Source organism: Pollicipes pollicipes, unplaced genomic scaffold (assembly GCF_011947565.3).
Source record: "Pollicipes pollicipes isolate AB1234 unplaced genomic scaffold, Ppol_2.1 Scaffold_192;HRSCAF=218_pilon_pilon_pilon, whole genome shotgun sequence".
In the NCBI taxonomy this organism is placed as follows: Eukaryota; Metazoa; Arthropoda; class Thecostraca; order Pollicipedomorpha; family Pollicipedidae; genus Pollicipes; species Pollicipes pollicipes.
In genome coordinates this window covers 1-53,653 of record NW_023596020.1, presented here as the reverse complement: position 1 = coordinate 53,653, position 53,653 = coordinate 1, and the positions used below count along the sequence as shown (strand labels likewise).

At 57.2% G+C, this 53,653-nt stretch overlaps 1 protein-coding gene and 1 pseudogene across 1 annotated transcript; one reads left to right on the top strand and one right to left on the bottom strand.

The window, feature by feature from the left end:
* The first annotated feature begins 5,654 nt into the window (after positions 1 to 5,654).
* Positions 5,655 to 16,455, top strand: LOC119096252 (N-acetylglucosamine-6-sulfatase-like). Its single transcript, XM_037219071.1, is given in 12 exon segments — positions 5,655 to 5,813; positions 6,284 to 6,343; positions 6,805 to 6,990; positions 6,992 to 7,009; positions 12,602 to 12,766; positions 13,510 to 13,551; positions 13,618 to 13,680; positions 13,902 to 14,103; positions 14,497 to 14,693; positions 14,928 to 14,955; positions 15,566 to 15,708; positions 16,309 to 16,455. Coding segments are annotated over 12 exon segments (1,308 nt in total). The 5' UTR covers positions 5,655 to 5,756.
* LOC119096260 (oxysterol-binding protein-related protein 8-like) lies at positions 16,452 to 53,268 on the bottom strand (annotated as a pseudogene).
* Between the last annotated feature and the right edge of the window lie 385 nt (positions 53,269 to 53,653).

The window sequence follows — 53,653 nt, the reverse complement described above, 5'->3', positions numbered from 1 at the left end:
CAATCTCCTGTAATCAGGGATTACGTGTGAAGAGGCGGGTGTGGGCGGTCCAGCGCCCTCCTAAACTTTGAGAAGACAGCTGGCCAAATCAGGAGAATTCTGTTCTTAGTGTTCCAGTTGGAGTAAGTCGGGCAATTTTTCCTCTACTCAGCTCTTCCAAGTTATTTTGCCAAACGAAGCCCTTGGTCTGAATACAATACCTTAACTCACCTTACTTCATGGTGGTCGGGAACGATAAAAGGCCACTGGGCTCGTCGGTCCCGGTCTCGTTAGGCTCCCGGTCCGGTGACCAAACAGCCTCAAATTATGGACCCCGTGCATATCAAGCCTAGACTTGGACTGTTCAACTGACGTTGACGATACGAACGGGTGTAGACGAGCGTTCGAATCGTTGACGACCCGCGTGCTGAGCGAGTTACGACCGAGGGAGTCCCAGCTCGAGGTTTTCTGAGCTTGCATTGGTGTCCTCCGTCACCTCCGAGTTGTGCCTTGTCAGGAACTCCTCTTCCGACAGCGACGTACCTCCGTGAAACAGCCGACACACTGTAACCATGTCTCCCCTGCGACGACGACAGTCAAAAGAGGGCAACTGGAGGAGTCTGAGGCTCTCAGAGTATGGCCGGTGCCTTACGTCATGGACAAGACGGGTAGCTCGTTGCTGAACCCGCTCCAGCCGCTTCTGGTCCAGTTTGCCGAACGGGCCCCAGACGGCATTGCCAATACTCCAAGCACGGACGTACTAGGATCTTGAAGAGCAATGGCGACGCGTGAACATCGATGTTGGCAAAAGACCGCCTGACGACTGCCAGCACCTGGTTGGTCTTCGAGATCGTCTACGCCGTCCCCACACGGAGATTGAGCCTACGACCCACGAAGATTCCGAGGTCTTTCGGTGGACTCGGCTGCGATTTCGACGCCGTCCAAGAAGTACTTCAGTCTCAAATTACAGTTGCCGATATGCATTTTTTGCACTTTGTTGCACTAGAGTGGAATACATCACATGCAATATATGCTCAAGTGGATCATAGAAATATCTGACAGTAAATGCTACATGAAAACCATAGTGTTTCTTTTTAAGGGTGACTGAACTGCTAGTATTTCTGAAAGGCTGGTGCTACATATGGAGTGATACTGAATGGCGAACCTGGGGCAACACTGTCCACAGTCCATGCTGAAACAGCATGGTTGAGAAAGGAATTGGAAAACTGAGACCATTCATTCATGTGCCTCAATCAGTGGTGAAGATTTGGTTAACAAGTTCAAATGATCCTTCATTAATACAAGAAAAATCCCCAGGTTTGCTTTCCATCAACATGTCTAATTTCTTACACACTTGTGAGAAGGAAGTAGTTGCTTCAAATGCTATCAATCAGATGTCATAACATCATCTCAAACAGGGCCTGGCTTCACGATGCTATGGCACCTTTAAGTTATCTTAACAACTCACATTTTTACATGCCTTAACTGAGTTTGAGCCTGAGACATGAGCTTGTTCAACTGTTTCTGTCTGGACTAAGTTTGTTATTTGTTGAGTTGCTGAGCCCAATGCCCTGAGTCCAATTCACTTGGAGGTTTAACCAAATTTGAATCTGAGTTCCAAAAACTGTGAGCTGATACTCAAACCCAAGTCCAGTGAGACTACATGTGCCATCAAACCCAAATGCTACTCAAAAGTGCATTATGTGGCATTAACAAACATGCATAAATTATTTTAAAGCCTCACTCAGTCATCAGCTTACACTGAACTGCAAATACTAATACAACAAATATTTTTCATTGCTGATTTCATGATTTGTGTGGTTTCTTCTGCAGCCTTTATTTTTTCTCTTTCTTTCATGCTCACATATGTTCATTTAATAACTGGGACTAACATCATATGATCATAAATTGGGGGAGCATATTTACACTTTTTTGAAGCACCTTTTAATGCATGATACAATCAACCACTCATAAACATTGATCAAACATTTAATATCATCACTTTCAGCAAGAGGTGGGTATGCTCAAGACTTGACACTCTACATAGCATACATTCATCTGCTAAAAACTTAAGTATATTAGCATGGTACAACTGCATCATTTTTTCTGATATCACAGATGAAAATGACTTCCATCCGCTACTCAGTTCAGTGTCTCAAATTATGTACAGCATGATTCTGGGTACATCACAATGCAGAAGGTGCTGCAGCAATGCCATTCAAACCTCCTTTCCACAATAAAACTGCTGTATAAACAGTCATGACATGGGTACCAATCCAGGATTGTGATGGGGCAAGTGCATTAGGACTTTCATGGCAATCTGGCATTGCAGATCCAGGACCCCACGCCACTTTTACAGCGATGCAAATGTAAAAATATCAATATCAGCCTCACTAATCGAAGCCATCATACAAAGGTGTCATAAACTTGCTGACAGTCTGAACCTGATTTTTTAAAATATGTAACTCTGCTCCAATAACTGCTCAACACTTCTGGATATTGGACACATGGCAGTTTACGTGTTGTGACTCTGTCCAGGGTGCTTAACAAAACATTAGAAGAAATGAAATGTCGAAAATCATCACAAGTTTGTCTAGCTTGAGGACCTATGCTAGCCTCAGGAGTGCAGATTTACCAGCATTCCCTAAAAATCAAAATGCACAGAGCACACATACCTTCCAGGCCAAGCTAGCACTAGTAGTAAGGTTATGTCTAAGGCGGGCAATATCCACGGTTCTTCTAGCCAGAAATATCCACGGTTGTAACATCCACGGTTCGCAATGCGCACGGTTTTCCTAACATCGGCCTTTCCATTGTCCCATTTTTCATATTCCACTCCAAAACTGTATTGCATGCGCCAGAACTGCAACGCTTGCGTTACAAGAGTATTAAAAATTCACGTAACGTTTCCAGAAAGCTTATAACTATGCATTTCCTTTTGCCACAATGCGGTACTTTACACATGATATAATACAAACTTAGACGAATTCTGATTCTGGAGTCAGTTCCGTTACACTGGAATCGTAAAAACCGCTACAGCTAGCCACTGGGGTGGGTCCAATGAGGGGCACTCTCATTTCCAATTTTCTGAGAGAAGAATGCAGACCCGAGCAATTTTTCCCGTAATTCGTGGGGTGGATGTGCTAAAATCATTCCATTGTGCATGCTATTCTCAGGTTAGATAGCCCCGCCTCGCTAGATTCCTGCTTGATCCCTCCAATGCCCAACTCCCCAACCTCAGAAACATGGCTACCCCTATCATAAGAATATATATTGCAGTAAAAAACTGGAATTGAATTTATGGTTTTTTTGCCAACACAATTTATAAATATGCGTGGATGGTTCTCGTGCAACCGGACTCCATTAACAAGTCAAAAATTCACTTCAGTATTGGTCCCTACAGCGTCAGTGTTTTAGTCTCACTCATGGGAATAAAGCGAATGAGGGCGCCATTGATTCATTAGCTGTTGCCTCCTGGTTCGATGAAATAACACGATATGTTTTGACGTCTGTCAATCTAGCAGCAGATTGATATCCAAGTGCCAGTTGGATATTGCGGGGCATCTCGATTACCTTGAAATTTGATGTGCAGGGCCTTCTCAACACGCTTATTCCGAAAATTACTGCCTTTGGGGTGGAATTTTGCGTAATTTCCGAGTTATACGCCGCGTAACATCCCAATGTCATATTGCGGGCGTCTCGATTGCCTCCAAATTTGGTGTGCAGAGCCTTCTCAACACGCTGATTCCCGAAATCACTGCCACAGGGGTGGAATTTGCGTAGTTTTCCGAGTTATACGCTGCGTAACATCCCAATGTGATATCGCGGGGGCGTCTCAATTGCCTCCAAATTTGGTGCGCAGTGCCTTCTCAACACGCTGATTCCGAAGATTAGCGGTCTTTAGGGTGGAAATTTGCGTAATTTCCGAGTTATACGCCGCGTAACATCCCAATGTGATATTGCGGGGCGTCTCAATTGCCTTGAAATTTTGTGTGCAGGGCTTTCTCAACATGCTGATTCCGAAAATCACTGCCTTTGGGGTGGAATTTTGCGTAATTTCCGAGTTACACGCCGTGTAACACAACAGTTGGATATTGCGGGGCGTCTCGATTGCCTTGAAATTTTGTGTGCAGGGCCTTGTCTACACGCTGATTCCGAAATTCACTGCCTTTGGGGTGGACTTTTCCGTAATTTTTGAGTTATACGCCGCGTAACATCTCAATGTGATTGCGGGGCGTCTCGATTGCCTTGAAATTTGGTGTGCAGGGCCTTCTCAACACGCTGATTCCGAAAATCACTGCCTTTGGGATGAAATTTTGCGTAATTTTTTAGTTATACTGCTGCGTAGTATCTCAATGTGATATTGCGGGGCGTCTCGATTGCCTTGAAATTTGGTGTGCAGGGCCTTCTCAACACGCTGATTCCGGAAATCACTGTCTTTGTTGTGTAATTTTGCGTAACTTCCGAGTTAAACGACGCGTGACACCTCAGTTGCGCTTTGGAATATGTGTCCTGGAATTCGCCTTTGGCCTGTCCCTATCAGTTTACTGGAGGAGGTCAGTTCGCGAAATGTGATTGATAACCGTGTGGTATGTGATATCATTAACTTAGTGGTATCACCCAAGTGGCATCTCTCTCAGCTTTGTTTCGTTTCTGACCTTTAAGGTGGTTGAGTAATAGTCCGATGTAGCCACGAGCATTGCTTGTCCTGACCAAAAACAAACTGACAAGATGTCGCTAGTGACCAAACCAATCGTGCTTCACCGCTGGGGCCTGAAGATTTGGGTGATGTCACCGTCTGTCTTATCTCCAAGAACGGTGGTGGCGCTGGTGGAACAGGGCATGCTACTTGTGCACGTCATGCCCATGTTGTTGGCTGCCTGGCAACATCAGCCCGCTGCTGCTGACCGTGGTGGAGACGCTGCACTTCACGAGCCCGCCGGACGGCGGTGGCGACACCCCGGTGGTCAGCGTGTTGAGAAGGCCCTGCACACAAAATCTGGAGGCAACCGAGAGGCCCCGCAATATCACATTGAGATGTTACATAGCGTATAACTCGGAAATCACGCAAAATTCCACCCCAGAGGCAGTGATTTTCGGAATCAGCGTGTTGAGAAGGCTCTGCACACCAAATTTGGAGGCAATCGAGGCGCCCCACAATATCACATTGGGATGTTACGCAGCGTATAACTCGAAAATTACGCGAAATTCCACCCCAAAGGCGGTGCTTTTCGGAATCAGCGTATTGAGAAGGCGTGCACACCAAATTTCAAGGCAGTCGAGACGCCCCCGCAATATCACATTGATATGTTACGCAGCGTATAGCTCGAAAATTACGCAAAATTCCACCTCAAAGGCAGTGATTTTCGGAATAAGCGTGTCGAGAAGGCCCTGCACACCAAATTTCAAGGCAATCGAGACGCCCCGCAATATCCAACTGGGCAATTGGATATCAATCTGCTGCTAGATTGACAGACGTTATGTTTTGATGTTTTCAGATACGCAAGGCATTGCCCGAATGTGTTACGGAGATTTTCCATATGAACACATTATTCCCGTTTTTATGTGCTTAAGTTGACAACAGATTGGGAGGTTTGATCATGCATTAACCCTCGCATTCATCCCTGAAATACAATGGAAAACGATTTTCTTTGGAAGTGGGGGTGTCTAAAATTGTAGCCAAGGGGGTCATCATCTTATGCATCTTGGCAATAAGTTCACTGATAATTAGCCATACAATATCACAGTACATCCAAGATGATGAGAATGCTTCACACATGCCTAACATTATATTGATTGTTACTGATGATCAAGACATGCTACTTCAGGGCATGGTATGTATCCCTCATTTAGGACAGAACAAATCCAGTTGTACTTGGTGCATCTTTAAGTTGCAGATTTACTTAAAGCATTGAGTCTAGGAGGCCAGCAGAGTTTTCCTATGCACTACCTCCAGTCAAATGAGATGAATGTTTGAAATATGACATGTGGTCTGTGACATCACTCAGTTATAGCTGTTGCCAGCAAGATGATGCAAGCAATCAGCCATATAAGACCATAGGCCACTGGTGCAGAATATTTTGACTTGATGTATCTTCCTGTTATCACACAATTTGGTCTGGTTGTGGCCCCTTAGGAAACAGGATGGGTAATTATTGATGGAGAGAAACTAAGTTTGGGTAATTTTGACAATAATGGATGCTAAGCATATTTCTTGCAAGATTCAAGTATAAGGTGCTTTCATTATGGCTGTGTACTTGACCCATGTTTACATGTTACTGCAACATGTAGCTTACATTTTCAGGAACCCATGACATTCACCAAGACATTCTTTGAAACTGGTGGGATCACATTCAAAAATGGTGTAAGTATCTCATTTATGTTTCAGTGAGTGTAAGTAGCAGTCTGCTTTAAGTTTTGCTCAGATAGTATCAACTAGGGTTAGAGGTGAAATGCATGACCAACAATTTTGTAAAGCCTTTAACCAACAATGTTGTAATTTCTTTTATTTGTAATGCATTATGACCCCATTTTCAAGAAGCAAATGGTGCAGATGATACAGATGATCATTTCAATATAGTATTACAGATATCATACCACAAATGAAGAAAAACAAATGCTTCATGTATGCCCACATTCACTGACACAATGAAGATCCCAGCTCAATAGGTGTAACTCCACATGCACTTGTCATGTTCACACCCACCAACAAATTTGTAAGGTCCCACACTTTCAGTGGCTGAAAGGTTAAGATAGCCACATTGTCAAAGTGTGGTGGGCAGTTGTGCTGCCACTGAGGTACCACATTATTGTGTGTCTGGGCAGTTCGTCTCCACGCCGGTGTGCTGTCCGAGCCGAGCCTCTATGCTGACCGGCCGGTACCAGCACAACACGCGCGTCATCAACAACACCCTGCGGGGCAACTGCTGCGGCAGCGACTGGCGGCACGGCGCGGAGCGGCGCACGGTCGCCGCTCACCTCCGCCGGCGCGGCTACCACACATTTTACGCCTGGCAAATACCTCAACCAGGTGAGCCGACGCCCAGCGGCGTTCAGTTGATGTTGCAGTCGTGTGAGCAACTGGTGCGAGCTTCACACGTGTGTGTCTTCGTCATGTTTAGACAGCAGTTTTCTGGCTGGAAACATTATTGGAATGCCAGGTTTTTAAGAGACGATGCCGACGTCGTGACCTGTGTTGGCGCACCTATTCTAAGGTCGATGCTTAGCCACTAGGGTGAGACCTGAGAGGATGAGACCTCGAACAGAGACTGCCTTCTGCAAACTTAGGAATTGTTTGCTCACGTCAATGGGATTGGTAACTTAACATGACCGTCATAACTAGCTTGTTTAGAGCGGATTGACCACCGCCTCGTTCTTGCATAGCTGCATTTGCCGATTGGAATCTTGCGTACCGTGTTGATGAGAGCATACATTAAAAGCCGCCACGCGACGGAAACCACGACTTTGTGTGCCTGAAAATGATTTTTACTAACATCACGAGTAATGGTTACCGCGCAGAGCCGTAGGTGTAACTAATATCCTTTCGTGTCACAAAGATATGCCATGATGCCAATTATCCGCTATCCACCAACGAAACAACACGATGATAATGCGAGACCAGACGACGATGTTTCCATTGTCGAGCTCATAAGTGTATATGGCACATCATGGTCATTCTAGGACCAACAACATTGACCACAAACTTTGTGCACATCGCTTGTACCCGTTCCGCGCTAATGCCCGCCAAACAAACAGGCATGCTACGAGATCAAAAACACTCTAGTCCAGCACCTGGGCGCTTCAGTCAGAGAGCGGCACCCGCAACACGATGCCTCCAAGGATCAGCATTCGCAATGAGCCGGGACTTTTATCACAACACACGAACGACGGCTTGGGCGGGCTGCTCCCATCAGGACCCCTGTCTCTGTCACTTTGTCGCCGTCAATGGATGCGCCCATTGTACATAACAATGGTCAAGTTGAAACACCTCAGAAACAGTCACATACGCGCGCTGTGCAGTCACGTGACGCAGAAGCTGCTGGTCAAACGCACACACGCCTGCCGCCGGGCATCTCGCCACTCTTTACGATCTGGGCCTCGGGTGTCATTCATGCTGATGCTGAATGAGAACGCCGGCCAGACGGCTTTGCTATGGTGCAGCAGGTCCTGTGCTGGCTGAATGCTGAAGCAGCACTGTCGGGAGGCTGTGAGTCCGGTGCCGCCAGTTCATGAGGCTGGCAGAATGAGAACAGCCCTGCAGGCGGCTTGATCGGCGAGCCAGTCATGCGGCTGGATGAAGGGGAAGCAGATGTTCGGGCGGCTGTGATCCGGCGACGCCAGTCCTGCGGCTGGCTGAGTGGGAAGCAGCACTGTCGGGCGGTTGTGATCCGGTGCCGCCAGTCCTGCGGCTGGCTGAGTGGGAAGCAGCGCTCCCAGACGGCTGTGATCCGGTGCCGTCAGTCCTGCTGCTGGCTGAGTGGGAAGCAGCGCTCCCAGGCGGCTGTGATCCGGTGCACGCCGGGCAGCACCAGCTGGTGGAACACGTAGTCGGCGCCGTGCCAGGAGTAGGGCGCGGCGCACCACACAGCAGCAGCGTCTGCAACAGATGCGTCGGCAGTGAAGACGGTGCCCCAGAGGCGGCGGCCGAACCCGCCCATCGCGGGTGTGGGGCCTGGGTGGTCCGACCCAGCCACAGGGGCTTCGGAAGCGGTCCGGATCTACAACGGGCGCGGGGCTCACCAACCGAAAACTGGGCACGCGATGATAACAATGACGAATCTCACTCAGTAATCTGGCGACGGATATTTGCCTTTTGCGCCAATCCATTTCGGTGACCACTTTTTACATTCCCCAAAGCCAGGCTTTGCTACACTGACGTCGAGTGTTGAGTATTTCGTCGTCACGTCTCACCCGTTAATAGCCGAGATCATATGCCACATAATCTGCCAGTGTCAACAACGGCGTATATCTATTGCGAAAGTGCCGCTGAGTCTCAACCAATCTCGTCGCTGATCATCTTCCGTAATGGTCCATTGAATAGTTTCTGTTCATTTCTGCCTTAATGTTCCGTCATAACACGCAGCAGCCTCTGTTCGCTCCAAGACTAACGCATCCTGTAGCAGGCGAACAGTATGCTAGACCCGGCAAAACGAGTGATAGCTGTCCACTCAAAAATTGTGGAAAGGCCAGCAGTGAGAGTGGTTGTCCCCGCATCGTTCGAGCAGTGCCGTGTTGTAAACGGCGGATAAGGCTCCTCGGTATCTAAGCTGTTGAAATGGGAGATCAGCTGTGAAAAGCCGCTGTAGCAAAGCCCAGCAAAAAGAACACGTTGAAACATAAGCACAGTCAGAGAAACAGATGGTCTTTTTGTTTTGTTTGAAATGCACGTCTGATAGGGCAGCCGGTGCTTAGGTTTGAGATGGTTTGGATGGAGGGATGGAGCCAGTTCTCGCCGCCGGTGTGCGCGATTTTCGTTGCTAGTTTCCATGACTTGGAACGGATCGTGCAGTACCGATTTTTTTCGATTCCGGGGGCTACCATTGCATTTTCTGGAGTCAATCCATCTGTTGCCACTAGAAATGCAGCCTTATTTTCCGGCGTGTGAAGATGGCTGTATTGTTAGCTGAGTGTGCGGGCCAGGGGTGGAACGTACTGCGGTGGGGCCTCAGTAGCCCGACGTAAAAGACTCCGAAGCATCAGGAGACGCGAAATCACCCCGACTGCCTACCTTAAGCGTCCAGTATGCCGGTATGAACGCCTGCAGACGGTCGCTGGCGACTGAGATGGTGCCGACGGCGGCGTACACCACCCAGTAGCGCAGCCAGCGGCGCCGCTGGTCACCGTCGCCCGACTCGAGCGCGCGCGCCGAGCGGACGGCCGGCGCCGCCAGCGCCGCCACCAGCAGCACCAGCGAACTGCTGGCCGCCAGCAGCCAGCAGGCGGCCAGCACGACCAGCACAGCTGCAACAGGAGCGGTCAGAGCTCACTCATCAGGCGGTTCGCACACCCGCGCAGATGCCGAAGCGGGGGTGCGATCGGGCAGGGTACGTGGGGCGAGGCCCACGCGAAACCGGCAGTGTATTATTATTTTCTGAGCACGCCTTTGTTGCGCGGTCCGCCGCGAGGCGGCATTTAGATCTGGCAACCCTAGTTCTACTCCTTTCAATTACATCAGTATTCTGCTTTGACGTCATGACACAAGGCGTGGCGTGGTAAGACTAGGATCGTAACCGTTAATGCGTGGACGGCCATTTAACAACAAGGTAAGATTCAGGGGAAACAAGATCCGAATTTTAACATGCGCCTAGTTCTTTTAAAGAAAGACACCAGCCCACGTACCTTTGAACCGTGTCTCAAGAGCGTGTGCCATAAACATATGTAGATTACCAGCTGCGATGTTATGGTTATGTGGTGTCTACAGACCACAAACGTTTACCTGCGGTCCAGCCGACACGTCTCATCCGCAAATGGTTTACATGCCGAAGACTGAAGTGAAATATCCCCTCTCCGGCCCGTTAGCTTATACAGCCGGATTTCATAGTGCGTCGCTCGCCGTTCCGTTTCACGAAACTAGACGTTAGCCTGTTGATATCTCGGCCGCCGTATCTCCTCGTTCATGAAAGGAAGCTGCTACACAGCCGTGAGTTAACGCCGCTCACGCGCCACACACTGGGTAGGAGGGTGAAGTAGGCCTGGAACCGACAAAGCTTGGGTGATCGTTGCCACCTCCACCACCAGTCACTCCAGTCAATGTACCAGCAGTACGGGGTAGCTCTGGTGCGCCGCTCCCCGGTCGGGAGTCTCCGAGAGCCGGCCGCGTCTGAGCGCCACTCACCGACGGACGGAGTGCAGCCGGCCGCGTCTGAGCGCCACTCACCGACGGACGAAGTGCAGCCGGCCGCGTCTGAGCGCCACTCACCGAAGGACGGAGCGCCAGACGTGGGGCCGTCGCTGGCGCCAGTCGTCCGCAGCAGGGCCGGCTTGATGTAGTGCTCGACACAGTGGGAGATAGCGTCCTCCAGCGCCGCGCCCTCCCCCAGCGGCAGGCGGAGCACCGTCCAGTTGGTCTCGCCGGCCTGAGCGGCTCCGCTGTCGCCGCCGGCCGGCGCCGGCGCCAATGCCAGGTCAGAGGGCCGGCTCTCAGGCTCGGCCTTCCGGCGACCCAGGCCCCGCAGAAAGCCCCACACGCCCTTCCTCGCCATGGACTCCGCTGCTGAACGTGTCCCAAGTCCCCACACAGGAGGCTTCGGTGGCTCCGCGCCCCGGAGCGTTGTCAGGCGTCGGATGCTGGAGACTGCAGATGCTGACCTCTGCCTGCCGCTACGACACAAGAGTCAGTACTAGGCGCACGTCACCGCTTGTCAAGTGGGCTCGGCTGAGCCCGGGAGCCGGACGGCCCTTGCCCTATGTTGGACTGAGAGGCGTTCAACTTGACCACATGGTGGGGTGGCGCCGCGGAGCGCCCTCTGAGATGTAGGCGGTACCCTGGCACGATGGCGTTACTCAGCTGGTTGCTGGAGCTTCGTATTATTCGGCCGGCCTCTGTTCAGCGGATTCGTTCCTCCCGCCAGCTGACTTGCCGTCCTGGCCAGTGAAGTCAGCTGCGATTGGCTGTGTCGTTTCTCCGATCAGCTGAGCCTCTCCTCCGATCAGCTGAGCCGCTCCTCCGGTCAGCTGAGCCGCTCCCCCGACCAGCTGAGCCGCTCCTCCGATCAGCTGAGTCGCAGCTCTGCCCAGGCGGCGAGACGGCGGCGCGGCCGGCCGGGGCTCCGCACCTTCCCGATGTGCGCCACTGAGCGATGTGCCGTCACACAGTCAACAGGGCCGGGAGATAGCCCTCCCCTCTGCCGCGGCGGCTGCCTGCCTCTGTGCTGGCCGCCTGCCAGCCGGCCGCCGCCGCGCCCGGCGAAAAAACCCGCTCCGCTGACCGCCACGACAAGGTGGCCGCGGCGCCGTCGCCGGCGTGGGGTTGACGTTCGGTGGCGTCGAAGCCAGACAAAAACAGCTGCCAGACGCCGACGGGCGCAGTTGGCCGGCCGGCGGCTTTGTTGGACGGTGTGTGGCGACAGCCGAGTCGGCGTTGCCACGCCTTGCCGCAGCGGGGCTGCGCTTTGTGCGGCTCCGTGATGACGCGGGCGGCTCAGGGCCGCGGCGGCGGCGGGTTCGCTGCCCCACACAAAGGTCTGACGTCATGGCAAGGCCGCGGGCAGTGCCGTTTTTCGTGGAAGCGGACCATTTGCCATCTTGTTGTCCGTTTAGTGAGGGTGAATGGGGTCAAACCGAATGTGTATCATTTTACAAGGAAGCCATCGCTGCATATCAGCATGGCCGACATGCGACTTAAGAAAACACCGACTCTTTTCGAAGATGTCTGATGCGATGTAACTCCGTGAAACGTATATTTCACTCGAATTGAAGCGTTTCCTCTATCTCCCGATATCCGTGGCACTATAACGTTTGCGATTTATTCTTCATCCATATTGTGTCTCGCCAGGAATGTGGCCCCACGCCGAGTCCGGCCGGCGTGCCGGTTAGTTCCGTGTCCGACCGGCATGTGCGTTAGTTCCGTGTGCGTTAGTTCCGTGTCCGGCCGGCTGAGGGCCGCCTCCCGGCGCTGTTTCAGTACGGCCTCCCGCCAGCGGGCGGAGTGCAGCACGTGCCGCCCGGCTGGGACTGGTGGGTCGGCTTGGTCGGCAACTCGCGCTACTATAACTACACCCTCTCGGTGAACGGCACGGCGCGCCGCCACGGCGACAGCTACGCCGACGACTACTTCACGGACGTCATCGTGAGTGCGCGGCCCGGAGCCGAGAGGCGGCTGTGGCGCGGTTGGAAAAACGGCGGACTTAGACGTGGCAGGCTCTGTTCGGTCCCCGGCTGATGCTACGTCCAATGCGTGCTGATATTTTCACCGTGGTCGTTAGCTGACCATGGGACGGCTGCGCGACAGGGTGCAGAGCGCACACCCGCAGAAAGGCGTAGCGCCAGGGGTGGTCGGGGGGGGGGGGGGGCTGGGACCGAGGCTGTGCCGCTAGCGCTGTCCGCCGGGCGACGGAGAGTGTTCGGGCTCGGTGCCGGGTGGAACCAGGGTGTGAGCGCAAGCGTCTCCCGCTTATGTCTGAGATGTGGCCGCAAACAGAAGCCGGATAGAACCACGGGCCGTTCGTCAGGACATCCACCTTTGCCAGCGCAGTTCAGCGGGGCGCGTTTTTGACGTCTTCCGTTGCTAATCTGGGCCGCAACTAACCGGTGCTTGGTGGGCTCTGGTCGCGTTTGGATAGTACGTGTCAGTGGAACGAATGGGGGCTAATGGAACTGGCAGTGTGGGTTGTCGTGACGTGACATTGCCATCATTCATTTGAATTTAATTGCTCAGACCACATGAGCAACTAAGTTGACATATGAGTGTGACCTAAGCCGCTAGACCTCGCTCTCGCTCTCGGGCGCCGTCAGACCCGCTCCGACTCCAGCTCCGCCGACCCCAGCCTCTGCGCCGTCGGCTGACCGGCCGGGCGTGGACGCGTGCCACAGAAGCGGTACGCGCTGGAGTTTCTGCGCGGCCGGGCGCCGGGCGGCGCGCCGTTCCTGTTGGTGGTGGCGCCGCCCGCGCCGCACGCGCCGCAGACGCCGGCGCCGCAGCACGCCGCCCTCTTCCCGACGGCCGCCGCGCCGCGCACGGCCAGCTTCAACGTGCGGCCCCAGGTGCGGAGTGGGAGGGTGGCTACCGCGCACGGCCAGCTTCAACGTGCGACCCCAGGTGCAGAGTGGGAGGGTGGGCGGCGCAGCGCTGAAGCCGCGCACCGGGCCGAGTCAGTCCGAAGCTCGATTTATCTCAGTTCCACAGCCAGTTCCTGTGTCTGCCAGGCGCCCAGTGCGGACAGTGTGACACATTCAGCCGCGTTAGTCTGTGACACGGCCGACAGGACAAGCACCAGCTGCTGGCCGAGCTGCCGGCGCCGCTGCCGCCGCCGCTGCTGGCCGAGCTGGATGACGTGTTCCGGAACCGGTGGCGCACGCTGGTCTCTGTGGACGAGATGGTGTCGGCTCTGGTGCAAGAGCTGCGCCGGCTCCGGCTGCTGGACAACACCCACCTGTTGTTCACCTCCGACCACGGCTTCCACCTGGGTACGGCCAGCAACACCCACCCGCCCCGCCTGGATGCAGGATGGCACTCCACCGCCGGGGCGTGCGGCAGCGCGTCCCACGCATCCTGGGGACGGGGCGATATCCACACGCACCGGAGTACGCGGGGCCATGTGCCGGACCGCTTGGGTGCGAAGCCGCAAATCTTGTGCTGTTCGGATACGGGGCAAGTGTGCCGTTTCGCGTGAGAAGCGCCCAGCCCGGTTAGTGTTGTAGGCGGCCGTCCCTGGTTTGTGTCTCCGACTGTCCCTGTCCCTGGTCGGCTGGGAGTGACTCTTGCTGATTGGGAGGGCCGCTGGAGCCGTGCGCCGAACCTCAGGGCCGTGGTGCCGGCCTCCGCTGTCTCCGCTAACGCTAACGCCCGCGCCGCCGCAGGCCAGTTCTCGCTGACGGTGGACAAGCGACAGCCGTACGAGTTTGACCTGCGCGTGCCGCTGTACGTGCGCGGCCCCCGGCTGCCGGCTGGCCGCACCGTGCTGGCTCCGGTGAGCATGGTCGACCTGGCGCCGACCGTGCTGGAGCTGGCCGGCCTGAAGCCAGAGCCCGACATGGACGGCGTCTCCCTGCTGCAGGTGAGCACCCCGGTCGACCTCGGCGGCCGAGGGAGACAGTTGCCCGTGCGGATTATGCCAGACGTGAGGCGCGTGTCCTACCTGTCCTCTGTGGTCCACGTGACACAGTCCGCCCAGTCGCATCTAGCCGTGATTCCATCGGTACAGGACTCGGAGTCGAGCGACCGCACGTCTCCGCAGCCCACGCGCTGTCCATGTGTCGGCGGCGCTCGCTCACGGTAGTCCGGCCGACAGACGCTGGCGGCCGAGCCAGTGGCGTCCCGACCGGCGGACGGCGCCGCGCCGCCCAGTCGCCGCTCCGCCGCTGCTGGTCAGCTACAGCGGCGAGTACGACAAGGCCGTGGCGCCGGCCTGCGCCTTCGCGGGCCGCAACGTCTCGGTACGGCAGGGTCGGAGCCCGGGCTCGGCACGGGCACGCTATGGACTGGTCGTGGGCCGGGTGTCCGGGTGGCATGTCACGGCGCGGAGGCGAGTTGGAGCGGGGTGTCCGGGTGGGCGCGGAGGCGAGCTAGAGCGGGGGTGTCGGGGTGGCGTGTCAGGCGTGGAGGCGAGCTGGAGCGGGGTGTCGGGGTGGCGTGCCAGGCGCGGAGGTGAGCTGGAGCGGTCAGACGGACGCCCTCGGTGTCCTCATGTGTCGGCGGGCCCGCGGCCGAGGAACTCCAAACACAGAGACAGCGTGACGCAGAGTGATGGGTAGTACCGTCAAACGACACCACGACACTGGAAGCTCTTATCGGAAGCTGTTTTCACCTCTCAGGCACGCCATTGGCCACTGGCTGTGAACGGGCTGTGGCGCGGACGTCGCGAGGGCGGAGGGAGCTTGGCTTGTCTGATGTGGTGCAGCTGTCTGGGCCTGGCCCGTCGCTGACGAGCCCTGCTCGACTTCCAGCACTGTTACGAGCGGTTTGCGTGCAAGTGCCTGGACTCCAGGGACAACACGTACCGCTGCATCCGAGAGATGACCGCGGACGCAGACCGCGTCGTCTGCTTTTTTCCCGATGAGGGTGAGCGTCACGTGCCGAGCACCACCGCTCCCTGTGGGCACCTGGGGTGTTCGCCCCTGCCGTCGAATGCCGAAGCCTGACAGGTACAATACAACTGCTCGATGAATTACCCAGGATGCGTGACAGCAAAGCACATCATACTGTCCCACGTTGATAAAGACCGGACAACATTTGACCTATCGGGGGGCGAGTGGCCTGTGCTCGGCAACGCATCCCGGCCCCGCTTCCCGTTACTACAGATGTGTCCTCCCTCCGCGCTTTCCTGTGGGCTCAGACGCCGGCGTCCGGTTGGGAACTGGTCATATTGAAGCCTGCCTTGCCACCAGCTGATCATCCTCCTCGTCGTTTTTGGGAACGACGAGGCGGTGCACCCGGTGTGCAAACCTCACAGCGCGCCGCGCGCCCCTGTCAAGAATGCTGGGAGGTGGTCGCCCCTCCCCCTTCACACACGCACGCACAGTGCCCCAGAACCTTGGCCTCGAGCTTGGGAGCCGTTTTCCGTGCCACTTAGCTGTCCTGTACTGTGGGTTGCACCCCAGATCAGGTACCGGACACCGTGTACCGGACGTACACCCGACCTCAGGTGCCGGACGCGGCCGTGTCCGTTTCAGGAGTTCTGGGAGGTGTACGACTTGACCGCTGACCCGAACCAGCTGGTGAACCTAGCGTCGGCCATGTCGGCGGCGGAGAAGGCCAGGTGGCGCCGCCGTCTTTCGGCCGCCATCCGATGCCGCGGCGCCGCCTGCCGCCACATCTAGCGCCGGTGCGCCCGCTCCCCGGACATGTCCTGCTCCTCCGCCGCTGCCGCCGCCGCCGCCGCGGTGCTGGGAGCGGCGCTGGGTGCTGCACAGGTGGCGCCACTGGAAGATGGAAGAAAGGCGCGGACCGCTGCAGCAGGGTGGTCACGAGCACGGACCACGGGCTGCTGGCGGATGACCCGGTCACCAGGTGGCCCGTGACAGAGAGTGACGCCCCAGGGTACCCAGGTAGTGGTTAAGCTGCGCGTCTGGGAAGCCAAAGGTACAGGGTTCGATTCCCGCAGTGTCCGCCCTTCCTGCCAGGGTACGACAGACGTCATACAGCCTCAGCAACTGAGTACGTCGTTAAGCCGCGACGACGACGAAAATAGACGCGTTCCGCGCGGCGACGGGGCATTTCCCCGGTAACGGAGTCAGATTGATACGCTGTATCTGAAGAACACGATTGTTTGTGCGTGTTATCGAGATGTGCCCGGCAGCAGGGAGCAGCTTGCGCCGCTTTCTGTCATGTGCGTGCCATTGCGCCCAGTAATAGGTGCGGTTGACGAATGTCTTTGTACGGCTGTGCCTTTGTTTTTATGAACGCTTTTGAATAGCGTAATTGTGTCGAGACGCTCCAAATACACTTTTAAGAACGGGACCACCTTGTTCACTCCGAAACTGGTCGGTTTCCAGATAATCCTGATCAGAACGCTGCCGTTCGTTTCTCACCCTGTATTCGACGAGCGGGCCTCCACCAAGCGGCGGTCCCAGCCCGTCACCACAGCCGCGCGCGCGGCGCCGCAGACGGAAGAGGAATGTCACTAGCACTGACCTGATAAGGGGAATGGGGACTGGCGGGCCCAAGGGGCCGGCTCGTAATAAGAGGAGAATTGGACTGGGCACATGTTGGCTGGTCTGAGCTAACCAAATCCTGACCTGGCTCGAGAGAGCTGCTCAACCTACCGAGGATATCCACGCGACACAGCGCAGAACGCGGCCGCCGCCGCCGGCTACACACCGCACAATGGCCACATACAACTCGCGCCAGCACCAGAGCTATCAAACCGGCCCCAAATCACAGCAGAATATCGAGGCTACAGGGGCCGCCGAAGACATTGCACACGTCTCACACGCCGTTAAAACCTTAACAATTCAAACATAACTGAATAAATCACTAAAGAGCAACATGAGTCGACCAATGGCTGACGGTGCTGAACAAGTCAGCTAACCGTCCCGGCCCAGCGGCAGACACCCCGCAGTGGCCGACATAGTTCGCTGCAGCGCCGCCAGATGTCTCCGGCGGCTCCGGCCGGAGGCCGCAGCCCGGCGCGTCCGCCAGCTATGGCGCACGTCCCGCCGTCCCCGGCGCGAGGACGGAGAAGTGGGCCGCTCAGTCGCGCCGCAGCCACCAGCCGATGGCCAGCTGCACGAGCAGCGCCAGCGCCAGCACCAGCCAGGGGCTGGAGCTGGCGCTGGCCGGCTGCCGACGCTGCAGTCGCTCCAGCTGGCGGCGCACGGCTGCCAGCTCGGCGTTGGTGTCGCGCTGCAGCTGCTCCAGCGGCTGCAGGGCGCGCTGCAGCCTGTCGGCCGCACCGGAGCACAGTCACCGTCACAGCCCGCGGCCGCGCGTCGAACGCAGGGCGTACGCGGTCACAGTCGCAACACGCGGCCCACGCCGCCCCGTCATCACACTGCGGGCGCACACGGTTACAGCTCCACCTAAGGAGCAAACGCCGCCAGTCGGTCCCATACCACATCGGGATGTAAATACGGCGCCGCGAAAAATCGGCCCAAATCTCGCCGGCTACACGACCCAGCGTTGACCAAACTCTACGTGTTCCGAGCCCCGTCCCAGAAGCCGGTCGCCACGGCGTCAACGCGCATTACGCGTCACACGCGCGGGCGTTACAGCGGTCCGAACCTGAGCGGGGAGACGTGCTCGCGCCTCCGAGCGCCGTCCACGGTGCTGACATCTGGCGACGAGCTCTCGGAGATGGCGGCCGGCCGGCCGGAGAGCTCCTTTCTAACGGCTGCCACCTCCGCCTGTCCGACAGACAAGCCGCTGACGGCGGGCCGGGCAGCACGGCGAGGCGATTTGATGCCACACGCCCTCCCGCCAAATTCAGACGGCCTTCTCTCACGACGGAAACAACATACAACCACTTCCTGTTGGGTCCGGCGGAGGTAACGAGGCGTGACGCAGTTCACCCCATGGAGATGACATACATCGCTCCTACGCACAGGCGATGAAACTCAGCGTCCCGCCGCCGAAACGGAGCAGAACAGCGCAGTTCACGAGCCGCGCCAGAGCCAGGGCGGGTTCGCCTGCACAAGAGCTGCAGCGCCGCCACCAGTCAGACAGTGGCGGCCGAAGCGAGCCCTCGCCGTCCCCCCAGCCCCATATCATCACCGTGGCCCGACGTGAAGCAAACTTCCAGTTACGGCGGATGTGACCACCGCGGCCGCTGGCGTGCCGCCTCTCATGGCGACGAGGCGGGGCAGCCGAAACACAACCGGCGAGACTCGAACCCGCGTCCCATTGATCACAAGCCCATCCGCCAGCCCCCGAGACACGGCGCCGCCCCCGCGGACATACCTTGCGCAGGTTGGCCTCCACGCTGAGAATGCTGGCCGTGCGCAGCATGGGCGCGCGCACGCGCGTGCGCGTCAGCACCTGGTACTCGGCCTCGTACTGGTGCTGGTCCGTGTGCGGGTCCCAGGGGCGCAGGTCGGCGTACCGGTACAGGTACTCGCCCGTCAGGCAGTCCTGCCACAGAGGCCGTGCGGTCGGACCGCGAACGACGGCGGCACGGGCGGTCACGGGGGGGGGGGGGGGGGGGCAGCCCATAGGTCTCCGGAGCCGCTGATTAGCGGCGGGGCGAGCCGGCACTGCCAGGGAGACGCCAACACGGCCACTGAATCAAACGAAGGCTAGCTTGACAAGCCTCGTGAGCTTCAGCAAAGTCCCGTGGGATCTTCCGCTGAATGACAGCACAAATGTCGGCAAACGCGTATCATGTGTACACCCGCTCCCTGCAACACATTTGTCGCAATCCTTCACATGTGTACAACCGCTCTACATCTGTGAGAGTGGTGTTGGTATTTTGGTCGAGTTCAAATTAAGCCGAACCGGCGGCCATCGATTCGTCGGACCGTTGGCGGCTCTCGTCGAGCCGCACCGAGTCGCAACCCACCGTTTGTGATTTGTTCGGCGCGGAGGACTGCAAGGTTCCCACTCGGAACCAGCCCATGCGCCGCCACCAGCCACGGTCTGACGAGAACTTGTTTTGACACGATCGCTGAGCGACCTCACCAGTACACATGACGTCACAGGACTCAAACTCAAACAAACACAAACGCCGAGCCGATAGAGCCACCACAGCAAGAACCGGCCTCAACAGACCACTCCGCGCAGTGCCTCCGCCGTGCAGCGACTCTCCGGCCTGACCTCACCTGGGCGAAGTTTTTCGTGACCCACTCGCTACCGGTGGCTTTGCGCTCCTTGGCGCCCGCTCTCTGCGCCTCCTCGAGCACAAACTTCTCCTGCGTGGCCGCCTCCTGCCGGCCCAGCCAGGCGCCGGGTCAGACCACGTGGTATTGTACGCTCACGCCCAGCCTGCGGTAATGGTGCTGCTCCCAGTATCAGCAGTGTGGGAGCATGCACGCATCACTTGGACAGAGTAGCGACTGCTCATCAGTGACCGCGTGCGCCTTCAGAGGCGCGCCTGCGGTTTTACGACACGCCATATCGATCTGCTCGTGAGCAGTATTACTGGGTCGTCCGTGAGGATTTTCCGGGACAGTACTGGTATTCTCCGGCTGTTGGACGGACGTCCCTGACGACCTCCCATTACACTCCACGCTAGTCACCCGATTCCCACCTGATCTATCTGAGGGTCTTCCCGGAGACCCTGGCCACGACTCTCATCTGGCCATCTCTCAGGGTCTCTCTGGAGTCCTGCCTGATCATCCCTGATGATCTCCTGGGAAACCTTAGCCCAGAGTCGCACCTAGTCATCCACGAGGATCTTCTGAGAGACTTTGGCTCAGAGTCCCATCTGATTATCCAAAAAATATCCTGGGAGAACTTGGCCCAGAATCCCACCTGATCATCTCTGAGGATCTCCTGGGAGAACGCGGCCCAGAATCCCCACCTGATCATCTCTGAGGATCTCCTGGGAGAACGCGGCCCAGAGTCCCATCTAATCATCTTTGAGGATCTCCTGGGAGACCTCGGCCCACAGTCCCACCTGATCATCTCTGAGGATCTCCTTGGAGACCTTGGCCCAGAGTCGCTCCGACTCCCACTCGCCCTGCGCCTCCATGGGCACTGTGAAGCGCTTCAGCCGCTGGCGGCACACGTCTGGCGTCGGGTTCCACAGGGTCTCCCGCTTCTGCCGACGGGGAGCACCACGTTCTTATCTCATCACGTCACTCCACCATAACAAGGAGCGTTGTAAATCTCTTGTCGCCATTGCCGAGGCTTGTCCTGCCTTATAACCTTAAGTGCAGACACACCAAGCGTGACCCAGCGCGTTTCCTGCAGTTTCGCTGGTGCACGCGTCGTTTGTGCGATGGGGTCTCAACGTTCTCTGCCAGCCTATTCGTATTTTCCTCGCACGCTGTAGTCGATAGCCTAAATTAGTGGGCAAGTACCATTTTAAACCGATTTTTAAACAACAATGATAGGAAATCCACATAGCAAATTACCAGTAAAACTACATCAGACGGATGAACTCGATATGAAAACGGTCGACGGAGCGCCGGCGCCGGCCATCATTGGGGCGTCGTTACTCACGCCCGTGCGTTTGTCGGTGAAGAACACCTGGCCGTCCCACTTGCCGTCGATGGTAGCCAGCGTCTCCCGGCCCAGCCGCACCTTGCCCGCCACCCGGTTACAGTCGTCTGGGCCCGACCACATCGGCTGCCGGGGCGGCACACGCCGACGTCAGCGCCCGGGCAGCCTCGGCCGACCGACACGGCGCACGTGACGGATGTGTGGCTTCACGCGGGAGGGGCCCTTTCAGTGGAACGCGAGAAACACTGGCAATGTACCGTCCCTGGTCTGGAACTTGCTGTGTGGATTGCTAAAACAAATTTAAGGGTAGCAATGGGAAAGTAATTATAAGTAAACGTGGGAATATTAAGCCAAGTTAAGTTAAGTCAGGCTATGTCAAGTCAAGCATTCATCATGCTGCCATCGCTGGCATCACACCTCGCATGACACAGCTCCCTAGTGGCGCTGTCAAATCGACGGCAGTCGGAAGCACCAGAAGACGGGAAACAAACAGAAGTTGGCTGATTACATTTCATAGAACATAGCACCATCACATGCTACGCCCACACATAACGCAGAGCACATGATGGGCCACGCATGTCCGCGACTCAAATGTTTATGACACGCTCCCGCGTGGCCTGGACCCCTCCTGCTGCTCATGCCACCCCCGTTCGCGGCCACCTTTGCCCACCGCCCTTCCCTAGCCGCTCTCCTCGGGGGCCAGATCACCTTGAGCTTGAACTCGAGCTCGGTGTTGTAGCCGGTCTTCTCGCACTCGATGGTGACCTTGCCGCCCAGCTCCATGGAGAGGGTGCCGATCAGGATGCCTTGCAGTGGGCGTACGGCATGGTGACGTGGTAGGCCTCGCCGCGCGGCAGCAGCGTCAGCGTGGCCGTGCCCTCCAGGATGGCCGACGTCGAGTTACCTGCCGGACACGGACACCAGCCGTCGCTGCGAGCCGGACCGGACGCCTGCCGCCGGCGGCGCAGTCACGGACCGACCCCGCGGACCCGTCACAGAAGCAGACCTCCGGAGCCGTCACTGGCGGCACGGTCACGGACTGACCCTGCGGCTCCGTCACTGGAGCAGACCTTCGGAGCCGTCACTGGCGGCACAGTCACAGACTGACCCTGCGGCTCCGTCACTGGAGCAGACCTCCGGAGTCGTCACTGGCGGCGCACAGTCACGGACCGACTCCGCCGCGGCAGTGGCAGCAGCCGGAGCTTACCCCCGTCCTCAGACCTGGTGCTGACTGGAGCGGGGGGGGGGGGGGGGAGGAAGAGGAGGCACGCGTCGGCGCCGGGGCACTGTCACCCGCTGTCCACGGCCAGGCAGCTCTCGACCTCTTGGTCACTTGTGGTCTAACGTGCGAGCTTCTCTCCCATATCGGACCAGGGTCGGGCCCGAACACAAAGGTGGACACGTGACCGGCGGGAGGAGCAAGGTCAAACCCCGCGAGAAGACTAGAACCGGGAGACTGATATTGGATTACAGCACTGAATATTGGATTACAGCACGACTACGGGCCATGGAGGCAGCCGGGTTCGCCGGGGTAAGCGGAAGGGCGGACGAGACGGCGTATCGAAGACACGCACGAAATAGCCTTGCCACCACACATCATCACACGAAAGGTCTTCTTACCGTAGAACTTGGACTTGGCCAAGATGGTGCTGCTGATGCAGAAGCCGTCCTTCCGGTTGGACACGTAGAACGCTGATATCGGCGGGTGGTGAGAGACCTGCAAACCGAGCCGGAACGCTCAGAGCGCGCGGCGGTGAAGAGAGCGGTCCAAAAATGTGAGGACGACGGTCAACTGCAAATCCGTCGAAGCACTGTCTCATTTCGCCGGAGTGGCGGCGAAATGAAACGATGCCACGACATGATTATTGACATGGCGGCCCCCACAGCACCAGCTCAGCCAGTCGCCACACGTCGACAGCCGTCAGCACGCCACCTCCGGCCGGTCCCGTCGCCGGCCCACCTGTTCGGCGATGTAGAATGTGCGTGAGCCGTTGGATGCTGCCAGTAGCAGCGAAACGTCTCGCCAGTATTGGGTTGTACGGCTTCTTCAGTCCCTTGGGCTTCTTGTAGAAGCCGGAGAGATTACCAGCCGACGATCTCACGCATTCGCAGGAATGGGTCGTCCACGTGGATGGCCCTGCGGTCAGGTCGGGTCAGGTAAGGTCCGCTCAAGTCAGGGCAGGTCGGGCGACCGTCGGAAACCACACAAACCATAGCGGACCGTCAAATCGGACGTGTACAAAGGAACATCGGTGTCTAAAGAGTTTGGTTGTGGCCTCCAACCAGGGTCATGTTAAACAACCATTACGACTTCGTTAATACCCACACCACGTTAACACCAGACCGCGTTAGCAACACGCAACACAGCAGAGCACCCGACCCAGAGACGCAGGCTTCGAAAAGCACGTACTTCTCTGTCCCCTGGCACAGCCTCAGAGTCGTCCTGGACAGCCGGAGCACTAGGCCAAAGCTGACGAACGCGCCTGAAGCGTCCACTGATCCCCGTCCGTCCTCACACTGGCTGTCCACCGGCTGAGGCAGCCAGAGCTGAGCCGGCGGCGCACCACACACCTGCTGAGGTAGTCTGCGTGGTAGTAGTATCGCTCAGCTTGTCCAGAAACGAGCGCGGCTCCAAGATGAAGGTGGGCAGCACCACCTTGCTCAGGTCCATGCCGGCCGCAGCTGCTTCAGCAGGTAACCACAGCAGGTTCTTGTTCTCATCGGCCAGCTCCTCGGTCTGGCCTCCACCGCCCAGCAGCTCCTGGGGGGAGCCGTCTGAGGTCAGTCGGCCGGCCGGCCGGCCGGCCGGCGGACAGGACACGGCACGGGCGGGCCGAGCGCGCGGCACGGCAGCGCCCCCAGCCGGCTGGCAAACGCAGCACGGGCTGCTCTGACGAACTCACCCCGCACCAGACGCGGCACGGGCCGAACGCGCGGCCCGGCAGCGCCCTCCGCCGGCTGGCAACACAGCGCGGGCTGCTCTGACGCGGGACTCACCCCGCACCTGACGCGGCACGGGCTGAACGCGCGGCCCGGCAGCGCCCTCCGCCGGCTGGCAACACAGCGCGGGCTGCCTCTGACGAACTCACCCCCGCACCAGACGCGGCACGGGCCGAACGCGCGGCCCGGCAGCGCCCTCCGCCGGCTGGCAACACAGCGCGGGCCTGCCCTGACGGGCTCAGTCACCGCGGCCATCCGGCACGGCACCAGCGCCGCTCGGCGACGAACGCGAGCCGAGGCTGGCCGCGGCCGCGCCTCGCACGGCCGGCCAGCCGCCAGCGCGGCTCAGGCTACCGGCCGCCACATCAATACCAATGAGCGTCCAATATGTGGCTGCCGGGATGAACCGACGGGAGACAGCGATGATATCCCATAAGGAGCATTGCCCTCTTTGTCTTCCGTTCGGTGGCCGACAAGGCCGACACGGCCGATACAAATAGTCGGTCGTTCGGTGATGAGAGCCGAGTACGATGCAATAAAGTAGTGAACGCCCGAAACACCTCATGGCGAAGGCATATTGGCACCGTGGCCACTGAACATGGCCAGCTGGCTTCGTGTTATCTTCCACTGAAAGAGGAGCAGCAGCAGCAGCACCTGCTCTGGCACGTACCGGATCGAGCACCTCCACGTTCTCGACGTAGAACGGTCCTCCACGGCCGAGACGGGCTCGGTCTGGTCGGCGGCAGCGTCCTCGTCGTCCAGCGGCGAGCCGTCGTCCGAGGAGTCGTCGCCGGCGGTGTGGCCGTCCTCCACCGGCGTCACCACCCGGCTGTCGTCTGCCGGAGGACACGGCGTCAGACGACGGCGGCACGGTACTCATGTCAGAAACACGGCGCCATGGTCATGTCAGTTGTCGGATGTCAGAAGCTACCGGCGACATAATACCGTATGTCGGACAAGGCGACGAAATCTGCGAGCAACACAGTTCGGTCCGTTGAGAAACTCGACGTCAGCTTCCGGTGCCGCGGTGCTGTACGTCGGCAATCAGCGGCTCGTGTCACATCTCCGTCGCAGCGTCGCCTACCGCCACACATAATCTGTCAGCGACACGGCTGACTGCCTCCTTCCCGCAATGCAGTCATGTCTCGCACAAGCACGGGCGAAACCAACCGTCGCGGTCCCCACAGATCCACACCATCAATTATCCCCAGCCACTGCCTGCCGGCTGCCGACCTACCCAAGACACAGACCAGACCCTCCCGTCGCCTCCTCTCTCCCCGCCGGCCGCTTGACCTACCCAGACCACAGACACCCCAAGATCCAGACACAGACCCTCCCGTTGCTTCCTCTCTTCCCGCCGGCCGCGTGACCTACCCAGACCACAGACACCCCCAGGTCACAGACACAGACCCTCCCGGTCGCTTCCCTCCTCTTCCCGCCGGCCGCGTGACCTACCCAGGACCACAGACACCCCAGGCCACAGACAACAGACCCTCCTGGCGCTCCCCTCTGCCCGCCGGCCGCCTGACCTACCCAGGTCGCCGCCTCTGGCTCCGACTCTGCCCAGGAAGCGGGCCGCCGCGGCGTTCATGAGGACCGCTTCAGCAGCGACGAGCAAGCCATGCTGAGCTCGAGCGCGTCCATCCAGCACTTGCCCGAGCTCTGGGTGGCGGCGCGGAAGATATGAGGTGCGCCGTCGGAGCGGCTGCACCACCGCACCTGCCCGGCCCCCGGCAGAAGCGTCAGCGGACGGGCGCGGCGGCCCGCTGGCTGGGCCGGCGTGGGGTCACGTGGCGAGGGGCGCTCATCGATTGGATTGGTGGGAAGCCTGTGCTTGCCACACTCATGCCACAAGTAATCTTAATATTTACGATAAAAATTCCTCCCGCACCGTCCTACACCGAACGTTTGAAAGAAAAGCCCAGTCTCCATTGTCGTGTCGCCTAGAATGATATGAGCTGCGCGGCATGCGACCCTCAGGCCTTATGGCATTGGCGACAACGAATTATTCTCGCACAGATGCCAAAAAATAGGACAAAAGGAAGCACGCAAGCCAATTTACCAACAGAGACCATGTATACAGATTTGACATTTCGCAAACCCATCCGCTTATGTAACATGTAATATATATCAAGGCGCAACTCATCAACTACGCTTCCCCAAGGCGCGGGGCTTATCGGCCACAGCTCATCAACTATGCAGTGGCTGGACGACGAGGGACCGCCTTGGAATCTCCATTCATAATTAACGTGGGGACGAAAACGTACGGGGGTATCACGAGTACGTCATCACGTAAATGGCCCTAATGGAAGAGCTTGAGTACTTCGGTGAAACAAACACCCCGACCGCGGCTGACTGACAGACGCCAGACGCTGTAACGATCCCGCGGCCCCCGCAAGGACCGCGCCCGGCGCGTGTTTGGCCACACCGCGCGCTCCAGCCTACTCTGCGGCGGCGGCGCGCCTCCTGGTCCGCGCGGCACGGGCTCATCCCGGCCGCGATGTGTGGTGGCGTCGTGGGCCGACGACATGTCACACCCTGACCGCTTCAGAAACAAGCTCGCCTCGCCGATGTCGCAGGCGGCAGCACCAGAGCACGCCGACGGTGGTGTCCGCTGTTTCAGTCCCCGTCCTGTTCCCATCTCACGCTTCCGTTCGCAGCCGCAGGCGGCGCGTCCGCTTGGGACGGGGCCGCCGTCGCAATGAACGCGTTTCCATTATTACCAACCACTTCCTGACCCTCTGCTGGAGCAAAGCTGTTTCTCGTCCGCTTATTCCTTGCTCACCGGCCGACTAAAGCGATAGCGATAATTGCCCGACCATGACCGCCATGACCCGTCAAACCATTTCCGACCATGACCCCGTCGAACACGTCTAATGGGAGTCATACACCTGCACTCCGCCTCGCGGCAATCAGCCGAGATTTCCATGGAAAACATCAGTAGTCGCACAAATCAACCCACACTCTTTGCTCCCGAAGCCGCACACATCCAACGACCCCCTAAAGCCACATATCATCGACTCTACCTCCATTACCTAGACCTGGTTTCGACGACTGATACCAAACAAAATCCATAACGGTCACTGAGAGGACATTGGTTAAGTCCGGGAGGGAACCTATGTGTATATGCCACTAGTCTTTTTCCTTCCCGTCCTCACCAATCCTATTTTGCAAAACTCGCAACTATGTTCGAGTCTTAACGACCGTGACACGCGAAAGATTCGTTACCAGATTATATCGCAGGGTCAGATCTGAGACTTCGAGCCCATTTTCTAAGCAATGACAGGGCCGAGAACCGCTATTACATGGTCGGGCCCTTAAGTCCATTTGACTCCTGCGTCAGTCGGGGGACCACAGTGTAAGCAACAGCGGGAGCAACAGCGAGCCTTGACAGTGGGGTCGAGCAAACAGCGAAAGCAACACGAAAATATGAATTATACCTTTACTTGTCTAGTTTTATCATCAAATTCCTGCAACGGTTTTGCGATATCTTGAATGGTAATCCGATAATACTACAAATCTACGAATTGCACAGATGAAACATACTCACGGAATACCTTCCATGCGTTCTAATTGACACTCTAAAGCGTTCAAATGTATCTCATTCGGGAAACGTTATGTTTTCGTCCGCCCGTTGGCCACAGCCTGGTGTTATACACGGGACCGATACGGCACGGCCCACGGAGACTGCAACGTCGGGTGGGGGTTTTTACTGTAAGACTTGCGAGCACGCGCGGCCAAAACCGAGAGATGTAATTCTTCCCTACTGGTGCTGGACAAGGCTAAGCATTTTTAGGGCGTGCTACACCTGAGTGCTATCGGGTTAGAAAGAGTCCACTGAGCGATTTCAAATGAATGACACCGGTGTGTTTCCTTCAGTTAATCGAATTAAAAAAACAGGTGACGCCTGACTTTTAAGAAGGGCAGGCTCCCCTCGAAATTCAGTGGGCCATATCCGATGACTTCCTTTTTGGGTGGGGGCCTTACCCCAGGGGGAGGGCTTGGTAAACCCTGTGTCTCATCCCACAATTACCAAGACTCTGGCTGCGTTCCTGCCTCGGTACGCTCATTGAGCACCGATTTTTTCTAAGTATCACCGCATGGTAACTGGAAAGCCAGCTCAACTAACAACTAACTGTTACAATCAACGTGCATTCTGCATGGCATTGATATGACGGATGTTTGGTTTTTCACACGCTCGAAGTGAAGCGGGTGAGAGTCGCTTTTCCCTCAGAGGAACAACAGCTTGGGGCTGTGTCCCCCAGACGTATAACTGGCCTGCATTTCGTGCTTGTTGAAAGAGCGGGGAAAGTGGATTTTCCACAGGATGACATCTGCATAGACGTATTTGCGGAAGGTTGAAAACCATGTTCTTAACGTATACGAGGAATGAACATCAATGGTAGTTCACACGAATTCGTTAACAATGATATTCACTAAAACGCAAATGTTTCATCGATACAATTTTGGAGCATTGTGAACCTACGTATGGATGGGTTATGATAGCCAACACACATTGTGAACACTGGACAGATTCTTGTGAACGGATAAATAAATGAAAGCAATCCTAAGCGCATCATGGTAAATCATACACCAATTTAATTTGTCAGCATGCGAGAGAGCTGCAACTGCATCCCTTTACATTCACAAAACAGGTACCTTTATGAAAAGCGGATGCAATCTACGAGGCTTCCAGACATGATTGCTGTGGCTCCGCACATTACCTTTAAAATATAAGGAAGCATTATATATATATATATATATATATATATATATATATATATATATGTATGTATGTATATATATATATATATATTATATATATATGTATATATATACATATAAAACTAATACCAGAAGATTAGCACGAAATCCGAGAAGTTTTGGTCCTGTTCCCTTATGACGACTTCCCCGAATCTAACCCCCCTCAATCATTTTCAGCAAATCGACACCCATGGCCATGGTTTATCCAATCGTAACTTAGCCTTTAATCCCTTTATTCACCACCAACTGAATGACTTAACTTGAGTCTGAACTGCCGAACCTGATGCGTATGACCTCAGTCGGCGGCTTTGATCGGCTGGTATCCTGGATTACGCATGGAGGGGTGCTTGCCGTACAGCACCGCCCGCCCCCCCCCCCCCCCCCCCCGCCGCCCACCGGTTACCGATGCTCTCGCCGTCCGGGCCTTGTGACCAGATACTCTGCTCCAGCGGGTGGTACAGCTTGAAGCGGAAAGCCATCCTTCTTGCTGGGCCGCTCGATCAGGTGACAGCTGGCAAGTAGGATCGTGCCTACCCAGTGGCTGTTCTGCGGGCGTGTCGGGCTCATCAGCGGCGGGACACGGCAGCGACAGCACCCGCCACTGCTGCGGGCCGATACATGGCACACACGGCACACGCGGACCGACATACATCACACACGGGCCGACACACGGCACACGCGGGCCGACACACGTCGCCCACGGGCCGACACAAGTCACGATCACGACCGGATCCCGTCGAGCCGGTGGGTGGGTGATGACGTCCGGATGACGCGCGATTAAAGCGACCCCGTCAGCAGGAGTGTGTTGACCGAGTGGGCGCGTCGAGGGTCAGCGCACGTCATCATCACGTCATCGGCAGCAGCAAAATCGCTACCAATGACAGTCCTTTGAAGGCTACCGAGATATTACGCCTGGTTATTACTCGTGATCATTAACACAGATCGCCGCATCGAGTACTGATAATGTAAACCGCTCTTTGCCTGATGATATCGTTTAGTTCAGGCGCTGTTTTTTTTAAGTCAGGACCCACACGCCATCTCTCAACATTTGACTCGTAACAACGACGCATGCTCCACCGGAAACAGGAGGCCCTGCTTAGAACACAAGCATTGCCTGAAGCCTATCAGAACAAATGTAATTTGCAAGTACCCAAAACCGTATCGAAGTGGCGTCACGGATTCACAGATGGATACGAACACGGCGACCCAACCGCCCCAACCGCAAGTTAAGCACGAACGTCTGCGTCAGCCGCCCAGACTTGGCTCCCTCTGGTGCTGTTCTCCAGCGCAGCACCGTGCGCGACGCGTGGAATCGTCCGGCTAATGCGATCTTTTCACCGAAAACGCCGCGGACTGCGCGCGGTCGTCCGGCGTTTGCATGGAGCACTGGTGACTACCGCCTCCCGTGCGGGGCGCTCGAAGCGACCCGAGCCGTCCCGTGTCGGATCAGAGGCCGTGCCCGGTATCTCTACTGTCCAGTCGCTGGTTCCGTTCGTCGTCTGATCATCACAAACGCTAGGAAATTGTCTCTACAGCGACTCGCAGAATGTTTTGCGCTCATACAGTGCATGACAACCTAAACAATATTCCTAACGAGGCCTCGCAGCTTTCTGGCGACGGGACGAGCCAGAGCTGGATACTCAAAGAGCCAAACATTTGCCGCGGACACTCAGAGCTGGACGTAAGAGGAAAGCCGCAATAACGTGCACAGTAGTCTCTGTGCACGCTGTTCTCAGGGCGAGCAGTGTCTCCGCGTCTACGACGTCCACCACCTGCGTGGCAGCAGCGGCTTTCTGTCGGACAATGCATCCGTGTCTGCCGCGACCAGCAGAAGCGCGCGAACAAGACCAATTTCAGGAGTAATTCTCCGTTTTTGCCGGAGTCGCCGCGTCTGAATGTTGGCACATTCGCCATCTCAGCACGGCATTGGTCGCGACGCGTCCCCCATATTGCCACTCGCCAGCGCCACATTGTTCCGCCGACGTCAGCGCTGCGTCCGTTCAGCAGCGTCGGCAGCCTCTCGAGCGTGTCGCGGCGGCCGCTCGCGCCGTCGGACAGGGCCGGCCGGCGGGCCCTGGGGATCGATGTGACTGTCCCAGACGCGGCGGCGGCCGGGCGCCGCAAGCTCCGCCGCAGTCGGCCCCAGCAGTCACCGGGGGCGGGCGGGGGGCGGACCGCCGCCGGCGCCGGGGGTCCGGCCGTCGGCGACGTCCGGGTTCGGGGCGGGCCCACGACTGCCGGCAGTCGATTCATTAGACCCAATCTGGTGAGCAGATCGATCTGAACGGGCGGGCCGCTGAGCCCGGCGCGGGCGATTACGTTTAATCCCGGCCGGCGGCTGCGGGCGGCGGCCGGTCAGCGACGCGCCACCGGCGCTGGGTCTGAGCCGCCGCGGCCAAGCCGCCCCGCCGGTTAGCAGTGACCGTACCGTTCTCCACCGACGGCGGCCCGACCGGCCGGCTCGCCGCAGCCGCATCGCCGCCAACAGCGGGGCACCTTGTCAATCAAGGCGGGCCGACGGAGCGCGTCCGTCCGCGTCTCGGTCTCTCCCGCGGAGGCCGGCGCACAGCCGCCCCCCCCCTCCGGCGGTACCCGCGGCACGCCCGCCTCCAGCCTCCCGCCGCAGGCACTCACCTTGGCCTTCTCGCTCTTGTAGAGGACGAGCAGGCCGGGCTTTAGCACGCCACCAGAGCTTGGTCCAGCTCTTGAGCGTGCCCCCGCACCTTGAGCCAGTCGGCCCGCACCAGCACGGCAGGGTCGCGCACTGTGTTCAGCAGCTCGTCCGCGGCGCGGCGCTTCTCGTGCCGGTAGCGCCGCCGCTGGTCCTTGTACGACTCCTTCCGGGTCAGCGGCTGCGGCGCCGCCTGCGGCAGGCGACAGTCAGAGGTCACCGGTCGGTAGGGGTCGCTGCTGTAGCGCGGGCACGGTGGACGAGCAAGGCATCGCGCTCCTTAGACACAGCGGAGGGATGGGACGTGGGAGGTGTGACGGCAGCAGAGTGGACAAGGGTGTTGAAGATAGGTGTGAATATGAGTGGCGGTGAATAATACCGAAAACAATAATGCGAGCCAAGGCGTAGGCAGTAGAACAAGCAAATCATAAGCAAAAGTGTACGTAACAGCGTGGGCAGGAGCATGAACGGGCAGGGGGAGGAGCATAAGCTAAGGCCTGGACAGGAATGTCAGCCAGAAGGGTGCGCGGGAATGTGAACAATCATTGTGAGGAGTGTGAATGAAGCTATGGGTAGATGCGCCTGCGCAGGCGATCAGCAGTACAATCAGTTGAACAACAGCCATTATAATCAACAGGGCATGGTGCCATCATACTCGGCAATATCACGATCTGACTCCGGCGATGGACGGCGGATGACATCAACGACCTCTGGTGACCAAGTCTCGCGCGGACCCCACCACCCCCGCGACAATGCGCCCCAACCAGTGCGCCTGTGTGTGTTCTGAGTGTGTCGACGTAGGCACAACGCCGCCGCCGCCGCCGCCGCCGCCGCCGGGCCGGCCGCGAGCCTACTAGCGACAGCGCACACACCAGCGCACACACAGCGCCGACCGCACGGCGTCCGCCTCAGCGGTGTTTCCGGTTTCAGTCACAAAGCAAGCGCGTGACCCGGACGTCTCAACAGCTCGGATTGAGTAGCAAACAAGATTGGTCGATATCTGACAAATCCAATAGGGTAAGTCTTTTTGGCGACCGGTATTTCAACACCGTGCTGATCCTCTATAATCCCAGCCAGTATAAAGTTCCCGCCACCAGGATCGGCCCAAGGTCATGGGTTTTCCACAAGCCGTCTTGGCAGCCTGAATCCCAGGCTCTTGATCCTCTGCAATTTTCCGCAGAACCGAGCCGGCTACCGCTGATATCACGGTTTGCAATCCTGGTTCTATCTGTGGGAGGACTAAGATGCTAGGCCGGGTCACCAGGAGCCCGGCGCGGCCTCCGCAGCAGCTACGATCAGCACCCGGAATGCGATGCGGTGAGAATACGGACCACTCCCTCCTCCACACACAACACCCACGAGCACGGATCTTTTCACTCTTTAGGCTTGGTTTTTCACGAGTCGGTGCGGGTTTCCGGAACCCTACCGCCCCTTCCTCCTGGAGGGAGGAGCAGTGGAGGAGGGCACCGCCCCTCCCCAGGAGCCACCCTTGCCGGCAGCAGCGGCAGTATGCCGCCGTGGACATCATCGCCCGACAATGTCCGTCCACCAGCCACCCGCCGCCCGTCCGTCGTATGGCGGGCGTTCATAGCTAGCCCGGGAAGCTGCCTCCGGGAGACACACGCGGTTCGATCATCCCTTTGCACGGCTCGTTGCAACACATTCAAAGTCTCACACACACTGACGACCCCGGCCGCGTCCTGCACGTCTGTCGCACGTGGCAGCTGGGAGCGTCCGGGCGGAACGCCGCTGCGGTCAACCAGCGCCGCGCGACCGGCACCGGACTCCCGTGGCATGTCGTGAGCGCCCGGCGCTTGACCCCAGCCTGGGCGAGATCACCGACCGGCGGGCCGGGCGGCGCCGCCCCTATCAAATATCCGCCCGCCCACCCTCTCCGCGTGATCGTTCACGATCAGTTCAAAGTCCAGCCCGCATTGATCGGCGGCGAAATCGCTGAAACGTCGTCGACCGAGGTTTGACCGATAGCGCCCAGGTTGCACCGTGTTGTCCGCAGCTGTCAGCAGCGGTCGCGGTTCGCAAGGCCGGCTTTCGAGCAAGGCGACGCGCCACTCACAGGCCGTGCGATGATATCGCCACAGGGCAGCGGTACCGCAACACCCTGGCTGCCTTATTAACGCGCTGCGGGACGCGGAGTGTGATGGAAAACGAAGCAAAACACAGCTTAATGGCGCGGTAAGTAAAATATTTTCAGGTGCCACACACCAGCGGTATGTGACACCACCTGAAACCACAGAACAGCTAGTACGAGCGCAAACGACATGCTGCGCCCTCCCCCATCCGCCCCGCCCCCCCCCCCCCCCCCCCCCGAGTGTCAGCAGGTGAGTAAACTGGATACCACTCGTGCTACACAAATTAAATGTCAACGCCTACAACTCACTGCACGGCTAACGTTGGGCCGGGTGCGTTTGAGCACTTCCTTACGAGCAGCCGTGATACCTTGCCAGAATAACTATAACTCCGAGCCAGACTCGAACCTTACGACCCTCTCCATCTGTTTCGGCCGGCTGCACACAGTTCAGCTCCAGCCAAAACGAGAGGACCCAAGGGACAGCGCCAACCGCGACCAGGCGGAGCCTCTAGCCCCGGTTCGCCAGGGGCGGACCCCAAGCTCTGTCCACTCCCAGTGACCGACGCCCGCTGTTACAGCTAGGCGCCGGTGGCAGTCCGACCGGGAGACGGCGGTCTGACCGGCGGTCGGACCGGGAGACGACGGTCTGACCGGCGGCCGGACCGGGAGACGGCAGTCTGACCGGCGGTCGAACCGGGAGACGACGGTCTGACCGGCGGTCGGACCGGGAGACGGCGGTCTGACCAGCGGTCGGACCGGCGGCGGAAACGACGGGTGGCTGGGGAGGCGGTGCTCGCGGAGCCGGCGGCGCAAGGCGGGGCCATCAATAGGTCACGGGCTGTTGTCGGGTCTGCTTAGAGGTCACGAGTTGCGCAGGGTGGTCGGCCCGCGGTCAAGCCAAAGGCCATCAGTTTCCGTGGGGGCCGGCAGGGGCCGCCCCCTGCCATGGGAGTGAGCCGCGCAGCCAATCAATCCGCCGCCTGGGGACGACACCGTCGGAACGCGGCCGCCGCCTCCGCCCTGACCGCGCCATGGGCTGAACCGCAGCACGGCAGGGCAGCAGCTCAGTCGGTAGGGATCCGAACGTCATCGCCCTATCCGCCAGGTCACCGGCACCGCCGCCCCGCCCGCAGCCGCTCCGCTCGACCACAGCTGAGGACTTGGGCACGTCGACAGCCGCGGTCACTGCGGCGGCCCCGCTTGACACGCGCTACTGCGACCCGACGTCCCGGCCGAGGTCACGACCGCTCCCCGCGACGGACTGAGCCCTCGGCCCGAGGTCCCGACCGGTCCCGCGACAGACTGAGCCCCGTCCCGGCGGTCCCGGTCCTGAGACGGACTGAGGCCCGCTTAATGAAATGAGCCATACCGGCAGTACCGTTCCCGCGAGCAGCTGAGTCATCGCGTTCCCAGGACGGTGGACTGAATCACGCCTGAGTGCCCAACGGGCTTTTTCCATGCAGCCTCGTGCCCCTCCAAGAGCGCCTGCACACCTGCCAGGCAGCGGTTGAGCCAGCCGCACACCACAGACGGCCAGCCAGCCGCTGAGCCTCAAAGGGCGGCCGCGGCTGAACCAGCGCCAGCGTCGCTGCGGACAACAGACCTCCCGTGGTGCAGACGTCCGTGTCCGCTGACATAGAGCCGCGGGCCGCGGCCGGGGAGCGCGCCGTTTTGCTGATTGACGCGCCCCCCCCCCCCCCTGAGACGCACCGGTGATGACATTCCCCCCCCCGCGAGACGCACCAATCGACAGAGCCGCGGCCTCGGCCGGGGAGCGTGCCGTTTCTCTGATGACATCCTCCCCCCAGAGACGCACTGACCGCTCGCACGGAGCGTGCGCTGCGGCGGGCGGAGCCAAACACCACGCAGCGTGCGTGCGTGCGTGCGTGCGTGCGTGCGTGCGTGTGTGCGTGCGTGTGTGTGTGTGTGTGTGTGTGTGTGTATGTGTGTGTGTCGGTTTGGCGGCGCCTGTTTGTGTTCAACTGGGTATCTCCAGCGGGAGCCGGCCTGCGTCGGCCGTCCGTCCGGAGGCCGTTCGCGAGTGTGGCCGGTCCACACGGCCCTCGCCGGAAGAAGCGGGCGGCCAGGCTGCCGCGGACTTGACAGTCCGACCGGAGGTCTGCAGACCGCGCGCCACCGGCCGGCAGCCGGCCGGCCGAGCTGGCATCCCGACTAACGGCCGACGTGCTGGACCGGCCGGCCGACAAATCGACCCCGCACATGACTGCTGGTGTGCATATTTCACCATCCGGGCCGTGACGTCACGCAGCCGCCGCCGCGCTGCCGGCTGAATGACCGGATGCCGGCAGCGTCGCATCGTGTAACGACAGCGTGTCCTGCCGACGGAATGACGAGCGCCGCCTGATGGCGGGATTACGGGCGGCGGGACTGACACGGTCAATGATCAGCGGCAGCACTGCCAGCGGGACAGCAGGCCATGGGGTCCACCGGACAGTGATCAGCGGCAGCACTGCCAGGGGGACAGCAGGTCATGGGGCCCACCGGACAGGGATCAGCGGCAGCACTGCCAGCGGGACAGCAGGTCATGGAGCCCACCAGACAGTGATCAGCGGCAGCACCGCCAGCGGGACAGCAGGTCATGGGGCCCACCGGACAGCGATCAGCGGCAGCACTGCCAGCGGGACAGCAGGTCATGGGCCCATCGGACAGTGATCAGCGGCAGCACTGCCAGCGGGACAGCAGGTCATGGGCCCATCGGACAGTGATCAGCGGCAGCACCGCCAGCGGGACAGCAGGTCATGGGGCCCACCGGACAGTGATCAGCGGCAGCACTGCCAGCGGGACAGCAGGCCATGGGGCCCACCGGACAGTGATCAGCGGCAGCACTGCCGGCGGGACAGCAGGTCATGGAGCCAACCGGACAGGGGTATGCACCAACGGGACAGACGGTTCATTGCTTCTACAGGGGGATGCCAACACGACACGCACCGCCATCGGGACGGCGCGGCCAGTGCCAACGGGACAGAGGGTTTATCGCTGTCCCGACAGCAGGCAGATCTCACTGATGAGTCAATGGACACATCACTGAAGTGAAGAGATCAATATCTACCCATTGCCGGCAATAGCTTCTTCAGCTCTCTCCCTCAACCGTCTTTTTCCAGACAACGAAATCATCGCGAGCTGTTTTGTTCGGGTTCGCCGGTACTCGTGGAGCGTTCTTTTATATCACCGTCGTGTCTGAGTGTGTAATGTGTATGCGTGACTATGTGAAGTATAGATGTGTGAAGGACTAGGCTTTAGTATCTGTATGTATGGTATACTCATCCCTTTAAGTTGGACATTTTCAGAAATTGGCTTTTTCGCCTGTGGATTGTTTGCGGTCTAAAAACAGATAAAGAAATAAGCGCTGTTAACAGGACGGCGGATTCACTGTTCACCAGGACAGAAGTTCCGCTGCAATTGCAGCGAAACGGCGGGCTCACTGCTCACGGGGCGCGGGGATGCCCGATTTTTTTCTTCGAAAACGCTTTTGAAACAGCATTTTCGACCGCGCCACTTTCGCTGTACACCGACAAGACAGGGGTAGCGTCGGCACAGACAGTGCTGTTTCGTGTCATTTCTTGAAGAACCTACCCAATATTTTTTTTTCAAGACCCTTCCGTCCGTACGCGTTATATCCCCCAAACCTCCATACAAACAAGTCTGCCAGCCATTGCATATTGTTGCCTTGAGTTCACCCAAGCCATCACAGAGCAGACCCCACAAGCCCATTTACAGGTTCCGTCCCGAAAACTAAACACGCTAGAGTCGAGCCAAGAGCACATGAAGTATGTCACGCAGAACTGTATCAGATTTGTTCATCAGACCAGTGTCAGTGAAAATCAGAAAAAACACACCTTTGATGAGTTTAAACCGGGTTAACGGGTAAAATAAATGATAAGGAATCTTGTTCTACTTCAAGCTACGTGTCCAACACCAATGTGGGATGCGATACTGCCTCTATACAGCCCTTGACACAATGAGTCCCAAAGCGACAGTGTCGTATCAGCAGGAATGACCTTTGGGACGTCAAATTAAGCTATACGAGATGAGCCCTGCGGGCATAATCGCCACTCTGCAAGCCCGAGGATTCAAGACCGTGCTTAGAACGATGCGGCAACAAAACAACAACACGGCGCGGCGCTTGTCAAAACGCCTCAGATACTGCTTAGCGTGACATGTAGCGCGTTGAACTTCGCGGCAGGAGAGATAAAACATTCCCGTTGAGATTTGATTCAGATTTGACGCATTTGATAAAGCACTTTCTTGCATGGACTGACCGAATCGGTACGTTACAGAGTGTCTTCAGGAAGTGTGATAATAAAAACAACACATCAGTTCCGTCAAGTCCTTAGTACACCTTTTCCACGACAAAGCTACGTTGCATGACTCCACCTAACGAGATTCCCTATTTCACAATTTCACATCATTTCAATGAAAAACAGTCGTCACTCGTGACCCACAGAACACATGGTCTTCAAATATTCACAGCTGTAAAAGGCTTACATCCGGTTTGTCGAAACTTCGCGCTGTACGTTGAATGGCCCACGACGACCTCATATCCCAGTCTAAGAGGGTTCTCTAATATCCTCCAGTTCGGCAAGGTTGCGTTTCCGCAACCGCCAACAGATGATGAGCAGAATAACTCTCAAACTTTGCAGCGCCAGTGGTCCAACGAGACAACCGGGCAGTCAGCCATGACCGCGATCCCTAGTCCAAGAAGTCCTGCAAGCCAGCGCGCCACAGCGCCGGCAGGCACGGCGCGGTGCGCGGCACAGACCTTGGTGAACAGCGACGAGCCCCCATAGGAGCGGCTCTTGATCTTGCAGAGACTCATGCCGGCGTCGCGGCCCGGCCCGGCTCAACGGACGATCGCACCGACGGCGCGCCGACAGCCGGCGGCCACCACCTGCGGCCGCCGGCACCGGGCCACGCAGTGGCGTCGGCGGCGGCGCCCGACACGCGCCGCCGCCGCCGACGGCGACGCGAGGCGCGCGCGGCGGCTGGGCCGGCTATCGCCGCCGCACGGCGCGAGCACACAGCCGGCCATGGGACCAGCGGGCACCAACAGCGCGCCGGGCCGACAGCTGACCCCGTCAGCGGCCCGTGTGCTTGGTTGACACTACGCGGGAGGCGGGGAGGTCTTCAGCGGCGTCGGCCGGCCGCTCGGGCGCTGTCAGCACGCTCCACGGGGAGGCGGGGAGGCCTACAGCGGCGACGGCTGGCCGCACAGGCGCTGTGAGCAGGCTCTGCGGTTGTGCGGCTGAGGTTTGTGTTTGAGTGAGGATGTAACCTTCGCTGCGGTAGAAACGCTGGACTGAATGCTGCCCAAGTATGCAGTCAATAAACTGAATACTGCCGCGTGTGCAGCGCGCTGTAAGTTGTACACACACGAATCGCGTGCACACATAAATCGCATTCTATTCGACACACGTCATCAGCACCTCCACCTCGCGGAGGTGCTGCCTCTATCTTCACCTGCGTCTCACGGACCCCAGCACCCGGAAGAAAGGCAGAAAGACAAGTTTCTTCGTCGCGAAAACACGTGCGCGATACGTAAACAAATCCCCGCATCCCCCAGAGGTGGAAAGGTGAAGGTACGATGTAAGGAGCGCCACAGACGTCGTAACAGCTTGCTCCAAAATCGAGCGGCCGGTGGCCAACCAGAACGACCAGCGGTGCACGAGTCCAGGGACTAACACCTGACGGGCACCGACGAGCGTGGCATCGGATCAGAGGCCGCCGACCAGGGAAGGGTCGGACGTAGAACGAGGGACGACGGCGACGCCGGGGGCAGGGCGGGGGGGGGGGGGGGGGGGCAGCTGCGGGAAGTCGCGGGGTTTTCCAGCCATTTGTAACGAGTGACACACTCCAGGATATAGCATCCCGGCCAGAATGAGCCTCAGGAACCTCCAGGGAGTAACTGAACAGTGGTACCGCTTGAGAAGTGAGAGCCACGAGTTCCAAAAATCCCACCAACGGCGCGCCCGTCCCCCCCCCCCCATGTCCTCCTCCTCCTCGGCTGAGCCCTCCTTCCGGCGCTCCGAACGGGAGGGTTGTCGCCCACGATGTGTCACTGGCTCCCTGGTGTCTCTGTGTGGCGGGCGGTCCGGCAGCGCCGACAACATTAGACCGACCGGCCTCCCGTCGGCCGAGCGCGTCGTTCCGGCGGCCGTTCGGACCGGGCGGCACCCCCCGAGCGACGCGTAAAGCCCCGAAACGACGCCGGTCGTGCCGAGCCCCGCCGGGAGACAGATGGCGGGGCGACGTGGCGTGCCGAGCCATTTGAGCCGCCAGCGTCAAGAAACAGTCGTTGGCGTCGAGTGTCAACATTGGCAGCGCCGTCAGCTGTTTTCAAATGGCATCCGGCTGCCCGCGACTGCACGCCATCAGTGGGGTTGGCCTGCATGCGCCAGGGTGTTGCGGCTCACTTGTAGGATAACACTGGAACCCGGTCGGAAATGGCTGGCAGACCCGAGCACGGTGCGTGCCAGCGTGCCGGGACGCCGGTTTGTACAAGGACAAGGGCGCAGTACGCACCAGCGTGCCGGAGGCGCTGGTGGAGAGGTCGCCGACCTTGCCGCTGCCGCTCGAGTCGTTGGCCGCCGTGTCGTTACCTGGGGAGCAGCGAGGCCGTATTATACGGGAACAGCGCCCGGTACGAGCGGCAAAAGAACGAGCGCTCGCAGAGCTCGAGAGGCCAGCCCTTCTTCAACGACATAGCGCTGTGCATTGCAACGTTCCGTCCACTGGCTTCTGGCTGGCTGGTCTGGAAACCAGCTGGCTCCGGATGAAAGCAGCGAGGTATTAAACGTGCTCTGACGGAGGTCCCACTTATAGAAACAAATGGCCGGCTCTGCCACACCATAACCTTGGAATTGTTCTCTCGGCACAAATGCCACCAGCACTTGCGAAATGAAGGACCCACTCAGAGACATCTAAATAATTCATCTGCAGCAACGTGAGCTAGTGCCCACTTGCAAAACACGTGGACACCCTTCACAACTGAATCTAGTCAGCAGCCGTGTACGCGGCCAAGCAGCCGCGACCTGCCGCGACGGTCTTTGGGCGTGAGACATCACCGCCATCATCAGGCAAGCCTATCACGCCCTAGCACTTACTGGCGGCGCGCTGATGACTCATGCGACCGCAGTCCACGCCCCCCCCCCCCCCCCCCCCGGCCGCATCGCACCAGAACATATAACGTGGAACTTAGCGGCATCAACTGTTCGCATTCCTCGCACGGAATGGGCATAAGTTGACCGTTGCGCGCCTACGGCGTGAGATATTGGACCAACAGCCTGGGGCGTGCACCGCGTCATGAATCATGCAACGTCACGGTGCACCGCGACGGTTCAGTATCGGCAGCCACCGCCGCGGCTGTCGATAGCGCAAATACGTGCAGCATGACATCGCAGGAATGATCGCCGCGAAGTCCGCCATCGCCGTTTCCGAAAAGCAAACAGTCACATGCTGCAGGGTCATATGCATAATTTTTGAAGCGGGGTAACTGCGGCGCCCGCACCAATCTTCCGTGCTCTTCTCCTCGCTCTGTGGTCAGCCACTTCCTTCCGTACGAAGTAGGTGCCATCCGCAGCGACAGCAGTACTAGTTCTCGGACCTGTCATGGGTCAGTTTGGGCACGTACCGCTCGCTTCACCGCTTAGGAAAATTGTCTCTAAGTCAGCAGTCTAGGGAAAACCCACATTTAACGAGCGGTACAGAACATGGTGTACTTCGAAAAACGCAAGTACACAATATCGTGTACTTCGAAAACGCAAGAGAAGATCGAAGATACATTGATGCAATACCTTAACAGTCGTTTGCGTTAAGACGAAATATGCAATTCACATGACATTGCAAGGCGCCATTGGAAAAGAGCCCCGCAGCGAGTCAGGCATGCGCAGGAGAAACGAAGGGGTAGCGATCGTCCGGAAGCAAGAATTACAACAGGAGTTACAATGATGCTCTTCACAATTCAGAGCGAATTACACGAAGTAGTGCGCAGCATGACTTAGTGGTGCAGCAACCATCAAATTTGGTCAGGGTAAATGCAGCAAAAAAAAAAAATTCATAGGCAAACGCAGCAAAACCACGCCACATAGCAGGGCTACTCGGTGAGGGTAACCACACACGTGATCGCTACGTCTCCCTAGGAAAACAGTTCATCATACATAGTGGCTGCGGAGTCCGACCGCAAGGGAGACCGCTGAAATACAAAAACGATCACGCCTCGAACCCTGGAGTGTCCTCGAGATGATCCTCGTCGCTACCAGCCCACCATCACGCCAATGGGCCGTGTCGAGCTACAAGGCTTGTCCAGCCTATACGGCGGCGAGTCGTCCGAGTTGCACCACACGCCTCGCAGACGCGAGCGCACGTGGTGACATCCTGAGTGTCTTACGGTGAGAGCCAACCACCTTCTGAGGGGCTCACGATCACTGCGCCCGGACTGGCTGCCTGCCGGACGGCGCTCGTCCGGCCGCGTTTTACCGCCGGACGGGCTCGTCCGGCCGCGCTTTACCGCCGGACAGGTTCGTCCAGCCGCGCTTTACCGCCGGACGGCGCTCGTCCGGCCGCGCTTTACCGCCGGACGGCGCTCGTCCGGCCGCGCTTTACCGCCGGACGGCGCTCGTCCGGCCGCGCTTGGCCGCGCTTTACCGCCGGACGGCGCTCGTCCGGCCGCGCTTTACCGCCGGGATGGTGCGTGGGCATGCTGGGGGGCCGTTTGAATGTGAAGTGTACGAGCTACAGTAGGCTGCCAGGACTCCATGGACGTCAACAACGGGCCCTTAACCGTACCTTCACTATGATTTTTTGGCCGTGGATTAATGACATCATCGAGCCAAAACTACCCCGGCCCCACTGCCATCATGTGCGTGGTAACAGTCAACGCTGCAGACGCCAGAGAAATGTACACCCAAGTAGTGAGTTTCCTAGAAAAACTGCAAGTCATGCAATTCCCAAACAGCACTGTGTAAGCATATGCGCTGGGAATGATACAATTCTATTTCATATCCTGATGTCTAAGTCACTGGTGCGTACGCCAAAACGCACGGTATAAAATCGAAGCGTACATGCCACGCAAATAGAAAAGGACGCACGTTGCGCTTTGACATTGGACACAGAAGAACTTGAACGGGAATTGGCGACAAGACAACGTCAAAGCCACGCGAACCGAGGCATCCAGAAACACCACGGCAGTACAACACAGCACCCAAGCGACAGACATCCACGTACAGAAAGAGAGAAAAGAGCGAAACGAACAAGCGCAGCGAGAATGTCAGACGCAGAGCACAAGCCAAGCAAAAGAGGCGCACGGCACGCGGCCGCAGCGGCCCGCCTGGCGCCGCGCCGAGGGCGGCCGGGGAGCGGCGGCGGCGGCGGCGCCTGACCTGGGCCCGGCGGGCAGGCGGAGTCGGTGCTGCTCTGGCTGAGTGAGCCGCGCTGCAGCCGGCGGCCCACACGCAGCAGGTCTGCGCGGCACGACGCCTAGTCAGCGGGGACCGCCCAGCGCTCCGGCGTGGCGCGAGAGGCGGCGCGGCGGCCCCGGTCAGCGGGCACCAGCGCAGGGCACGCCGCCGGGACAGGACGGTCGCAGCGAGGCGGCGCTTGGCCGGGAATACCGCACGTCCCCGCACCGGGCAGGGTTACTGAGTGGTGCCGACCAGGGGGTGGCCGCCCGCCCGCGCCAGGGAGGCACCACCCACGTCCGCCGGCCGCCGGCCCAGGGACGCCGCTCAATGTTGACGGCCGTCCGGCGAACACCGCTGCCACACCAACACGGCGCCCGCCCCGTCCAGCGCCGCTCCGTCGCCGGTCCGAGAGAGCCGTGGACCGACGCGTCGCCCCCCGCACCGCCCAGCCACGACAGCGCCGAGACTGCCGCTATCGAGGGGCCTCCCGGCCAAATACGCGGAGCTGACTTCTCGCCGAACGCCTGCCCAGAGCTGACAAAACATATCTGTCCGTAATGGGACAGCTGCTATCAGCCACGATAGGCGCGGTCACTCACTGCAGACCTGACAAAGGCTGCACCGTTGCTGCGTAGACAATGTCCGCTTCAATGCACGTGATTATGATCAGGCATGCATAAGGAGCGGATATAAAGCTACTGACAGAGACGCCCAAAGTGATGCAATCTATCTAGCACCGCATGGCTGGAAACTGTATACGAATAGTTGATGCCGAAAGCTCACTAGTTCGTCCTACATATGCTAGCAACGAAACAGGCCAATGCTTACACACATCGACTGAAAGCATGCGAGGTGTGTTGCGCGATGACGAAGATTCCGGCGACGTAGCTCAGACAATGTCGGCATTTCATCGTCCTGCCACGCGACCATTTCTACACATTTCGGCTCGGCCGTCCCGCCGTTAACAGTGTTGGCACGCGCGGCCCCCCTGCGCGTACGGTGCGTCGCCAGTGTGTGTGGTGGTGGGTAAACGGGCGCCGCCGGCGTCACGTGCCCGCCACCGGCCGCGCCGGCCACCGTGACTGTGAGCCGGTGGTCACGGCACGCGCGGCCGGGAGCCGACGCCAAACAGCTGTGGCAATCAGCTGGGCGGCGACACCGGCCGTGGCCTATCGCCGACGGTCGTCCGGCGCCGTCGGAAGGCAAGGTCAGCCGGACGGGCGGCGCACGAGCGGCGGAGCGCCGGTCCCCGCCGGTCACACTCGGGACAGGGCCGGTGGGACGGCCCACGAGCGGCGGAGCGCCGGTCCCGGGCCGGCCACACTCGGGACGGGGCCGGTGGGGGCGGCGCAACGAGCGGCGAGAGCGCCGGTCCCCCCGCCGGTCACACTTGGGACAGGGCCAGTGGGGCGGCGCAACGAGCGGCGGAGCGCCGGTCCCGGCCGGTCACACTTGGGACAGGGCCGGTGGGACGGCCCACGAGAGGCGGAGCGCCGGTCCCGGCCGGCCACACTTGGGACAGGGCCGGTGGGGCGGCGCACGAGCGACGGAGCGCGGGGTCCCGGCCGGCCACACTCGGGACAGGGCTGGTGGGGCGGCGCACGAGCGACGGAGCGCGGGTCCCGGCCGGCCACACTCGGGACAGGGCCGGTGGGGCGGCGCACGAACGGCGGAGCGCCGGTCCCCGCCAGCCACACTCGGGACAGGTCCGGTGGGGCGGCGCACGAGCGGCGGAGCGCCGGTCCCCGCCGGTCACACTCGGGACGGGGCCGGTGGGGCGGCGGCGCTCCTCAGCACGGCCCCAGCGGCACGATGTCAGTCTTTGGGACGGCGACGGATTCGTGCCTTGAAGTGGTCTTCGCTACGTCGCGCGCTTAGTTAAGTATAGCACAGATATCCTAAGAAACTGGCACAGGTCTGCGGGTGGTTCTGGAGTCACTCAGACGTTCGTCAGTCTCCACAGAGATAACCGCTGGCCGACGGCGTCCCCCCTCCCCTTCCAAAACAAGGGGCGGATCTTTACGGAGACCTCCGTACACCTGCGCGTGCCACAGGCCGACAAGACACATCAGGAGAAAGGCCAGCCGTAAAGCGACCCGAAGCATGCACCTCAAAGGAAGATAATCAACTGAAAATGACACTATACCATGTTGTTGAAGTTCATGGGACCTAAAACAACTGAAAAGGCCAATACTTGATAGTCAATCGACGCACAGCAATTGCGTCCTCCCTAAGTTGTTCAGTGTGCTTTGAACACCACATTGAAGTCACTGCTACCGCACAGACACGACCAGCCCAGCGTGCTGGGCAGATGCCAAGGTCGCTGGTCACGAGCTCTCACGTAAAGCCTGCTTTTTCACATCCATTGAGTTCCATTCCTAAGTGACATCCAGTAAACAGGTTTGATGAGATCAAGACGGCCTTACATCCATAGGTTTGCGGGTTAATCACAAGTCATAACAACTGTTCAGTGCACGGCGAAAAACCGCTTAACGTTGAGAAAAGAAGAAATATACTTAACACCACGAGATCCACTGCTCAGGTTTGGGACCACAGAACAGGCCAGGTGCAAGCATTAGTGTCGCCTATCGCGCGACCACAGGCCAGCGCATCAAGTCTCCTGTCTTATCTGACTGTTTTCCACGCATCCCACCCCTTCGGTCATGCGGTGAATCATTTACTGCCCGTCGCTAGGAGCAGCGTAAACGCAAGATTTCTGTACACGGAATACAAACATAAGCTGCATGTGTCGTGATCAGGAACAAAGCCACTCATTCCAAATTTGGAGGTAGATGCCAGAATGAAACTATTGCTGTTACATACTGTGCATAAAACTATATTTTCCTAAATCGCATGTCCACACACCATATACCTTATGATTGTAGACTATATAAACACAATATCTGACCGGTCCGTATAGATCGCCTCAAATACGTACACATGGTAATTTTTTGACGACACCGTCATATACTTATGGAAGGGTATACGGACAAACGCAGCGCCTCCTACTGCCGCAACCGAAGACGTCAACACAACGAATGTCAAAACGGCAACACACGCGAGTGTTATAACGACGACCAATACGAATGCAATGCACCAGTCGTACTCCACACGGGCGCAGCGTCTCAGCGGTTTGGCTCCAGCAGACCTCGTGGCGCATGTCCACATCCCCTGGTGTGCCGGGGCGGGAGGCCGGGACACCCGCGTGATGGTGCGGCCCCGCCCCAGCCCGGCAGCGGGACCGACGGGAGACCTGCCCCCGCGTCCGACCGAACCCACCCCTGAGCAGGTCAGCCAAAAGGGCGGGACGCAGCAGCACTGCCACTGAGGCCACCAGCCGTGGCACACGGGTGTGCCCAACCAAGCCGACAACAACGCGGGCACACGGCCAGGTGGAACCATGCTGGAGGGCCGTGGAACCATGCTGGAACCAACGCGAACACAGCCTCAGGTGGAAACCATGCTGGGGCCATCAGGTTACACAGTTTGGTGGTACCATGTTGGAGCCACCACTCGCAACGGGTGGAGGAAGCCACGCGAGTCCGCTCTACACTTCCCGAGAGGCGACATGCAAACACCCTGAACTGAGGTCCATGAATCCATGGACCATGGGCACCATGGCCGCAGGTCGATTGGAACAGGATGTGGCTGCGTCCAGCGCGAGCAGGGAAGCTCGCGGTATTTGGTCACAGTACGCTGGAGATCACAAACAGGGGTTGATAAATGGAGACGGAGTACAAAATCGCAGCGATTCAAGCAAGCTACAGCGTACCATGCACCGGCGCGAGCCTCACATGCCCGCCAAGAGGATGGAAGCCTAACGAGTTTGTGATGTCTGCTTCTTGGCTTTTTCACATCACGGAAGCAGCGAAAAAAAATAGCATACGCCGGTGGACGTCAGGGACTACTATCGCTGCAACGCATAAAAAACTGACTACCAACGCTGCAACGCATCAAATCCTGAATACCAACGCTGCAACGCATCAAAACCTGACTACCAATGCTGCAACGCAACAAACCCGACTACCAATGCTGCAACGCAACAAAACCTGACTATCGACACCACAGCAGAACAAACCTGAGCGCAGCAGCGACCTTGCGCACAGAGCTGCCGGCCCGCCTTGCCCTGCTACGTCATGCCTCGCAGCACCCGCCCGAGGGGCGCGTCTGGGCAGCGGGTGGCAACGGGCAGCACGGCCGGCGGCCGGGGCGGCACGCGCTGCGCCCAGCCGCTCGTTACCTTTAGAGCTCGCCATCACTAGGTTAAACGGCGCCGTTGGCCAGCCCACCGGGCGCCGGTGACGGGGGGCGGGGCAGCCTCCGCGGCGCCCGGAGCATTACGCCCGACACTGGGGCGACAGGGCACTCGCGTCAGCTGGTCAGGCCATCACGCCCGGGGGCGATCGGCGGCGGCTCATCAGGCGCTCCAGCTCGCCGGACCGGACAGAGCGCCAGGTCATCAGCACCAGCGCGGCAGCCGACACACACCAGCCCGCCAGGTCATCAGGTGATCACCAGCAGCTCGACGGGCCGCCGCCAGCCGGTCACCAGGTCGTCGTCATCAGTTCAACAGGCCGCCAAGCGGTAAACATCGGCTCAGCCTACCTACGCCGACAACATATAACGTGCAGTCTCAACATCTACCCCGCTCACGTGTGGTCGGGCTTCCACATTTATGACATGGCTGCGAGCCAAGCACAGTCCCAGCCCGCTGTGACAGCGCTTGCTACCCGCCACGTAAACCCACCACAGCAGTGCGCCAGCCCGAGCGGCGCACCGCTGTGGTGGGTTTGCGGTCCTGAGGACGGCTGGCCCCGATCTCAGCATGCACTGACAACTGGAGGTTTGAGCGCATGACCCTTTCATGACCTGCATTTTGTGAGCATAGCGTTCGGATACTCCAATGACAGGTTTTTGTTGCAAAAACCTATCATTGGATTTGGTTTTGGTTTTGTACTGCTTCAAAGAAGCGGACAATCGGGAGTAGGTACCGTAAATATTGATCACACCGTTCTTGGTTATTTAAGCACAAGCTTTCGAGGCAGCGACAGTCGGTGCGTGCATCCTGCAAACCCCTGACAGTGCAACTGTCTGGGGTGCAGAATGCAATGATGTTCAAATCTGCAAAAGTCTAGGTATACTGTAGAGGACTTACAGATGCGTCATTAACGCTTAATTCGTGGGAGCTTTCAGTAGCCAAATCTGGTGACCAAAATCAAATCTCGACCTAGCTTGACCTTGGATGACCTGACCTCGTCGCCTGCAAAAATTCGACTTAGTCACCAGAGCGACATTTATGTAGTAATGCACTTCAGAGCAGTACAGTGACGAAAAGACGGTGGTCTAGGAAACCACTTTGGCGTGCACTTCCTGCGAGAAATGCGGGTTGTTTTTCGCTCTTGATGAAAATGTCACTGATATGACCGCGCAAAAGAGGTCACAAACATGAACCGTCATGGCCAGAAACTTCAAATTTTCACATCGGGTGTCAAACTGATGTAAACTCAGTCGACCAAAATTACAGCAGTGTGCTCAACACCGTTCAAAAATTATTCCGGACAGACCTAACAGAGGGGGGATAAGGCCCCCTCTTCTACCCTTCCCCCCCCCCCCCTATCGTAGCGAGAGGGCGTCCGGCCTATCCCGTGACAGCTGCAACCAATCTCAAGTCAAACTGACGTGTTTGGGCACGCGAGCGGACCGGTCTCCGACAGAATGCAATGATGCTTCGAGATTCTAGACTGCCCACATTCAACACACTCAGACGTTACAGAAAAGGTTCGTTTAAGTCAATGCCGACAACTTCAGGGTTTACACTGATAGCTACGGTGCCCTGGACTTAGCGATAATTTTGCGCAAATCGCGCCAGCAGCCGGTGCGCTACGGCACACGATCGTCATCATCAAAATACTCCGCGACGATACGGGCGCCGCTCGTGTTTAAATTCCTTTTAGGCACCTAAAATGTCATCTAAAAATAATTTATAACTAGTATCTGACAAACCAGCCACTGGACCGCCACACATATACACCAATGTCTCAGTCAGGCTCAAGAACTGGTCACACAAAACAAACCACATAATATTGCTCCCGCTGTAACTTACGTTAGCAAGAAGCAAGAATTTCAAGTAAAATAATTCCCACAGGTAATTTAACTCGGGTGTTAATTCTCACGGTGCTTCAATAGACTCCAAAGATCAAAGTTCTCTTTTGAAAGCCTTCAAAAGTGGCATGATCATTCAGCTATGTTGATCCTGTTGGTCCGGATTTTTCAGCCGGCCAGGCCACCGCAGGCGGGACGTTACGCCACGCGCTGCTTGCCAACGGTTTCATTCAACAGTTTCTATTCATTCACGCGAATGCTAGGAGGCAGGCGTGAGACTGACGCATGGTGCGCATGCCGCCCTGGACAGAGTCTGCTCACAGCCGAATGAACGCGTCTTTCTGCTGCAGCAACAATGCAAACTGTCAGTGCAAGAAGCCTTAAATTACGCCAGGGTCGTATGTTGATTGGCACAAAGAGAGCAAGTGGTTAATCCCGACGCCGCCTATTCGTGTCAGGGTTGTGAACTGCATGCAAAGTGTCTGACATCCATCCAGGCGTCTTTCCAGGTCAGCTACGTCCGAAAAATAAATGTACAGTTAAGGGATGGCGGATGACTCTTACGGCAAAATCACGAGCTAAAGTGACGGAATACTACTGTTGGTCCCACAAGGGTAAGGTGGAGCCCCCTTGGAGTTTGGGACCACCTCCAAAAAATCCTCGCATTCGGGCCCCTGCTACGTAGATATAATATATATATATATATATATATATATATATATATATATATATATATATATATATATATATATTATATATATATATATATATATATATATTATATATATAATATATAGCCAATGCGGGAATCCATCTTACTGCGCGCAGCCCTAGAAGGCTAGGCGTGCTTCGAATGCACACGCGTGGACCTTATTCATTTTATCCAAATCATGGTAAATCCTTCCATTGAGCGGCTAAGGATTTCGGGACAAACGGCCAAAATAAACTGAAATTGCAGCTAAACACCATTAAAATTAAGCACGAGCTTGATTTCTAGCTTATTAACGGCTGACCGGCTGGTCCAGGCGATCAGCTGATGGCTCATGGCTAGTGTAGTTTTTTTTTGTTATATAGGAGTGCAAAATATCCTAGCATTCTAAATCTATTAAGAACGTGACGCAAAAATAGAATAATTGTCACGCATTCAACAGCCAAGGGAAATGACAAATACAGCACGGCGGCATGGCGGCACGTAAAATTACTTTTGACAGTTGCATATAAAATTCATCAGGGCATATCTGACTGCTGTTCTCAGGCTAGGGCACCAAGGATGGGTGCCGCGTCAGGCCAACAGAGAGGCTCACGTCAAAAGCAAGGTTCTCAAGGATGACATGAGGCCCCGGCCAGAGCACACGACCCTTCAGCAAGGGGAAAATACCCAAGACCATAATTCATCCCCTGTGCGATCAAGAGTGTCCGCGCAGGCTAACAGAAAGGGCCCCGATAGGAGCGAACAATCATCCAAAAATGATATGAAAAGGAAAGAGCCCCCGATCAAAGTAGAGGGCCCCTGAGCATGGAGTGTCTCGGTGCCTTACCTCTGAAGAGCCCCATCAACAGCATAAGGCCCTCCGAGCAAGTGAAAAGAACCCGAAACTAATGTGAAGCGCCCCTGAGCAACTGAGTGTACCGTGGCATGTGGGGTCCGGAAAAGCGTATAGAGCATTTCCAGCGAATGACAAGAATCCGTGGAGGGAAACCTAATCGATCAAGATTGCCCAGGCATGTACGCAGATAGTGTACCAACAGCAGCGTGGGCTGCTACGACAAAATGCAAAGATATCAAGGGCAACATGGTAAGCTCCCTAGCGATCACATTGACCCGGCAGGTGTACAACTAGGCCTGAGCAACAGCATAAGGTCTGGACAACGCAATGAACCCCCAAATTTATCCCCACCTTTTCCCCATGAACACCCTCTCGCTAGGGCTGAAAGTCACACAAACAACCATGCACTAAAGGCTTTTACTTACCCATTTTTGAATCTTCATCTTGAAAGTACACGTCCCCTGCAGCGAAATCGGGACTGATTTCCCCCATCTAAAGAGAAATCCTCCTTCTATCTTCTGACTTGATTTTCAAAACTGAAAAAGATCGCTGGGTGTAGAGCTAGGACCAGAGGGAGGTGACACAACTCATGGTTGCAAATGACATGACAAGGGCAGACTACTGAACATTACAACACTGGCTATTGTTTCACCCTGAGAAACTAGGATTTATAGATTAAAATACTATAACTTGTGCTCCCTAGACTTGCAGCTATGCATAAGAAAAAATAACATGGAAAGCCATGGCAACATTGAATCTGCTGTTCACTCTACCATACACTACTCACTCAACATCAATAAGCTATAAGTTTACAATCTTGTTGAACTAAAAGCTGTTCCTTGAGGTAAAAGATTCTCATGTCAAACTTGAAAAAACACCATTACCTCCTGGCAGACAAATTTGCTTGACCCCACTCACATAAGGTTCAATTTTCTAAGACTGCTGAAATATGTTATCTGCCTCCCCCCCCCCCCACACACTCATCTCAATTGATTTGCATGTCTGCCCTGTCCTCACACCAGTTTGCTCATGACAGGGTAGGTAGGTTCCAGCCATCCAGCAATGTTCCATTGTTCAAAATTGTCCTATTGTTTCAATGTTCCACAGCAATGACCCATTGCTGGCTAACTGCTATGCAAGCATGGGGCTTTGAATGGGTGAGGTTGTATCATTTTATTTTCTGACATAGGGTGGCATGTCTCTGCTGTCTTTTATGTTTGCCATTCTGTTTTTCACTTATTTAAAAAAAACAGACTTCATTCAATGCCAATGAAGGCAGCTAACTTCCATGGGGGACAGGTGCATGCCCAAGTATGGGGAGTGTTGCCACATCTGAGCTGGTCTGCCCAAAAGTCCATATACTGTATTAGATGCCTGTGCAAAAATAGGTGCATTTAACTGTGTGCCAAATTCAGGCTGGGCCAGCTTGTGCTAATTTGTTAATTACTTCGCTTGAAAATTTTGGTCAAATTGTTTGTTGAGGTGTTGAAAAATGTTTTAGGAGTATTTCTGCCTGACATACCTTTGCAGCAACATGCCTTGAGTTATTACGTCAATGAGCCCGAATTGGTGTCAAGCATGCAGTAAACCTTCGAGCATTTAGATTAAGAGTATGCATGCACTGGATTGCTACTGCTTCTGCTATGCTGGACATGTTCAGTGTAACATGATGATTTACAGTCTGGCATCTGGGGGAGGCAGGAGGCACAATTATCCCCCAAGAGACTGAAAAAGCATGTGACGTCATGATGAGTGCTGAGAACACACCCTGCATAACAGTGATATTCCAGCAACAATGTCAGCAGATGCACGGGATATACTTCACAAGCTCAACTTTGGCATAGGTCACCACCAACCTCAAATCATATGGAATCACTGTTTCACAAAATTATTTTGTTGCTGAGATAAGCTTTAACAAAAAAGCACCCATAACAGTCCTTCAAAAAGTCAACTTCATTTAACCCAGCTTCAGATCCAAACATGCATGCTCTAGGTTCAGCATCATCATTATGTTATGGTTTGGTGCTGTGGATGGATTTTTAGCATGCTTGCCTCCATCCAAATTTCACAAAAAAGATCAGCAGCCCCCTCAGCATTAACTTGAGCCAAATTACAATGAACCATTGCCCCCTCCCCCACAAAAACTTAGAACTATTGTAGCCTATGGCTATGAATGTCACTGGCCGACAATGGTGCAGTGACATTGAGAGATCTGAATTCAGTGTTACAGCCACACAATAACGGTACTCATCACTTGATGCACCACACATCAATAAATAATTCTAGTCCAGTTTTAACGTCCTTTCTACCTGAAATGTGAACACTCACCGCCTACCAGAAACTATAATGCAAAAGATGGAAAACATGTCCTAACTCGGCACGCTAGGAAACAAGCGTCCGCAAAAAAATCACATACTGTATGAAACCACACCTGAAGGTCACAGCTGCCCACCGCTGTGAACGCAGAATTTCGGATTCAGGATGCCGACTCCCAAGCACTAGAGAGCTGAAAATCGATATCACTGCACCTGTTGGTGCCACCGGCCGACAATTGACGACACTGCGCCAAATTTCCATCAAATATACAGCTTTTTGGAAAATAAATATGGCAGCACTACTGATCTTCCTCTGGACGATGAAGTACAGAGCGCGACCAAAAGACAATTAGGACACAAGAACACGGCGCTGTCGTCTATTGCAAACATTACTTACGAAAAGTAAAGACATGCTGCGTATGAAGCGTTAAATCCTTTTAAGCAGGCACGACGAAATACTTGTGTCCGTTATTCAAGTTTGTGGTATTGTTCAATGAAAGGCGCCGGTGCTGAACTGTGATTGCATCGCATGTGAGCACCGAGACCATACGCGGATCCTGTGGGAGAGGGGGCG